This window comes from Wolffia australiana, chromosome 13 (genome assembly GCF_029677425.1).
Source record: "Wolffia australiana isolate 7733 chromosome 13, ASM2967742v1".
Lineage (NCBI taxonomy): Eukaryota > Viridiplantae > Streptophyta > Magnoliopsida > Alismatales > Araceae > Wolffia > Wolffia australiana.
Genome location: NC_135847.1, coordinates 3,074,807 through 3,146,310, shown reverse-complemented (window position 1 = coordinate 3,146,310; position 71,504 = coordinate 3,074,807). Strand labels below are relative to the sequence as shown.

The window sequence follows — 71,504 nt, the reverse complement described above, 5'->3', positions numbered from 1 at the left end:
TGGCACCCACATGTGTTGCCATTGCCGATCATTAGAGGTGTATGGTCCCCGCCATTGTTGCCCCCCTCCTACCTGCTATCGTGTGTGCCAACCTGCACATCCGCACGCCACCTACTTGTCATCCGCATGCCACCTGTGTGCTGCTCGTACACACATGTGCTGCTCCTCTATGTGCCATGCCGTGCCTCTGTTGTCATCATGCAGCCATTGCCGCTGTCATCATCGTCATTGCCATTGGCACTCGGCGTGTCCATTGCTCAATCTGTTGCCGCCATTGCAACCAAGGGTTGACCACGCTTCTATCAGTGCAGCGCGCCTACCCGTGCTGCATCCCTACTAGCATTGTGGTGTCCCATCTCCCAGTGTCGTGGCATTGTCGGATGGTCACCATCCACGCTACCATTGTTCTCAATCCCATTACGTCACAGACACCGACGGGTCTCACGCCGGACCCTCATCTCAACCGTCATGACAGACCAGGCGTCTGGCCCCCAAGTACACTCACAATTGTCCCTCTGATGTCCTATTATTTTTTGTGGTTCCTACGACGTGTCTCCATCTTTGAGGTTACATTAGCGATAGATATGATTAACACTCTGATTGATAGGATTTCTATTAGTCTGTCCTTGGTTGAAACACATCGAGGGTGCACAAGCTAGTAGCAGTCATCGTGCTTGCACTATCAGTTTTCAGCCCAACATCTGGGTCATTAATAGTCATCGGGGTCCATCGATGACAAGATTGTGCTTCTCATTGACTTTTCTCCTTGCATTCAACATCGTCATCCACTTACATTCCACTTGTCAATTGACGATGGAATTTTGGTATAAGATATAGTTGCACGCTTCCCATACCCTTATTATGTTACCAATTCTGGTATCATAGCTGAGTTTAACGCTCCTGCATTCCTTCATTTCACTAGCCTATTTTGAAATTCATTGCATCACATCGGCATACACATTTATTGTTTGTAGGAACCCCTATCCTTATACATAATCTCTAGATATAAAAATGGTTCGAACACGTAGTACCATCTAGTTGGATGACACTGTGGACCAGGGATGGGAAATTTGACCCCGGCCCACACAATCCTCCAATGGAAGAACAAACCTTTACTCATCGCTCGAACACCTCTCCTAATGATGTCAACGCGGATACTTATCTGAAGGTTAAGGAATCGCGCTCTTGTGATTCTACCCTGCCTCAAGGGCGGACACGACCTTGTCACTGTTCTGCCACTCCTATGCCAGTGCCTGTCCTTACCTAGGCATCAAATTCTCACGCAATGCTGGGCATGGAGGATGACTATCCCTGTCGACCTGGTAAGACTGCTGATGCAGGACTGCCACTCCGCCCAGGGAAGCCTCCCCACAGCCTTCCAAAACAACATTGACCGTCAGTGACTCGTCACCACCACCAGCCAACACAGCCACACCAGCAGTAGGGCGAGAGACGGAGGACCCCACCTCGACGACCAATGTGAGCCCCGCACAATTACCATGTGCCGGCTGCCACCAATGCCTATGGTGTGAACATGAATGGTGGATTAGTTGTTCCCCACTACTTCTACCACATTACCCCCCCTTCGCAAGCGTATATGTCGAGCTACCCCTAATTTTTCTGCATACCCATCATTAGCGCCTAATGTGCCCCCCTCACTTTGAATTGTTGGTCATCGGTATCTATCGACGTCGAGTCTATACTTCTCATTGTTCAAAAATATTACATTAGCATCTATCCCATTTTTCATTTCACTCACCCAATTGATGTTGAAATGGACGTCCGGTCACGTACTGTCGTTCTGCATCACTTCATCTGCATGAAACACCTGAATGACTTAGTGTATGGTTAATTGCCAACCCTTAATATTCATCATTTAGCTTGTCCTTGTGTATAATGGGGATCGTTGGATAACCTCTTCCCTAATATCCCCATAATATTGGCTATGGACTTAATGTATCATATTCCTTGATTTAATCTCTTATTATTTTGAGGGTAGACAATCCCATCTATGTCACTCAATCACCACTTATCTAAGACGTGTTCGATTTCTATGATTAGAGACTTGTGTGTCTTTGTCAAAATATAGCCATCCATGCAGAAGTTGTCTTTGGTATCTCAGGTCAATGACTCACTTATATGACCATGACATCAATCAACTTGAGTGAGGTGTGGGTAAAACACTATTCAGTTATTCATATTGATCAATTCAATTCTTTCTCTAAAGAGTACCCACTGTCTATCAGTGTCTCCAAATTAATGGGCAGAGATCAGACATAATTATTTTATAGGAAGGACAAGACAGTGTTATTCTATCAAGATAATTTGAAAATCGTCTTGAGTATCCATCAATTAAGAATATTTAGAATACATGTTTAAAGACAATTGATCATTTTATTATGATCTCATCATAATTCACTAAGTCATTGTGTGTTTTTAGGGACTTCATGATAAACATCACATGTGAATAATAATAAACTTATATGTAGTATATTGTTTTTGATAAACATAAATATAGCATGGAAGTATATTTTGCTTGAAGGCCACATAATATCCATCAGAATCGACCTCTTCCCACCAATTTAAAATGTCGTACTCGGTTCCTCAACCAATTTAAAATGTCTTAGTCACTTATCTATGAGATTCATTAAATTTTTATCCAAAATTTCCAAATCTCTTACTAATCTTATATTAAATGATGTTGAATTTATCATAAACGAGAATGCCAAGATTACTATTAAATTTATCAAAGATGCATATATTCAGGTACTTATTCTTTAGGGTCCAGATTTGAGTCTACCTTTTGAACTAATGTAACATGCATATGATTCTACTCAACTACAGAAAATGAGCTCGTAGATTTTTTTCCAAGATAAATTTAAGGCTTATTTTCTTGTTAGTAGTGTAATTTGTTATCATGTTGCTCTGTAGTTTTTTCTTGAGAAGAAAGGGGCTAAATCTAGATTAATAAGATGGATTCTACTGTTCTCGGAATTTCACATAGATATCAGAGATAAAATGATGTAATTTTTTTAATTGTAATCACTTATATATTTCTATCATAGAGTATTTTATGGATGAACATTTATTAACCATTCAAATTAAAAAAATTCCTTGGTATGATCATTGTGTCAACTTTCTTGAATGAAAAAATGCCTAAGGAATATACATCTAATAAGAAGAAAATTCCTCGTAGAAATTTGATTCTTCTTTTGGGAGGAACCAGAATTTTTTACTTAGGCATGGATTGGACCAAATTCTCAGGAGGGAAATCAAAAAAGAAAAAAAAATGACGGTCATCGAGTTTTCACTCACGTCTAGGAGGGGGTAACTTCTCATTCAAGGTCACAGCTCATAGGTACTTGAGGCCTATTTTATTGTCCTCTATTGTTGAAGGAATCTCACAAATTTTATGGACCTACCATGTCAACTATTAGTAAACATGGAAAAGAAAGATCATGGAAGTAGAAAAATTTGATGTCTTAGATTTCATGAAACATTTCCCTACTTCTCATGGATTTGAATAAATTCTAATGGATGTTGGATATGTTTCTAGATTGGTAGAATCCATAGCCACTAGAACCAATTATGGTAAAGTAGTTACTATTTTTATTGAAAGTATTTGTGTGTACCAGATTTGGTCGATCTAAGGATATATTATTAATGATGGTGACCCTCATTATACTAACCGTAAATACATATATTTTTCAAAAGATTAAATGTGCAGCATGCACAAGAACTAGGAGTATTGGAGAGCCTACACTTTATGGGTTAATAGCACGAAATATCCCAATTTTTTTCAAAAATCTGAGATATAACCTAAAATATTTTTTGGCACGGTATATCCCAAAGAGAAGTCGACGCCGACATATCCCGGGGATGACGTGGAATCCACCATGGATGCCAGGTGGATTTCCGGCCAGGTTTTGACCTGGCGGAATCCACCTAGCAGCCACGATGGATTCCACGTCATAACGGGGATTCCACCTGCCAGGTGTTTTCCGATAAGAGAGAGAGAGAGAGGCATTCTAGAGAGAGAGAAAAGTGGAGAGAGGAATTCTAGAGAGAGAAAGAGAGGCATTCTAGAGAAAGGCATTCTAGAGAGAGAGAGAAAGGGAGAGAGAGGCATTATAGAGAGAGAAAGAGAGGCGTTCTAGAGAGAGAGAGAAAGGGAGATAGTGGCCTTGTTCCTTGACTACGACGGCACGCTCTCGTCCATCCTCGATGACCCCAACCGCGCTTTCATGTCCGATTCTGTGAGTTTTCTCTCATTTCCCTACTCGTTCCCTTCTTCTCTTCTCTCTCTCTCTCTAGAATGTCTCTCTCTCCCTTTCCCTCTCTCTAGAATGTATCTTCTCTCTCTAGAATGCCTCTCTTTCTCTCTCTAGAATGCCTCTCTCTCCCTTTTTATCTCTCTAGAATGCCTCTCTCTCCCTTTCTCTCTCTCTAGAACGCCTCTCTCTCCCTTTCTCTCTCTCTTATCGGAAAACACCTAGCAGGTGGAATCCCCGTTATGCCGTGGAATCCATCGTGGCTGCCAGGTGGATTCCGCCAGGTCAAAATCTGGCCGGAAATCCACCTGGCAGCCACGATGGATTCCACGTCATCACCGGGATATGTCGGCGTCGACTTAGAGAGTTTGGGATATATCATGCCAAAAAAAAGTTTAGGTTATATCTCAGATTTTTGAAAAAATTTGGGATATTTCGTGCTATTAACCCTACTTTATCTCCTTTCTCACATGCCATTGTGATCTTTAAATTTTAGCAAAGTAGTGGCGAGCACAGTGCAACAACATATTCCCAATGTTTGTTCATGTCTATGACGAATGCAGAGTAGACACTTAGATATGCTGATCAAGGGTTCAAAGAAAGAACACCAGTTTGCCTAGTATTATCATTCAAAAAGAATTTGGGTGATCTCCCACTAGGGATCATGACTTTATTTCCCTTCCATAAGGTAGGGAACATGCATAGGAATCCAAAAACATATTCCCCATAAGTTTCATCTTCAACTCCCTCTACACCCTTTAAAAGTCAATTTATACCTGATGGGGGACCATCTAGCTTCAAAGACCCGGTCTTAACCACTTCATCGAGCGAGGGCTGACACGCGAGACCCAGCCTTCAAAGTACTTGACCTCCCCAACGGGTCCCCAAAGGTTTGACGTTATCTTTTGCTTATTTTTTCCTTGCTTAATAGGCCTTGTATGTTGGCCATGTATGTGTTTGTGTTTTTTTGTTCGCATGTGTTTGGGTCCATGTATGGACCTACACGTTTTTGTGTGTGTGAGCCCATGTGTGGGCGTGTTAGTGGGTCTCTCTCTCATTAGGGGGCCCTAAGACCCTTTAATTGGCCCTTCTCCCCTTTATTTCTAAGGGGGAAGGCCCATAGTTTCCCCTTTAAGGGGGGGGGGCACCATAGGAAGAGAGAAAGAGAAGATTTTTTTTAATAATTCTGACTTTTTGGTCTATTTCCTTTGATTTTTACATTATTTTTTAGTTTTTTTTAGGTGTTGCAAGAATTATGAAAATGCAACCAATGTTTTGAAAGAAATATGCAAATCCTAATCCGGGCGCAGCCGCCAGCCACGGTCCTAGCGGCGGCATCCGCAGCTGCAGCCACAACCACAGCCAGGGGCTACTCGCGGTCATGGCCACTAGTAGCGGCCGCAGACCGCCCGGCCGCCAACCGCATCCGACCTTGCCACTCACCGCACTACCATGTCATGCCGCCGCCACCACACTACTGCGCTGCTGTGCCTTGTCTCTGCCACGTCACTGCACCGTCAGAACCCTATCGTCGCCCCACTACTAGGCCATCGCCTCTTGCTGCCGCTACGCCGTCGAAACCCTATCATCGCAGCGCTACTAGCCCATCGTGACTTGCCCCTGCCGCACAGCCGGACCATCATGCCCTCGCGCCCTGCCGCTGCCTCATCCTATGACTACTGTTCCATCATGTTGCCACACCCTATCGGCACCACACCACCGTGCCCTGGCGTGCTAGCCAATGCGCTCATTGCCGCGGCCATCACTGCATCCACCGTCATGGCCGCAGCCGCGCCTAATTGCACTGACATACCTACCTACACCGTCATTGCGCCTACGTGTTGCTCGACTTCCACTGCTGCCGAATTAGACATTGTCCGTGCCTACCGCCACTGGTACGCTGAGAAACTCCCGGTCAAAGTTATATTATTTCTTTTAGTGCCTCCAAACATTTTCTCCACCTTTGGAGTTAGGTTACTGATAGATAGGAATACGTCAGTGGTAATAGGTTTCTATCAGTAGGACCTTAGTTGGAACGTCGAAAGATGCACACACAATCGGCAATAGTCGTACTCGCATTGTCGGCCCTCAACCCGCCATCCATGTCATCGGGAGCCTAGTGGCATTCCCAGGTCATGCTTACCATAGCCTAGTGATCATTGTTATCCATCGACGCCGTATTTATACTCCTTAATGATGTCATTGTAGCATTAAGACTAGCATTACGTCAACATTATTCATCTCTGCTGCATTACAGGACTGCCCCCATCCTCCTTGTGGTATAACACGAGCCATTTGATCCCGGCATTTGTCGTGTTACATCAATACTAGTACCATTTCCTCTACACAACAAATATGCTACCAACTTGATGTGAAACGACATGTCGGGATAGACAACCGTTCCAACGTCAAGTGGGCTGATGTAATGCAAGTGGATGATGATGCGCATGCACGTGCAAAAAGTCAACAAGAAGTATAAACCCAGTGTCGAAAGACACTTGCGTCCAATAAATCACTACAAGAGGGCCCTAGGTATGCCACGAGGCTCCCAATGACCCGGATGCCGGGATAAAGATCGATAGTGTGAGCACAACTATTGCCGCTAGTGCGCACAACCTCGATGGTCCAACCATGTGCGTCTTGTGAAGAGTCATACCCCTCAAGATGATAATCCTATCTATCACTACCCTAACCCTGCCAGTGGAGTCACATTTAGGAGGTACTTAAAGAAGTAAAGAACGTGCATGGGTAAGGCAGGTGTGGTTGCGGAGGCAGCACGCAGGCAGGGGCGTATGTGGCACAACGACGTGGATGTGGCACAATGATGAGAAGGCAGCACTATGGCATGCAGGTGGGGCGTGGTTGACACGGAAGTGTGGTGATGGCGCAGTGGTGAGGGGTAGTGTGGCAACTCATCAGTGTAGAGGCGGTACGATGAAGGGTGATGCAAGTGTGCACGGGGCTGTTGTGGCACGACGAGTGCAGAAATGTGTGGCGTAGGTGAGTGGCCGCTCGGGCGTCTGGTGGGTGATGGGGCCATGTAGGCAGTCGAGCGGTCCCGCAGGTGGCCGAGCGACCAAACGGCTGGCTCGGCGGCTGGGCAAGCGGTCGGGTCACATAGGCAGGCGCTCGTCAATGATCGGGCACTACACATGGTCGTTCTGTTCCTTTTGTGCAAATAAGAGCGAATGGTGCCTTCTGTTCAGATTTCCGAACAGAACAAAATCAAATTCGCACAGAACATAGCACAGACCCGTGTGCGGTTCGATTTGTGCAAATCGTGTGAATTTTTTGTATTTTTTAAAAATAATACATAAAAAAATACATCCCTCCGTCATTCCCTCCCTCGTCAGCTCGTTGCTTTCCTAGTCTCTCCCCCCCTGCCCCTACTCCCTCAGTCCCTCCGTCCCTCATTGATCTCCCGTTGTCTCTCGCGCCCCTTCTCAATTTTTAGGTATTTTTCAGCGTGCCACACCTCGCATGGGCGTCCCTCGTCGGCCGTCGCTCTCCCAGCCCCCCCTTCTCCATCCGTGCCTCGTCTGCCATCGCTCTCCCAGGCCCCCCTCCTCCCTCTGTCCCTCGTCGGCCATCGCTCTCTCAGGCCCCCCTGCTCCTTCCGTCCCTCGTTGGCCGTCGCTCTCCCAGTCCCCTTACTCCCTCCGTCCCTCATTGGCCATCGCTCTCTTAGCCCCCCTGCTCCCTCCGTCCCTTGTCGGCCATCGCTCTCCCAATCCCCGTGCTCCCTCCGTCCCTCGTCGGTCGTCGCTCTCTCGGTCCCCCCTCGCTCTTTGATTCGGCCGTCGAATGAGGAGCGCACCGGAGTTTTTTTTGGCACTGAACCTTGTCGGATCACTAGCTGCCTAATCTCTCGGCAAGGTACGAACTTGCCAACTCTCTCCCTCTCCCTCTCCCTCTCCCCCTTCTTATCTCTTCCACTCACTCTTCCTCTCGCTCTCCCTCTCCCTCTTCTTCTCCATTTCTCCATCTCTCACACTCACTATCACTCTGATTCTCTGTCTCCCCCTCTATCACTCTCTCTTCCTCTCGCTCTCGTCGCTCTCCCAGTCTCCATTTCTGTCTCTCACTCTCACTGTCACTCTCATTCTCTCCGTCTCCCTCTCTCTCACTCACTCTTCCTCTTCCTCTCCCTCTCCATTTCTGTCTCTCACTCTCACTGTCACTCCCATTCTCTCCCTCTCCCTCCCCCTCTCTGTATTCTTCTTTCTTTCACACTCTCTCCCTCTCCCTCTCCCTCTTCTTCTCCATTTCTGTCTCTCACTCTAACAGTCACTCTCATTCTCTCTGTCTTCCTCTCTCTCACTCACTCTGTCCCTCTAACTCTCTCTATTCTTCTCTCTTTCATTCACTCTCTCCCTCTCCCTCTCCCCCTTCTTCTTCTTCTCTCTTTCACTCACTCACTCTCTCCCTCTCCTTATCCCCCTTCTTCTTCTTCTCTCTTTCGCTCACTCTTCCTCTCGCTCTCCCTCTCCCTCTTCTTCTCTCTTTCACTCACCCTCTCCCTCTCTCTCTCCTTCTCTCTTACTCTCTGTCTCTCACTCTCACTGTCACTCTCATTCTCTCCCTCTCCCTATTTTTCTTTCCTTCACACACTTCCTCGCGCTCTCCCTCTCCCTCTTCTTCTTTCGTCCATTCACTCTCTCCCTTTCCCTCTCCCTCTCCCTCTCCTTCACTGGTGTATTGTACAATCAGTTTTTTTAAAATTAGAGAACTCTATTATTTCTATGACAGATTTGATGTTAAGCTGAACAAGGCAAACCTTGCGGAAAAAAAACACTTGCCAAAGTAAAAGTAAAATTATTATTTTGTTTCTCCATCAGTTTGATATGTGCATTATCTTTCGTCATGACTCGCCTTATTTCCTGCTAATTCTGTCTTCAGAGCTAGATTTTTCTTGATTAGGTCTATTTTATGACTGCCGAATCTAAATGACTTGATGAATTTGTTTTAATGGCATGTGTCATGGCATGTGCCTTGATGAATACAATGTGACTTGATAATTAGGTCTATTTGATGAATAAATTCCAATTCTATTTGAGAAACTGTTGATGCCTTTAATTGCTTTACTCTATTAAATTCCAATTCTAAGATCCCTTGTTGTGGGGCAGGCCACTATGTCCCTTGTTGTGGTTAGACATGGATAGAGGGAGGGGAAACAGAGACTGACAGCAATGTTATTTCTCTCTCTCTATCTCCGAATCTTCATACACTGTTCTATCTGATTGGGTTTTCCTTCCTCTCTGCTAGAACTGCTTTCGCCATGAACTCAGCTAAAGAAATTCCCTTTACTCTCTGAAAACCAGCCATGAACTCTGATTTATTTTTGAGATATTTCAGTTCCTCTTTTTTTTGTACACATCTACAATGCATCTTTCGACACAAACTAAGGTAAATACTGATTTGAACTCACAACGCTCTCCTGACAAAACTTGGAACCCTAACATTTGATTTCAAAAATGACATCTTGAATTCATTACGGTTTGGATACACCCATCATACCTTCTGTCTTAGGGTCTTTTATGTATGAGAACTAAAAAAAGTTATCTTCACGAAATGATAAATAATTGCAATCATTTATTAACATATTTGTTGTTTATTTTTTCCTTACTGTGCTACAAGTTTTTGTGCAAACATCGTGCACTTTCTATGGCTTGTTTTGGTTTCATTTTCCATGTTATTTGTGGAGATATTTCTTTCACGGTTCATTTCTGCGTTTATCAGGTTACCTTTTACCTTCGCATGAAACAACAAAGAAACAGAGCTTCCAAGGCATTCCATCCGGATACATGGAAGATAGATGGGTAGATACATTATTCAAAATCAGAGAAGATGATGATGATGTGTAGATCAAATTCATGAAGGGTATCTCTCTCGCTATGTAAGAACAAGCAAGAAAGAAGACTCTTAAGTGGTCTTAGATATTTATGGGATGCATTGACAAGATTATATTTGGTGATTTCAGATTAAGTGGTCTTAGATATTTGTTTTTGAACATATCTTTGATCGCAAAACTGTCAACGGCAAACTGTTACAAAGTGGAGCAATTGAAGAGATAGAGATTAAAAATTGCAAAAATTAAGAACAAATACCTAAATATATTATTATTGAAAACTAATCATTCCACCCTCTATCTAAATTCTAGAAAAATTTGGAAGTACACAAATTTTCATATAAGTCATTTTAAGGAAATTAATTCTCAAAAACCTATTAAATCCATTAATTCCTTTCTTTTAATACCGAATGAATTCAGTTAAGTCATCAAATGAATTAAAATGAATTACCATAATGAATGCAGTATAATCCCCTCTTCTGAATAAATTCATTTAAAAAATCCAAAATTTTTTCTTAAATCTAAGTTACAACAATGACATAAACCACTTATATATCAGGTACCATTAAACTATAAATGCCATTATCCCTAGATCCAATGACTGTTAGATTTGTACTGATAGAATTTCTACTAAAGATGGTGTGTTGTGAATCAGTATAATGTATAATAAATTATAATATTTTTAGTATAATATACTTTGGTAGATGCATCACATTTTTTTTGCAATTTTGTGCAATTTGGTGCAATTTACGAACAATTATATGCAATTTTTGACTCTGCGTGCGAATTATGTTATCTTCGTGCGAATTATGTTATCTTCGTGCGAATTTTGTTCATTTTGTGCAAATCTGTTTGTTTGTGCAAATTTGTTAGGTTGTGCGAAATTCTTCGGTTATGCGAATTTGATCCGTTTGTGCAAATTTGTTCGTTTGTGCAAATTTGTTCGGTTTGTGCGAATTGTTCTATTTATGCGAATTTGTGCAAATTGTGCAGATGGTGCGAATTTTTTGAACATCTGTTTTTACCTAATTTTTGCACGTAAAAAGAATAGCACAACGAACAGACCCCTGTGCGGTTCGTTTGTGCAAATTTTTTGTTAGTTTTAAATGAACAGAACATAACGACCATGTCTATCAGGGAGTGTAGGTGGGCGACCTAGCGAATGGTGGCAGCGGGTGCTGGTGAACGGATGTGGCTAGTGTTTTCCTCGGAACCCTCAAATTTGTAAGGCCATTTTCATAAATAATGCAAAAATGTTTAAAAATACTAAAAATAAAATAAAATGCTCTTTTTCTTTGCTTTTTTCCTCTATCCAAAGGAGGGATGCCTCCCCCTTACATAGAGGCGTCATATGTGCCTCCCCTTTAAAGGAAGGGGAGATAGGCCAAGTAAAGGAGTCTTAGGGGTCCTCGAGACAGAAATGAGTCCATACATTTAAAGATGCATGCCCACATACACAGCCTTCAAAATGAGAAGGAAGCACTAAAAATAATGTCAACTCCATGGGGCCCATTGACTAGGCCACACTCTACATGCTAGCTGAGACCGGTCTTCAGTGCTAGATGATCCCCATGACAACTGAAAATTCTTCCCTGGATAGTACAGTTGCTTGAAGATTACCTTGATGAACATGATGATTCCATGCAAGGGAAAATTTAAACGATATCATAACTACATGAAGAAAACATTAAACATATCACCGCTACATGGATCGCATCCGATATTCCTTCGATACTCGAAAGAGTCACATGGCGCTGTTCATGTGTGCAACCAATAGAAGTATCCACATGGTCCTTGGCACGTCAAATTTCTTCCTTCGAGTTGACGAGCTTTGTTCAACCTCTATAATCATTGTTACATCATCCTAATCTCATCAAGAATGGAGAGGAGCCATGGGAAAAATGGAAAAGAAGGGGAAGGCCTCTAAATAATTCTGGCTTGGGTGAATTTCATTCAAGGCCTTCCCCTCTTTATACTAAATGCGTATATTTCATAAAAATCCTCCAAACTTAAGTATATATTCCGACATCTAAAGAGAACTTATGTGTGAACCTTAGGCCCATGTATGGTCAAGTGTGACTCTAGTGGCCCAATAACCTTTATTGGCCTTCAAAATTATTTAACTATATTCAAAATTAATTAATATCGGATTGATTTAACCTAATCAATAGGTTGAGTTTCCAACACGTGGGTTGCCAAGCTACACCTACTTCTCTAGAAGATACAAAGGAGTGTCTATCAACACACTCAAATGACATGTTTGTCATCGGTTACCATGTACGTATAATCCCTCATCCACTCGACGCTCTGAGGAGGACTTAGGGTATGGTCAATTTTCAAACCGTAATTCATCATTCAAGTTATTACTAATGCATTCAGAAATCATTTAAGAACTCTTCTCCAATATTTCACTACCTTGGCCAAGGACTTTATCGCATCATCTTCCTAGAGCAATAATCTCTTATTGACCACTCAATTATTTTCTTAAACTTCTTGATGAACCTGAACTAAGACTATTTAGAATCCCATGATTAGATATTTGCAGGACATAGTCAAAGTATAAGTGTTTGTCCAAAAGACATCTTTGGCATCTTTAGTCTAAGGACCACTTACACAACTGTGACATGAATCAACCTAATTGAAATTTTGGTATAATACAATTTGATGGAGGACCATCCCAAGGAGCACACTCAGTCTCGTCATCAACCACGCTGTGTAGTGATAAACCAAATTATGGGTAATTAAGATGCCATAATTACTGTCATTGTACAATTCAGATTATGCAATTCAATTTATAAATTTACCCCAATACTTAGATGTATAGTGTGAATATCGGGAATCATCCAAGAGAGGCTTAGTAGGTAAATGAGATTTTCAATATGATTAGTGGATTTTTAGCTGAACTTGGGAGAGGAATATAGAGGAGATAATAGGATGAGTGATTCCTATCTGGATTTCTTGATCTTGACAATAAGATCAAGAAACTCAGGATAGGGGAAAAGAAATGAGGATTGTATTTGTGAGATATATATTTAGGTTTCTTGATCTTGAAATCAAGATCAAGAAATCAGAAATAGAGAAGGGATAAGATAATCTAAGTGGGAATGATAATCTATATAGGAACTGATTCAATTTTTCTCAAGAGTTTTTAGGAGCGATCTAATTTTTAACCTAAAAGGAAATGAAATCTATCTAATTTTTAGTTAATTTTTGTTTTTCAGGGCTCAACATTCATCTCAAGAAAAATCAGATTCAACTCCTAGAAAGGGCTAGAACATTTCGCCCAAGCCAAGGCGATTTAAAACAATGCAATCTAGAAATAAATACCAGAAAATGCAATGAAACAAATTCAGAACCTTGTTTGATCCAAGAACTTCCTTCTCTGTCTACTCAGCTGTGGATGGAAGACTCCGGAATGGTCAAAGAGAGAAAAAAAGGGTTCAAGTACCTTGGGTGAAAGGGTAAAGTCAATTTCCGTTTTGCCCTTGGCCGTCCCCTTCATTATAAGAGTTCTAGAAATTTGCTGGTAATTTCCACCGTTGGATTGAAAGTAGATGAAGTGAAAAAGCCACCACCAAAATTTGATCTTGATCCAACAGTGGACTTGGGAGACATGAGGTTTGAAGTGGGCTAAGTTTCCACATTTTATCATTTTCTCTCTCCTCCTCCTCATCGTGTTATGTGCTCATTTTGGCTCTCTTTTCTCCAAATTTTCCCTCCACAATTGTCCAATCTCCTGCTGAAACCTGTAATCTAATATATTTAAACCCAAATAAGCCTTTTGGTAAATACATATTTATATATATTCTGATAACAAAAAGTTCTGGAAGAATACCCAAAGAAAATCATAAAAATCATATACTCACCAAATTAACTTCATTTTGATTTAGTGCTCAATGAGTGGTTCTAATGCAGATAAATGATAATTCTATTTGAGAATATGCATTTATATCACTTTAACACCCCCAGATAACACACATTTATAGCATTTTACCACTGAATTTGTGTGTTATCATGCAACTTGCGCCGATGGAAGAATCTGCATTTCTACTATCAGATTTGAGAAGCATCGTCTTGGAGCATGATGTGTCCCTTTTTGCTCTTTTTTTTTCGTCATCTTTGAATTGTTTCCGTGTGTACTGGGGCCCCTCTTCTTTTTAGTATGTGTTGTTTGGCTATGCTTAGTTTGACTCTTTGGGGAGGGGGAAGTCCATGTTAGACTTTCCCCCCTAAGTAACCCTTTTAAAGGGGAGCCCAATAAGCTTCCCCCTTAAAAGGGGCCCATTTAGATCCATAACTGCCCCCTTCTTCCTATAAGAAGAATGGGGGGAGGATGGAAGGAGTCAGACATGTTGTTTGAACCAAAACCAGATCTGAATCTTAGAGTGGGCAGTTATTTTTTTTGAGAAGACAGGTCTCCTCTTCATGGTCGTTTAGTTTGATCGTCTTCCTTCCTTTGGAGGAGAATGTACAGCTTTCAATAGAAGATTCGTCTTGAAGAGGGCATCATCGGGTTCCGTTCTCCCAACGATCTTCAGTCTCGTTGGCCTTACCAAGACTCAGAGTTATCTTCATTCACTGGCACATCATCGATTCGTTTAGCAGATTCAAAGTAGTGTAACGAAATTTCAACGGCCTAATAGCATCTGAGCTACTGCTGCACCATAGGTGAACTATGTCTTTGGCCTCCTCCGACATAGTCCCATCCATGATGAACCATCACCAATTCACTCTTTGGCATCATTCCACGCGGAAGCTTATCCTTTAATCCCTCTCCCTCTCTACTTTTCCCTGTTGTTCATCACCCCTTTCAGCATCCGTGGACATCTTTCACCGGATGCCGCATTGCTATTCTTTGCACATTCGGGTCTTGAGATTCCTATCGAGGGCCTCGTCTACTGATTCACGACACTACAACATCCACGACAAATTCATATCGACGGTGTCTTTCTTCCACCACATGGTGCTTCCAATGAGAGGTTAAAGTGATATTTGAAGCATTTATTATCCTTCAGCGAACAGATCGTCCGAGCACTTTCATGTGTGATTTTTGTTGTCGTGGATTCACGCCGGGTTGACCGGTGATAGCGGTAAATGCTTTCGAAGCCTATCCTTCAACCTTGTTATCGATGCTTGAGCTAGCCTGGATATTCGTCAACACAACTCATAGTAATCCTTGTGCCCGATGCAAGGTCAATTACAAAACAACAAGCTGCTCTGTGGTGATGTTCGACATTTGTCAATAAGCCCTTTCACTCCACGGTGGAATTTCAACAGAGGGGTTGTTTATTTTTGGTGGATCCTCGATCATAATATTGCCCACTCAGGCTGCTCCAGATCATACAGTCCTTTACCGCCTCCACTGTTGATGGCGGTCGACGTGATTTGTTGTTCCTCGTGATACCAAACAATTCGTGGCTTACGATTGAGCCCGAGTCCCATGTTCTATCCTCTCCTCCCTCTATACAGTATCATTACATCATTTAGTGTCGGTCTTGTATTGCTTCATTGCCTCGAGTGAACTCTAATTGTACTTATGAATGATCACCAATTACTATAGTAAATATTTTCTTGACGGTACCTAATATGTTTGCTCACGGCACCGGTGTGGATGTCTTAGGGAAAAGATCGTCCCCCATCCCATCAGACTTCAAGATGAACATGCGGGTCATTGGGAGATTGATCATGTCTCGATCCTGCCGTGTTGTCAACTGGTTACACCTCAGGTCACCTGGCTTTCGATGTGCTTCTCGTTAATTCTCTAATGTACGCATCATTTCTTCTTGTCACATGGACTTTCACATTTGTTTCCCTTATGGCATAGCACAAGCCGCTTGATCCCAGCGTCCATCGTGTTACATAACCATTCAGGGATTTTGTGCGATTCAATTCAATGAAATCTTTCTACTAAAGGCACCCACTATGTATCCTTAATGTCTGCACACTAATGGCAATGGAACTGGTCATACTCATCATATGAGTGAGCCCAGATTGTACTATTATTTCCTGATATGTCAGTGTCCTTCTCCATTATCCTTCAATAAGGAATATTTTCAACACATGCTTAAAGACTAGTGAGCTCTGTATTACGATATCATCATGATTCAGTAGTCCAATCTTGTATTCATGGACTTCATTATAAGCATCACACGTTGACTATAATTAATATGTTCTATTAGTGAACATGGAATGAGATATAGAATTTGTTATTGGCTTGTCGGCCACATATATTTCCATCATAAACTAGTGATCAGTATTCAATCTAGATAAGAAATTAAAACTATCGAGATTACATCCCTTCACAATGTTGAAACAAGCCGATATATACTTAATATTTTATTATTTATTAATATGAATAAATCATTCCACAAAATTTATGATAATACAAAGATTCTATAACTACCTTGCGGTGTCTTCCTCTCTCCTCCTCCTCCTTGTTATTGTCTTCACGATTTTCTCAAATTCTACCACCAGCCATTGTGACTGCCAACAGATCCTATCAGTGAAAATTTTAACCAGGTCAACTCTTCCATATTTCTGTTAGTCACGATTGTCTAACGCTAATTTTTGACACACAGAAAAATCAGTAGAGTGGACCGCCCATATATTATAAACTCCACATCCATTAATACACGTAAACTAGTATATCTACACCCACATTTCTGGCGCTTCCTGCTGCTCAAACCACTACCCAAAACTATCAATGCTCTAGAAAATGTATATTTCACTCTACTCTTGCTCTAATAATTTTTAGAAATTTATGAAAAAATAACAAAAATAATTTATCAAATTTCTGTTTTCACTAATTCTCTTAGAATAAACAAAATAAAATCCTAAACATAGAAAAAACTTATTAAAATATTAAATATGTATATATTTACAACAATTTTTCTATCTAATTATGTGCCCATTGTGGAATCAGCCCTTGGCGACCATGTGCTGAGAAAATTTTATAAATAGAATTGCACAAATCAGAAGTCTTCAACAACATTTTAAACTACCTATTCTTCTTTGTCAACGGATCTCATGGTACTTGAAATTACTTACATAATTTCTAAATAACTAGAATATAACATATGCATAGTATAGTAAATATTCAGTAAAAGGGAATTGAAATAAAAGATAAAATGTAACAATATTAGTATTATGTTTAGATTAGACTTAAAGGTTAAGAATGATAAGAACTATGGTAAGATATAATTTATACAAAAGGATATGATGGACGCGGGGATCGAACGGCTTGTGTTACACACAAGGAGGGCGAGGGCAGTCATGTCATGTAGGGGAGACGACTAATGTGGACGTAAGGCAAGTGATGATGCAATGATGAAATCACTGAGAAGTATAAATCCGGCATCGACATACACCAACGACCATTCAGCTACGATAAGCGTGACCTAGGAATGAAATGAGGCTCATGATGACACAGATGTCAGGTTTAAGGCGGATGGTGCTAGCTCGGTTATTGCCGATTTTGTGCACGCCCTCGACAGTCTCAATCAAGGGTGTATCAACTGAAATCCTAATCATCAGAACGTGAATCCTATCTATCACTAATCTAACTCCGATGGTGAAGAAATGTTTGGAGGCACTGAAAGAAATAATATAACGCAAAGAGGGAGTTATGAGCGTACCAGTAGCAGCAGCAAGACAATGTCTATTTTAATAGCGATAGACGACAAACTGCAAATTGGTGCGATGACGGCACAGGTAGATGCAGCGGTGTGAGTAGGCGCACCGGCGCGAGTAGACGCACAGACGGGCGTAACACTGGACGCAGCAATGGGCGTAACACATTGGTAGCACGTTGCGGTGGCGCGATGGCGCAACAGTGACACGGTGTGGTAGCACAGTGCGGTGGCGAGGCACGATGGCAGCGAATGCGACGACCTGGGAAAACATGCACAACAACAGTAAGGGCAACGACGACGGGTGCGGAGGTGACAAGTTCGGCGGCAACGGGCGCGGCTAGAGTAGAGTTAGATGGCCGGGCAAGCTGTGGCCCAGTTAGCGGCCAATGGGTGCAGCCGCGGCTAATGGCTCTAGCAGTCGTGGCTGGCAGCTGCTGTGGTCGCTAGAGCTGCTGCGGCCATTAGGGTTGTTGCAGCCAAGGCAGAACATGGCGCCCGCTAGGCTGCAGTGGCCACTGGCTGCTGCAGCGGGTATGGGAGCCCACAGGCGGCTGTTGTAGTGCGGGCAGTTGCAGCGACCACGGTAGTGCGGGACGACTGAGCTCGGCGCGGGGCGTCGTGGCCGATGGCAGCGCCGGCAGTTTCTGATGGAACTAGGGTTCTTTCTCTCTCCTAACTTCACAGTGACATTTAGGTAAGTAATGCAAAAACCTCAAAGTAGCTAAAAACACCTAAATTAAGGGAAAAAACCAGCAAAAATCACATTTTCTCAATCTTTTCTTCTCTTCCTCTCTCCTATGGACGGCCCCACTTTTTATAGGGGCAAATATGGGCCTTACCCATTAGAAATAAAGGGGAGAAGGCCCAATTAAAAGTAATTAGGAACCTCTAATAGGAGAGAGAGACCCCTAACATGCTCACACATGGGCTCACACACACGCAAACGTGTAGGTCCATACAGCGGTCCAAACACGTGCAAACAAACAAAAACAAACACATACGCGGCCGACATACAAGGCATACTTAAAAAGGAAAATATAAGGAAAGATAAGGTCAAACCTTTGTGGCCCGTTGACTACGCCGGGTACTCTGAAGGTTGGGTTGCGCGCGGGAGCCCTCGCATGATGAACTGATGCGAGCGGGTCTTCGAAGCTGGATGGTCCCCCATCAGGGTATCTTAGTTACTAGGTAGATATGGTATGTATTATGTTAATGAAATAATTATAATACTCTAACATATGATTGATATGATAATTATAATAAATAATAATTGTGAATGGATAAATTGAATCATTGATACATTTATACTTGAAATTTTTCAATTTTCTGTTATTTATTTTTAATATAAATTAAATTATACAATATAAATTAAATTATAAAATTGTAGAACCAACAATTTTTAATGCTTTCTGGAATATATGATTAAACATTTAAATATATTTGGAATTAAATTAAATATTACACCTTTGAGAATATATATTATTCCTAAAATTCACATGGTAATTATAGAAAATTTGAATCATTAGTCTAAGTCGCCAAATACTAAAGAAAAATTAATATTTCCCTCAAATCTCAAAATTTCCCAAATTAGGTCATAAGATTATGCCCGAATTAGATCTTTGATTAACAAAGCAAAACCTGGTATGTTAATTTAATTTCCGTCATTAACTAAAAAACTAGCTCCACTTTTAAGAGCTCAAATCAGATAAACATGGACCTTGAATTTTTATGAACTATAAATATATATATATATATATGAACAGTTCAATTTATGAAATTTAGTCAAATGGTCAAAACTCAAATAATGGTCGGGTTTCATAATTTTTTTTATATTACTATGTTTATGAAAAAACAAGGAAAAAACTTATTTTTCATTAAGTAATGGAAATTCAAAGGCCAATCCATGTTTGAGTGGTGATAGCAAAGCACACAGTACTAATACTTTATTTTGATGATATTTACGTAATTATTAAAATTGATTGTATATCCATGTTTTATCTAGCCTAAAATGATTGAATACATTTTAGAATATTTTTTTATTTTTTTTAGTTTTTAAGGATTTTTCTAACGGTATATTCTGAAAGAAAATAATGTTTTCAGTCCAACTATGATTTTTATGAACTTTGTTTGACATTTCATACATAATGATGTGATTTTCAAAGTTGAAATATACTTTTCTGGGTTTATATTTAGTTATTTATGAATTATAAGATATTTTTTGAATTTTATTTCCGTTGTGACACATGTTTCCATGCAATTTGTCTAATGGTAACCAACCAATGATAATGATTAATGATTGAAGACAACCAGTCATTAAAAGCCAAAACTGTTATGGCATCGTGATTAACGATGCCATGATGACATTAAATGCTAACAAAATCTCTCTTATGTTTTCCAATTGCAGAATGACATCTCCCAATCAGAAAAGGATGCTATTTTTTGCAATAAATTCAATGTGGAGACTGAGGCATATCAAACTTAATAATCATTATTTTATAAGTCTTCTTTCTCTTCTGACTAGTCAAAAATGCCTGCTCCTGATGATGTGTCACAGAACACATAGCGCCTATGTGTCTATCATTAATTGGAGATGTCATGCGCTGACACGCCACCGCGACACACACCCTCTTTTTTAGCATTACTATATTAATATAATGTCATCCTTAGATTAACATTTTGTGCAACGGGAGTTGCTCATCCACTATCTAGTACATTTCCATGAGTATTTGTTTATAAATTTTGTTGATTAAATTCAAATGCAACAATGACGTAGTTTTACCCTCATTTTTATTTGCATATGAAGGCAGTCGTATTTTCTTAATTTGATTTGAGTTTCATAATGTCTTATGTCTCTTCCACTTCACTACAACAATTATAAATCAGGGACAAAATTTTCAGAGTGTAACAAATAAATCAAATCAGACCTTTGAAACTAAAATTTATACACATCCATGATTAGATTAACTCACGTAGAGTTCAATCCAATACTGTTTGGTTCCTTGAATGAATTTTTTTAGCCACATGTTTCCTTAGAATTTTGAATCTCCACGTGTCCTTCTTGATCACTGCTGCTGTAGAGCGAAGAAGACCTTCTCATCATTCTAGTCACATTGAGAATGGGAAGGCACTGGTAAACTCAGAGACGTGCGAGAAGGTAGATGGAGGAAGATAGTGGTTTAGGGTTTATGATATAAATGAAGGTGGGAACATGGGACGAGATCATCATGACGTAGATAATGGATGACCACACATAATGATGGATCGTGATGAGTGAGACAATATGGGCCGAACTAATGTATGTGATTGACTTACATCAATGTAAGGCAAGAGATTAATCTTTAATCACTATGGATCAGAACAGTTTTCTGATGCATATTAGCCTATTAGCTTCTGAATTGACCTTCTCCAAGCATACAAGAAACCAAGAAAACCCTTGACGGACCTTCAAAATTTTACTTTCTTTCAATATCCTCTCTAGGAGGAATTGAGTTCAAAGATGTCTTTTACAAATGTCTGGGTCTCAACTTTTATATCCGACCATATAGATGGATAAAGGATAGAAATATGAAGCTTCCCTCAAAATATGAGTTCAATTGGTCTCCAAAACGGTTAGATACAAACCCAAAAGTTGGATGATTCTTAGATATTGATTTAAACTAATTATTTCTCTCTCCTCATCCTCATCAGTGCTAACACCTCAATTTTGCAGTTTTCTCATTAGGTTTGTGTTAAATGCAATCATTGGCACAGATGCTCCTGTGTCATCCTCAATCAACGACTCAATTCCCATCATGTATTGCTACAAGTAAAAGATAAGAGTAACCAGACGATTTCCATTAATAAGGTCCTACTTGATCTATATTTAATTTTTCATTCTGATTTAGTGAGATGGCATTGTATCTTGTTCAAGAAATTATCTTTATGATCTTGAATGATATTTTGAGAAAAAATATCAAAATCTAGATGACAGTAGATTCTTTTGGTGGCCTGATTTATTTAGAGTCAATCGCAAAAAAACTAAAGACAGGTTAGAATATTTTTTCAACATTAAATGTGTCTTGCCATTTGATTAAGATACCATGACCTAGGTTGCTTGAGTTTTCTAGTAACCAGCATCGACATGGTCCACTTCTAGTACTCCACATCCTCTCATGTTGAACTGTCAGGTAGATCCACGTCTCATGCAGCACAATGCATGAACTGGTCCTCTTTTTCTTCTGTCCACTTTTCTCGATTTCATATTTCGATTTAACCTTCCGTAAATTTTAGATAAAATATATAAATAAAGAATCACATAGTGGATTCTATGCATATTCTTAATTTTTGTTCCACCATAATTATAATTAGTTGTCTAAATATCATTTCAGAAGAGTGGGAACGCATATCTATAGATGAATTATGCATATTTATCGAAATAAAATGATAAAATCCACTACTAATATAAATTCACCACGCCAAATGATGATAAAAGTTATATAAATTCATGTTACCAGTAATGATTAACAAATAGTCAGTTAGAAGTTTTAAAATAACACTAATATGAGGGAGGAACTTTTTCAGTAAAATATCCCAAGTATGTATCCTCTCTGAAATAAGTTACGCTTCAGAATCATGATATGCATTCAATAAGTTTTGTTAGAAAAATTTAAATACAATATTTGGTACTTAGATAGAAATAAATAAAGATTTAGAGTGGAATATTTATTAGGAGAAGCCAGAAAATAATTAAATAAAATATTTAGATAATTTAATTTAGAATTGCTTTTTTAAAGTTACTAACTGTCCATTCCTCCTTTGAGATTATTTCTCTACCCACATAAGTCAGAAATGTGTCAGTAAAAGACATAATTGTTGGAGGACCATATAAAATATAATGTCTAATGATTATTCGTAGATCATCTCACCTTTACAAACATAAAGAGTCAATATTATAGATGAATTAATATGTCAAGTCTAAAGTTTATATTCTTCAATTTTCTCTCAGAGTTCTGTATATATTTTATGATTTTTTTTTCTTTATGTTACACCATTCCTAATGTGAATTGGTTGCTATTGAAATTTTAAAATTGAAGGACACTTATTTTCAACGTACCCAACTTGATAGTATGCCATTTATTTATCTTGTAATAACAATTCAGACATATTTTGATACTTCAATCTGATGATTTCATGATTTGAAAAAAATTATAAGAAATTTAGTGTGTCAAATTATTAATGGAAATAAAACAATATGTATGTTTTAAGATGATAGGTATACCCAAACATGTCACACTACTTTAACCACTATGTGAAATCGTCTCGATGCATTTTATTGCTGAGACTCTGGAATTAAAAAATTAATCTTGACTATTTTACAAATTTGAAATCAAGTTCAATGAATATCATATTACTACTTAAATAAAAAGATTAATGGGATTCGCCCTTAAATATTTTTTTATAAGTAATGCATCTTACGCTCCGTAGTGCTTTCAAACTTATTCATTGCCTTTTAAATCTAAAAATTATAAAACTTAGAGAGAAATGTATTTTAAATAAATCAAATAGCTGTGGCACACGTCTTTTTCTCTGGAAAAAATTTTCTGATGAAATTTTGTATATTCATGAAATTTCAATGCCTCCTAATTTTTATGTTTTCTTATGACGATGAGGATTTTCTTTTGACATGGGATAGTATGGGTGATGATAGTAAGTAGATTTACACTGTTTGGAGATATTAAAACAAATCATGTGAACTTAGGAAAATTTTATTAGCTTTTACATTTTAATAATTACCCCATATTTTTTTATATACATACATGTATTCCTTCATGAAGACTTACATTGCTTTTTTGCATGATATGATGCATTACTATTTCAAATTAAAAGTTCAATTTAGCATTCATTTTGTAGTTTCTCAGGTCCATGTTTTAAGAGGTGTCTGATATTTTGTTACATTGATTTTCCGATTGGATTTATAAAACCAGAATATGATTCAAGTATAATGGACATCATTTTGAGCTTAAGTAGAATATTATTTTAGTTTTGAAAATATTTTTATTTAGTATAAGATTTCATTTTTCTCAATTATATAAACCATAATTTTAGTTCTTCTAGAATGCACCTGTCACAAAAACAAACATTTAATGGGACAGGTTCTTCTCATTTGATGAGTTGCTAGCATATGAGTTATTTAAATAGTATTTTATGGATTTGTGAAGTCCAAGGTCCATGAAGCATGTTTTTTTCTCTCCCAGTCTATCTTTCAGTTAATATGTGCCTACTTAGGATCAGTGCCGCCCTCCGATAAACACAACACCCATTACTTGTGATCGCATGATTCTTTTAGCTGCACTATTATTCATTAAAACATCCATAATTATTCATCTTTTATCTGAAATAATAGAGACTCATCAAAGCAGATTATCAATTTCTAAACCCCAACAGCTACTTATGGTTACGAACGGCTATGTTCAAAGATGCCATAATATATTGCATACTATAAATAAAAATATGAAATTAAAGCTTACGTATCACAAAGTCATTCCACAAGTAGTAAAATATACATAAACCCTGTAAATAAAATATTTTAGCATCATTAATACTGTTTACAATGCAAGATGTTACTTACAATCCCACCAATACAGGTTTAATTTTTTTGTATCGTCTACATAATAAGCCCAGTGACAGGATTAATATTCTATCAATCAATTATAATGATCATTGTATCCTTCCGCACAATGCTTTCACTAAAGATTCAATGGTATCACTAAGGAAGGGATTATTCCCATAAAGAAAATATAATGCACTATCACAAGCGTGTATAAAACAGTAGTTTCATCTCCTTACTGGCTACCCATTCTCTAGATAAGATCATTTACTCTGTAATTATAATTATTAACTACACAATTTCCATGAGCCTTAAATATACTTGGTTGGTATCTCTGAGTATGATTTTAATTGATTCTCATCATCTATTAAACTTACATATCTAGTCTTTTGGTAAACAAGTGATTCTCCTCATCTATCAAACATTAGTCATAAGCCATAAAATTTTCTCCTCCTAGGTATAATATGTGACCTTCAGAATACTCTAAAATTGTCAGATAAAATGCTTTTAGTGCAACCAATATATTTATGTACTCTCAATCAAAAATTCCTCAAATATCATTCAATTTCACAAGTTAAATTCAATATTGTTGTTGAATTCATTAAAACCATGAAATACTTGTACATTGGTCTAAATACTCATGAAGTGGCGTTTCTCATTTTAAAATGAGCGAAGTATAACTTGGCAATAGATTAGCTTTTATTATTTAGCTGCATTAGCATTCATTCATTTAAATTGTAGAAATATAAAGTGCTATCATTTAAAAACATTAGAAATAGAAATAAATAGGGCAAAGATATATAGAAAAATAAATATAGGAACTTGTGGGGAAGTAAGAGAAAATGGACCATCCCAAATATAAGCCAAACTGATTCATTTTTTATCAAATGAATTAATTCGAACGAACTATAGAAGGGATCTAGGGTTATCTACGGAGACAGATTTGTGATCAACTGAACTCTTGGTGCATGAAGAGCTCGCAAATTGTAAAATACATAATTATTTCTAAGATCAACGTCGATTTTAGAAGTTATTGCTGGAAAGGGTTCACTAGATTTCAGCATATGGGAGATGTCCCCTTTATATCTACTCCTCGAGCCTATAGTTCCGGGACGATGGACGGGATGGATCGGAAACAGTTCGGGACGAAATTCGTCCCGAACTTCATCCCGCGATACCTCCCGGATGATGGACGGGACGATTTTTTGTCCGGGAGGAAAAAAACCGTCCCGTCCCGAATGTCCAGGATGGTTTTTCGTCCCATCCGGACGAAAAATCGTCCGTCCCTTCGTCCGGGATAAAAATTCAGACCCGTTTTTTCCCCGCCCGCCCGCCATGGGTTTCCCGCTCATGGAGCCCTATAGGGCCCGTCTGTCCAGTGGCCACCTCCTCTGGTCCTCCCTGTCCCCTCTCCCCTCCTCCGGTCCTCCTTCTCCGCCTCCTCCGGTCCTCCCTCTCCCCTCTCCGCCTCCTCCGGTCCTCCCTGTCCCCTCTCCCCTCCTCCGGTCCTCCCTGTCCCCTCTCCCCTCCTCCGGTCCTCCCTGTCTCCTCTCCTCCTCCTCCGGTCCTCCCCCTCCCCCCCCTCCGCCCCCCCCGGCCCTCCCTGTCCCCTCTCCCCTTCTCCGGTCCTCCCCCTCCCCTCTCCGCCTCCTCCGGTCCTCCCTCCCCCCTCTCCCCTCCGGTCCTCCCTCTCCGTTCTCCTCCTCGGCAGCGGCGGCGGCGTTCTCCCCTCGCGGCGGTGTCGTCGCTCTCAACGCTCCCCGCTCCACCTTGACCTCGGCGGCGGCGGCGGCGTCCTGCGCTCTAGGCTCTCCCCGCTCCACCTCGACCTCACCGGCAGCGGCGGCGTCCTGCGCTCTCGGCTCTCCCCGCTCCACCTCGACCTCACCGGCAGCGGCGGCCTCCTGCGCTCTCGGCTCTCCCCGCTCCACCTCGACCTCACCGGCGGCGGCGGCGTCCTGCGCTCTCGGCTCTCCCCGCTCCACCTCGACCTCCGCGGCGCCGGCGGCGTCCTGCGCTCTCGGCTCTCCCCGCTCCACCTCGACCTCCACGGCGGCAGCGGCATTCTCCCCTCGCGGCGGCGTCGTGCGCTCTCGACTCTCCATGCTCCCCTCTCCACTGCGTCAAGCGGCATCGGCTCTCTCCACTGTCAACGTATGTGCCCATCTTTTTCTTCTTAACACAGTTACCGTAATGTGTTGCCATCTCTAAGACTTAACACAGTTACGTTCTGTATTATATTTCTTCTTCAGCAGCCGTGCGCACAGTTGGAAAATCAAGTTTGGTATTGCGGTGAAGAGTAAAATTTGGTCCGTGGAGCTAAAAACCGGTTGGTAACACCCTCAACCTGCTATTTCGTAGATTGTTTATTTCTATTACACGCCAATGGATAAAATTTTATATCCTCTGAGTCATGCTCTGCTAGACGTAGACGCTTGCGTTGTCCCCGAACTATACCCGTGGCTTACGCTTAGACATTTAGGTAGATGGCAATTTATATTCTTCCTAACATGTAGTAATTAGATTGGTCATTATATGCACTCCTACTTAGCTGTTCAAACAGGTTTTATTCTGCAAGGTCGCCATGCACAGTAGGCGTCCCGTTCCGCGCCGTAGTAACTGACTGCTCCTCCAGTGGCTTGCCTACCACCACCCCAATGACGACATCGTCGCCATTTCCTCAGATTCGGATTCCGATATTGACAACCCGAAGCCTTCCACAGAACCACTACCGGCTGGACTTTGTCTTCCGTCTCCAAGAACCCTACTTCCACATGGCACGGCCCGACAACACACCCTTATCATGGAAAGTTCACGCCGCCTTTTGTCCCGTCTGCGTTCCTTCCTTTTTGGGGTTCCAGATCCCCCCCAAAAGTTACCAAAAAATTGTTTCGCGGATACAGCCTTTTGGGAAGCCCATAACTTTTCGTCAGATATGATCGGCGTCGTACGAGCAATAGTAGCCCAACCATTTCGCGATGACAATGTCGGCACCGGTGCCCCAACATCTGAAGTCCCCTTGGCGGAAAGCGGCGAGAATGGGTGGCTAGTCGAGTGACATCTGCTGCATGCTTATAACCAAGCTTACTTATTTAAAAGTTGACGGCTAGTTGTTTTTTTTGTATTTCTCTTATAAGTTGGACAAACACAGTTTTCGATGAATTGAATGTTATGCTTTATGTTTATCGTTACTTCTGCTCTCGTTATGTGTTACGTCTCTATGTTCTTGTCCTTCTCCAGTACTGATTGCGTTGTACTACTGAATTTACTTCATAATGTAATTCAAACTTCCTTTTTTATAAGTGATATTGTCTCATTAACTGCTCAGGTAGAGCAATGGAATCGAACTCTGCCAGCACCCCAAAATCGACGGATAAAGCAACATCGTCGATGTCCACAAATTGCAACGTAGTCGAGGTTGATGATAACCTATCGACTCGTAGCAACAGACGAAATCGATCAAGAGTTTTAGATTATTTTGTTGAATCTAGTCCGGATGAGTATCAGTGCACGCTCTGTCAAGCTGAGAACCCCCTTCGCAAGCTCGTCCTCCGGAGGAACAAAGACAAGAGCACGAATGTTTTTTGGCGGCATCTCGAGAAGACGCACCGCAGAGTTCATGACGAAATATGTGGGCGCAAACTGAAACAGAGAACCATTCTGCATTACGAACTACTCGCACGTAAGTGTTACTTACGCGGCATCACTATGGAGCAGACGAAAGAAGAGTTCGTTAGGTTCATCTGCGACAATGATCTTCCTTGGCGGCTTGTAAAGAAGAAGTCTTTCCGAAGGCTGTGGTTCTACGAGACATAGGCGTTGGGCGACCTTCCGGGTCCCGATGCGGTCAAGGCGACAGCCGAACGAATGTACGTTAATGTCCAAGGGAAGCTGGTGGAGATGTTTGCGGAGGTCTCTAGCGTATCACTTACCGTGGACGCTTGGACATCCCAAAACAACATCTCCCTTTTAGGGATCACTGCTCACTAGGTCGACAACAACTGGAAGATACGTGAGCTTCTTCTAGGGCTGCGTCAGATAAAGGGATCACATAGCGGCTCGAACTTAGCGACGCTCGTCGTGGAAGTGGCATATCATTACGGCATTGAGTCGAAGATATGTGCCATCACCACGGACAATGCGTCGAACAACAAAACAATGATTGCTTCTATAGTGCAGCAGTTGAAGCAAGTGAACCCCTAGTTCACGATAGACCGACATGTACCGTGCTTTGCCCATATCCTGAACCTCGTCGTCCAGGCCGGCCTCAAGGTAATTCGCAATTCGGAGCCCCCTACAGCAAATTTACTACGTGTCCAAGATAGTCGCCCAGTGACACCATTGGACACGGAAGACCCGATAGACTCAAATGTTGAAGAAGAGATGGCGGCGGTAGTTGCACCTTTGGGGGAAGCCGTTTCACGCGTGAGAGCCATTGTGAACGCCATTCAGGGATCGACGCAGCGTATGGAAAAATATGTTGACATGTGCAGGATGTTTGACTTGCCCGATTCCAACAAGATAAAGGTCGACTGCCCCACGCGTTTGAACTCAACCTTCAAGATGTTAGAGCGTGCGCTTGGGAAGAGAGAAGTGCTGGACCACTTGGCTATGCGGTTCCTCTCGATGCCGAACAGAGATTACGGGCTGTGTCAGGAGGATTGGGAGATGGCAGACGAATACCTATGCGTCCTTGGGCCACTATGCCAGGGGACTGACTTTGTGTGCTCGACGAAGAAATTGCCGATAATTGAAGTGACATCATTAGTGGCAGAGCTCTCAACGCACCTTGAGCATGCCACGGAAAACGCGGGGGCAACTTTGGATGTTGATCGCCGGAATGCCCTACGATCAGCGTGTGGTGCTATGCGGAACAAATTGATGCAGTATGCCACGGTGCTTTGGACCAACACAACCGTCGCAACAGCCGCAACATTAGATCCTTTCTCCAAATTAGATGTGGTGCATCCTTCGTGCAGACAGAATGTGATTTCCTACCTAGGCACTCTATCGGAGTCTACGGCTTCTGCGAAAGGAGATGGAAGTGACACGGAGCGGGTCACGGTGTCCCTAAATCGACGGCCGAAGCAATATTCAGCCAAGCGCCAGTATACACGTCCGTGTAGCCGTCAACGCCCGAGGTCAGCGCCACGACAAGAGCTGGATACGTATATTAACATCCCATGCAGCGAGGAGGAAGATAACCCACTCAGTTGGTGGAAGGATGTTCGTATGCGGTACATGCCAAATCTGACGGTAATTGCTCGTCAATTTCTTGCCGTCAGTCCAACCAGCGCACCGGTGGAGCGACTTTTTTTGGTTGGTTGAGGCATCACAACGTACCGAAGATCAAGGCTTGATGCAGAGAGCATTGAAATGTTGATGATGCTTCGCGCCTGGTTCCGTCGGGAGGAGCAGGACTCCGACGACTCCGACGACTCCGATGACGACTCCGACGATGACGATGAGAACTCCAGCGATGGTAGGTTATGCTACAACTATTGCATTCTTTTCCTAATCATTTTTCTCTTTTATTAAGCCCCCATGTTTCATGTTGCAGAGTAACGGGAGACACGATAGGATCGCGTTGTCGAATGCAAGCAGGGCAGACATCGTCATTGTAAGTACAGTCTTCATCTTAACATTGTCAATACTTCCTTGTACATCACTTGCATCCTTCTCGACTCTACGGTGTTCACCATCAGAGATGTGCGTCGCTCCCATGAACAATATATTGCTCTTCGCAGACTGTGCGTGTCAAAATTATTGTGTCAAATACTTGAATTCCCACTGAACATTAATTTATATCTCACAATTACATGCCCATTTACTTTCAGGAAGAGGGTGGACGGTTCATCTCGAGCAGCGGATACAGTGTGGGCATGGTGCGTCCTCTGCGCAGAGACAAAGCGGCTCCCAGACCGACCCCCGGACGTCGTATTACTTATCTGTTTTCTTCGCACAGTACAACTAGCTTCTAAACAATTCAGTTACTGGCTACCAATTTTCTGTTTTGGATAAAGTAAATGTGTGAGTTTTTCATATTCATTTACGTACTCCACCCGAGGCATAAAAAAGTAGGGGACATGAAGGTTGTGGAAGTGTCCCTTGCAGAATCATAAACAGAGGTGATTTTATTCTTAGTTCTCATTTAACTCAGGTGATTTTATTTTTTTAATTTCATTAGTATCATAAAATTCCACCCTAAAAGGTTGCTACTGAAGGTATACAAATGGGCATAAATGTAATATCATCTTCAGGGAAAAGGGTAGCGGACATGAAGTTGGTTGAAGTGTCCCTTGCAGGAGAATAATCTCCACTTGAAACGTTTTGGATACATGTTGTTTTGGTGGTGGAAACATCGCTAAGGAATGAAATGATAGACTAAAGCATATAAATTTATGCCGACCTCTAATTATTTTTAGTATACTACATTTCACATATTTATTTTATGTACTACGTAATGCAATTAAATTAACCAAAAAAAGGGTGAAATATTCCAACAAATATAGCAAAATTTCCAAAAAAAAATGTGCAATCGCAACGTAGTGTAATTTTTTCGTCCGAAATCGTCCGTCCGGCGTCCCCAGTACTCGGACGGACGAATTTTTCGTCCGGGGGGACGAATTGCGTCCTGTCCTAAGAACCTCCGGACGAATTTTCGTCCGGAAATTCGTCCGGAGGTCTCGGACGGGACGAACTTCGTCCCGCGGGACGAACAATTCGTTCGTCCCGCGTCCCTGAACTATACTCGAGCCTCACCCAATATTATTCCAAGGGTTTGTGAGGCATTCAAAAATATAAAGCATTTGAACATTTGACAGTCATTCATTCCTCAAGAATTCCGTTGATAACTAATATACCCATGTTTTCCTTGGCATTAGTTCCAAGTTCCATATTTCATAAAAGTCCTTTTGATGAGCAAGTCACGTCTTGTCAAGCATGATCATCATTATGAAAGTTCTCTACCGATTTAAGACATTAGATAAACAAAACCTGGGTTCCAGCATGAATCTAAATTTGCACATAAAAACGTCAAAAGGTTTGACAAAAAAACAAGTAGACTGATTCATCTGCATTCTACCTCTCCAGCATGTCCATCATACTCAACCATCATGCGTAAATCTTTGGACCTCAGATGTTCCAAGTGACTTTTCTAAGCGAAGAATTCTTAGGAATCGATGGATTACCGCTCCTTGTGACGCTTCTCTACTTCCTCCATTTCCTGAATCTCCTTATGATACTTGCAGACCCGATATATTGACCTGGAGAGCGAGTGTGAGTATGAGTATGAAACAGTACAAGAAAGAAAGAAAGAGAGAGAGAGAAGGCCACAGAGAAAGAGAGATTGAGAGAGACAGAGTCTGTGTGTGAGAGTGAGGGACAGAGAGAAAGATAAATTGAGAGAGTGCATGCGTGTATCTGTGTGAGAGGGGGAGAGAGAGAGTGACAGAGGGTGCATGTCAACACAAGGGAGAGGGAGAGAGAGGGATTATGTGTGTGTCTGTGAATGTGTGTGTGTGAGGGAGATTGTGAGAGAGAGAGAGAGAGAGAAAGAGGGAGTGTGTGTATGTGTGTCTGTGTGAGAGGGGGAGAGAGATTGAGAGAGAGAGAGTGTGTGTGCGTGTCTGTGAGAGACCGAGAGAGATAAAGAGAGAGATTGATAGATATTGAAAGAGAGAGAGTGTGTTTGTGAGAGTTTTTAGAGAGATGGATTGTGTGTGTGTGTGTGTCTGTGTATGTGCAAGAGGGAGAAAGATAAAGAGAGATCGAGAGACAGAGTGTGTCTTACAAGAGTGATAGAAAGATAGCATGTGTGTGTGTCTGTTCGAGAGGGATAGAGATAAAGAGAGGTTGAGAGACAGTGTGTATCTTACAAGAGGGAGAGAAAGATAGCATGTATGTGTGTGTGTCTGTGCGAGAGGGAGAGAGATAAAGAGAGATAGAGAGACAGTGTGTGCCTGTACGAGAGGGAGTGAAAGATAGTGAGTGTGTGTGTGTGTCTGTGCGAGAGGGAGAGAATTAAAAAGAGATTGAGAGACAGTGTGTGTTTGTAAGAGAAGAGAGAAAAATAGAGAGAGAGTGTGTGTCTCTGTGAGAGAGAGAGAGAGAGATTGAGAGACAGTGTGTGTCTGTGCGAGAGGGAGAGAGAAAGTGTGTGTGCCTGTGTGTTTGTGTGATAAGAAGAGAGAGAGAGATAGAGAGAGACAATGTGTGTCTGTTAGAGAGAGAGATACAGAGACAATGTGTCTGTGAGAGAGAGACAATGTGTGTCTGTGCGAGATAGAGACAATGTGTCTGTGAGAGAGAGAGACAATGTGTGTCTGTGCGAGAGAGAGACAATGTGTGTCTGTGAGAGAGAGATAGAGAGAGAGGGAGAAAGAGAGAGACAATGTATGTCTGTGAGAGAGAGAGAGATAAGAGAGAGAGAGAGACAATGTGTGTCTGTGAGAGAGAGAGATAGAGAGAGATAATGTGTGCCAGTGAGAGAGAGATATTGAGAGAGACAATGTGTCTGCCAGAGAGAGAGGTTGAGAGTGTGTATCTGTGCAAGAGTGTGTGTGTGTGTTTGTGTGTGATTGGGAGGGAGGGGAGAGAGAGAGAGAGGTTGAGAGTGTGTATCTGTGCAACAAAGAGAGAGTGTGTGTGTTTGTGATTGGGAGGGGGAGAGAGAGAGAGAGAGAGAGAGAGAGAGAGACAGGGGGGGGGGGATAGGGTATGTGTGGGAGAGAGAGAGAGGGAGACGGAGAGATAGAGATTGTGTGAGGGAGGGAGAGAGACTGGGAGTATGTGTGAGAGAGAGGGTACCAGTATAGTATGCATGCAGAAGCGCAGAGAATAACATTCCTCTGGGCCTTGAAGATCTGCACGTGATACATTGAAAGAAACTTAGATGAAAACACAGTTCTTCAATTCTGTTAATAACATCTTTCAAAATATATATATTGTTAATAACTCTAAAGAGTGACGGACTTTTAATAGAAGAAATCTTTAATTTGAAGAAGCCAAATGCAGAGCTGTAGATTTTTTTTATCCAGAATATAAATGAACAAACGACGGAAGTTTGGAGCATATACGTATATTTTTAAGAGCCTATATGAATCAATGTATTTAAGTAATAAATATTACTGGAAGAAAAGGTGAACAAGGAACTAATTCAATATATTTAAACCACATGACTTCAAAAATACAACGGATATTCATCAAACACGTACCCCAACCCAATTAGATTTCTCTGCCGCATTAAAAATTAAATATGAAGTGTGCTTTAAAATTTTAAACTACTAATTCAATTGTAAATCTATGTAGTCATCAATCCCCACTAACACTATCTGATTATTCGACTAATTCCTGGAAAAGATGACGGGATGAACTTCATTAAACACGTGATGAACAACGCGGCACACATATAACCTTCACGATATGTCTAGAATGAAATACGACACAACAATTATAACGCTAATAATGAGGTTCAATTCTTCAGTGCTAATGACGATTCTACGTTGTCCTGAAAGGAAACTGAAAGAGTAGAAACTGAAAAAAAAATGGTTATTGCAGAGGTCAAGAAAGAACTAGAGAGGCAGGAATTGGAATCAGAACTTATAATCCAGGCGAAAAAGCCCTAAAAATCTCAGATCTGTCGACAAAACATTGAAGGAAGAGAGATTTACAGCTTTCTCGTATCGGTCCCTCTCAGCAGCCGTACAGACATCCGACGTGCACATCAGGCGATGCTCATTTTTCCAGTAAATATCTCCAGGAAAAAAACAATAATTTAGACCCAAAAAATACTTCAAAACGCAAATTACACAAAGTTTTGCTACGAATCGGACCAATCTCGAACTAGAATCTGTATTTTTAAATCTCAAAAGAGAGGAGACAACGTACCCACGATTATTTTTTTCTTGAAAAACATCGTTCCCAAGAATTTAAACAAACAAAAACTTGAAAATCCAAATTACACAACTTTTCCCAACGAATCAGACCAATCTCGACCCGGAATCTATATTTCTGCGTCTGAAAAGAGAGGAGACGACATGCCCGCGATTTCTTTTTGGAAGAACATACCCAAGAATTTAAACAAAAAAGGACTTCGAAACGCACACAATTTTTTCCGCAGAATTGAACCAATCTCGACCAAGAATCCGTATTCCTTAATCTGAAAAGAGAGGAGACGACATACCCACGATTTTTTTTCTTGAAAGAACATACCCAAGAATCTAAACAAAAAAGACTCCAAAATGCAAACTACGCAACATTTTCCGACGAATCGGACCACTCTCGAACTAGAATCTGTATGTCTGTGGCTGAAAAGAGAGCAAACGACATACCCACGATTTTTTTTTCTTGAAAGAACATACCCAAGAATTAAAACAAAAAAAAGTCGAGTTCACAATGCAAATCACACAACTTTTTCTGACGAATCGGACCCATCTCGGCCAAGAATCCGTAATTCTGAATCTGAAAGGAGAGGAGACGACATACCCAAGATCTGAAATCCTGCGAAGGGCACGATACCGGTCGCTGGCTGCAGCAACAAGGATACCATGTCAACGATCCGCTTCTTCAGAATCTTCGGCGCCGGAAGAGTTAGTAGAAGCGCCACCGCAGCCTCCGCCGCCACGACGTACGCCAGGATCACCCACTGCAACGCCATCTCTCTCTCTCTCTCTCTCTCTCTCTCTCTCTCTCTCTCTCTCTCTCTCTCTCTCTCTCTCTCTCTCTCTCTCTCTCTCGGCTAAATGTCGAAAGCAAAGGGCTGAAGTTGTAGTTTTTATGATACGTGGCTCTACTATCTAGCTTCGCAAGGAAGGAAGTGCTCTAATATAAAGAGATTTTATTAAAATAAATCATATATTGTCTCACTTGTTCATCTTAAAATAAGTAAATACACAGAGAATTAAATACACTTTTTTGAAACTGGATGATATTGCCAACCGTAGAACATTAAAAACTGTGAAGTCAGGCTCATGTTTATTTACTATCTACTTAAAACTTTTGGAATGAATCCGAGAAACAAACTGACTTTGTCTGCCTTAATTGTTGTTCTTGATGCTTCGCCGATTTTAGTTTTATGCTCTATGTGCTTCATGAATTTCACTCGGATATAGCAGCTTATAAGCTTTAAAAAATTAGAAAAGAATAATTTATTGTCTTAGTCTTTGCAGCAAAAAAACTAAACTATCTCACAACAGTGATATGACAGATCTAGACAGATATGTAACCACAGATAGAGAGACAGAGAAATCATGAAGAATTATGACAAGGTTGATTTATTATCCATGCAATCTTTGTACTGTAGTTACCGTTTCCTTATTTAAAAAGCTATACATTTCATATAGCACCAAAATATAAAATGTTAAGAAATTGTTCAGCATTTAAGTCTTTATCAATTCATCTCTCTCTTTCTCTCGATCTCTATCTTGTTATGCATCTATCCAGACTAGTGGTATCACTGTTGGGACATCTCTTTTGTATTTAGTATAAAAGAGAAACAAAGAATAGGAAAGAAGTCATAAAGAGTAAATAGTAGAGACTTAGATGATGACCCATGATTGCACGCTTGTATTTTATTTCATATTACATAAGTTTCACAGCATTGTGTACTTCACGAATGACATCTCACCTTTGCAGCTTGCAAAAGGATCCAGCTTGACAATGGGCCTTCATAGTTCGTTTATTTTCTGCACGTTTCTTTTCGTTATGGATTTTATCGAGGGCCTTCGTATTTTGGCCTCTCGACGTCTCTTTTCCGTGTCTTTTTTGGTTTTGTTCGGCCCATTAGGCCACGTTGGATGATCCCCTAATTGTGCCCATTAGGGCAAACCCCCCCCCCCCCCACCTATATAAGGGAAGGTACGCCCAAGAAGTGGTTGGACTTTGTTGAATGAAATTTGAAGTTTTTTAACGTGAAGTTCCACCCTCTCGCTGAGGTAATTATCTCATAGTTGCAAGAGGAAACCAGAGGATGTTGATCATTGATCAACCATCGCCGCCGCCAGTTCACCTTCACGAAGACGTTACCGCCACCCCAAGAATAGCCTCCGCCACCACCATCGACAACCTATACATCCATTTCAAGTAGCAGAACCCCTGGGGTCGAGCACCCTGCCACCATGTGGCCGCCTGATAAGCCAAAATAGGGGTAAATTTTATGCAATTTTTAACCCTTGTCGTTGTCAATTTTGGCTTATACAATAAAACTTATAAAACCTCACTTAAGATGTACAATGATGAGTAGAGGTATCGCCCAAGGGAGGCTAGTAAGGAGTTCAATTCGATGATTTTTTTGATAACTCAACCCTAATTAGGATTAATTTGATCTTCAATGAAGATCAAATCAACCTAATTAGACAAGGAATTTAGAGAGGGAGGTAGAAGAGATGGGAAGAGTAGAAGAAGTAAGGGAGCTCTAAGTTGAATTAATTGATCCAAATGAAAGGATCAAAGAATTCAATTAGAGGGGTTAAGAAGAATATTTTGATTTGGTTGGTTGGTTTTGTAGGTTTGATAATTCAGAACTAGCTACTCTATTAGATAATAATGAAAAAGAAATTTTAATACCCTAGAATTAAAAGTTTTTTATAGTTTTCTTTTTGAATGCACTTGAATACTCAGTTAAATCTCTCAATTACTCTCAATCCTAATCAGGGCTTGTACATGCCGCTCAAGCCAAGCGATTTAGAGGTTCAGACCAGAATCAGGAAGAACAATCAAGAAATTAAATTAACTTCATCCAAAATGCACCAAAAATTCAAATACTATGAAGGGAAAGGTACCAAACATGTTGATCCAGGCTGGGGCTCCTCTCTGTCTTGCAGTTGTGATGGAGAACCATCAAGAATGACCCCCTCTCTCAAAATTCGGCTTTTATACCTGGGTAAAATGGTAAAAATTACCGTTTTACCCCTAATTAGTAATTAATTTTTATCTGTCAATGTAGGCCTAATCTCAATGATCCAACCTAACAGATAGAAAGAGGGGATCAATTCGAGCAAATCCATAAAAAAATCATCTCAATCGGACTTTTGGATCAAAAGTTATGAATAAATGAATTTAAACCAATATCAGCCATTGGATTTAAATCTATTTATTTTATTTTTTTTTAACCCGCACGCTGAGGTGTCGCCCTCTGATTGGCCGGCGACTTTTCAACTTCTCCAGGTGGGTGCCTTCTTATTGCGCCACGTACCCCCTAGCAAAAATAAAAACAAATAAAATTTTCAAACGTCGCGATTTGATTTTTTTTTGATACGCACGTACGCTTGCGTTTCTTCTTCACTATCTCCATTCTTAATTCGCCATGTCACCGCCTGTACACGCGCATTGTACGCGCTGTGCGGGTGGTGAACTTACCTCCCAGCGCTGGTCCTCATCAAGCGTCGTCGGATTCTAATCCAACGGCCACGATGAGGCCACGTCGGTCGGTCGAAAACTTCCCTGCACTTTTGTAAAAAGATCCTTCCTGAAAACTTGAATTGCCGCATGACACCGCCCACAGGTAATTGAGTATATGCCCTTTGCGCACTCTCTCTCCTCTGGTTTTTTCCTAAAACATTAAAACAAATATTAAATCATTTGCAATAAAACCCTAGAAAATTTTAAATGACATCTTTACGCCTGCAACCACGACCGAGAGCTATTTTGAGGGTATCATTGCAACAAAAATTTACGAAAAGCCCTTCAAAGTTTGAAATATATCTTAATACTCATTTTTTTCCTTAAAAATATATTTTTTTTCTTAATAAAAATGTATTTCTTCCTCAAATAAATCTCATAACAATCCAATAATATCCTAAAAATTCTAGAAAATTCACTGATTCATTCCCGTACTAATAAATCTCGAAATTAAATATTAAACTTGCCATCTTCATTAAAAAATAATTATTTCAAGCTCAAATAAATCCCTTAAAATTCATAGAAATCACAGAAAATTAGGGAAAAATCAGAAATCATTTGAAAACAGTATTTTTATGTAAATGCATGATAACAACCCCATTTTAAGCTCTTTAAATGCATAAAATTGTGCTAATAGCATGAAATAAAGACCAATTTTAGGGTGGTATCATCGCCGCTAACGCCTTTGGCTGCTGCCGCCATCCTTCCAGCCTGTCGCAGCCACCCACCACGTCTTGCCTCTTTGTTCAAGAACCCAACGCCCAGCGTTATCGCGTTACGCCTTGCCGCCCGCAACACTTTCATCCGTTGTTATCGGACCAGCCAGATACTGCTGGTTTCCTGCAGCGCCCAACCGCTGCCTAACCGGCCCCCCCTTGGTTTTGCCCACTATGATCGGCCCCTGCTAATGCCGGACGATGTCAAATGACGTCGTCCAATGGGTAAATCCCTAAGGGGAAATGTAACTACGTGAGTGCAATGACCTAGGTAGAGTATACGTGTAGGTTCGACTCGTAGGAATTTGCCAAGCTCCAAGCTCCAAGGTGGATGCCGGTGACAGTGACGGTTACCTTCTAACCCTCGCCGGAATGACGACGGCGACTACGGCGTCGAACGGAATAATTCCGTTGATGCTCGCACGTAACGGACGGGCTCGATCAGTACCTAAGAAGTCTCTCGACTAGTTTTTTGGGTAAATTCTCTCACCCGAGCACGATAGAGTGCAGACAAACATATACTGAAAGACGTAATATAACTGACGAGCAAGGGGAACTACGTACCTCGTCGGTGATGTCATCTTCGTTGGAGTCTTTGTTGGTGCGCTTCTGGTGCGGGCAATTGGTGGAGGCGTGCCGTTGACAGGCACGGCTTGGCTCGACCAGCAGCAGTGTTGCGGCGCGGGAACTTGATATCGGAAGTTGGAGGCAGGGACGAGGAGGCGTGCGGAGCGGGGTGACTTGGACGACCGATCGAGCCTAGCAGTGCAACCTGAACAACAGCAAATAGTGAAGATCGCGCACATCAATGGCTTGAGTGCGGGTGGCACATTGTGGCCAGACACGATCACAAGCGATGATTTCAAGGGCTGGAGCGAGAGCAAGGGCAGCGGCGGTTAGCGTTGATCACGGTGCAGGCGTGATCACCAGAGGTAACAACAAATGCGATGTTGTCGATCCGGAGATGGGACGATCAGTGGTGATCTCGGCAGATGAAAGGTGCAAGGCAACGTAAGGTGGTGTTCTTGAGGCAACCATGGCACTTGCTGGTGCAACGATTGGCGCGACGAAGTATACAACGCTCGATGTGGGCAGTGTAGCAGGGTTCAGGTCTAGATCAACCCGGGGGTACTGGTATGCTGCCGAGCAATGGAAGAGATCCTGCGCTGCAGCTGCACATGCAGAAACACGTTCAGCACAACGTCGAGAGTGAACATGCACTATTATGCATGCATAGTGACCGACGTTTATGATAGGTCGCGGGCCATGTAGACGGGGCCAGGTGCCAAGCCTCTATTGTTGCAAGTCGTCGACGAAGCCTCAGCGTGCACGTGACCTTCTCACTGATCCGAATGACTGCACGCGGGTACGATGGGCAAATCCCGTGGACTAGACGCGGCGACGACACAGGGTCCCACTGCGCTTTGCACCAGGGCCGCACCGAGTGGCACCCCGACAGGTTTTGGCGATGCAAAAGCACAACATAGATTGTCTTGATTCATCCTTTGACGCTGGAGGCGCAAGGTGGCCGGGCGATATGACTCTAGGTTGTCCGTAGACAGCACAATGACAGGTTGGCGATGCATGACAGCTTTGAAGACCCGAGTTTGTCTCTTCCCCTCCTCAGCCTTCCTCTTCCTTCTCTTCTTTCTTCTCCTCTCGTGAGATCTGAACACAGAAGAAATAACTTCCACAAACTTCACCAGATCTGAATTTGGTGATGCCCATCATGGCCTTATCTAGGGCCATGATGGGCCCCTTTACACATGGTTCAACAAGGGGCCCAACAAGGGGACCCCTTTTACAACAAAACAACAAAAAAATAAAATAATGGAAATTAACGACACGAAGATAAACAACGGAGCAAAATATGATGATACGGACGTAACATGATGAGAACAAACATGGTAAAATGAGGAATCAAACGAGCACTAACAGATGAATATCAAAACGCAACAATTACGGACGTGCTTTACCTAGGGTACTTAAACCCGAGCGTCTTCACTGACGCTTTGGTGTGCCGGTCGGGCTATACACAGATCGGCGGGGATGCTGATGACGCCGAGGGTAGCTCTGAAGACGTCTCCTGAGTGTAGGGTTGGCGCGCTCCATCACCTGCCCTTGTCGTTGTCTCGGAGATGATCCACACTGCCACTGTGGTGCCCGCGAGTGTGGATGATATGGTCGTTGACCTCCGAAGGTCATCACACATCCCTGGTAGAGAAGGGAGTGCAGTGCGATGCAAAAATTCGCACCAACTATGCAAATTTTTGCACGCACTAGAGGGGCTGTGCGATGTGCAATGTGGTTTACTGCTGAAATACGCACCGCACATCACACAAATTGGCACAGCTCACTATCGCCAGTCCAGGGCAGCGCCGGCGAAGGAGATTGTTTGAGTAATCAAGATAGTTGAGAACGGGGAGGAAGCCTAGCTCCGCTGGGATCGTCCTGTAAGGAGATTGCTCCCCAGGTTGAGCTCCGTCAGGCGTCGCCATGAGAGCACGTCTCTGGGGAGCTCGCCGGAGATAATGTTGCCATGGAGGTTCAGCACTTGGAACCCGACCAGCCTCCCGTTTGCCGGCGACAACAGCCCGGCGAGGTGGTTCCCGGCGGCGGAGATCTCGAAGAGGTTCTTCAGCGCGGCGATCTCGTCGGGGACGACACTAGAGACGACGCCAGAGAACTGGTTGCGGGATATGGCAGGGATGGAGAGGTTTTGAGCTCTGGCTATGGGGGGGGAGATCTCGCCGAAGAGAAGGTTCCCTTCAAGGTACAGCAGGCTGGCCCTCGCCAATGCCCACATCGCCGGCGAGACCTCATCGGAGAGCGAATTTCCACTAAGCCGGACCCACTGGAGCATTCTGCAGCTTGCCAGCCCCTCCGGCAGAGTCCCCGAGAGAGAATTGCCGATGAGCATGAGCTCCTCCAAGGAGCTCCCATGGCAGATTCCCCTCCGAATCTCCCCGGAGAACCGGTTCGGCGAGAGATCCACCACGACGAGGGCGGAGGTCTCGCCCAAGTCTGCAGGAAGCCGCCTTCTCAAGCCGTTCCCGTGGAGGCGGAGGTCGGCAAGCCGGCAAGCCCCGTCAAGGCTCGCCAGCAGCCCGCCGGCGAGCTTGTTCTGTTAATGGTGGAAGCTTTTAAGCAGCGGGAGGTGGAAGAAGCGGGGGGGATCTCTCCTTGGAGGAGATTACCGGAGGCGTCGAAGAATCAATGAGAGGAGAGGTTGCTGGCCAGTTGGTCCGAGATGGCCCCAAAGACGCGGTTCCTATAGAGCTCGACCACGGCAACGGAGGAGAGCCCGACGAGGGCGGCGGGGACCGGCCTGCGGAGGTCGTTCCGGGCAAGGTCGAGCTGCTCGAGCTGGCGGAGTGGCCCCAGGGAAGTGGGGAGGGGGGCGGGACGGTGGACGGCAGGTGGCCGAGGAGGGGGAGGAACCTTCAAAAATTCGCAGAGTCGCACATAACCACACCGCAGAGACCCGTGTGCAGTGTGTCATGCGGTGTGCAAATATTGTGTGCAGTGCAATGTGCAAAATTCGCGCCGTAGTGCACAAACGCACCAAAATATTTTGCTTACACATTTGGACCTTCCCTGCTTAACGCCGATCTCCAGCGACGTCGTCGTGACCGCCTGCCGCGGCCGCGATTCGGTGACTGTTCGCCTCCTACGGATCTGACAGGGTGGTCGTTTGTCTTTTGTGACCTCCTGAATTTGACCCAGTTCACGTGGACCATTTCGGTGGCCCGAGTATCTGCAGTGGCCGAGACCCCCACAATCATCAACTGACCGCCCATCTAGCTTCTTCCACTCGACCAGTTCTGTTGACTGCTGATTACAATGTGGCGCGTGACCAGCGGACTTCCAAGACGTCCCCACCTCCTCCTCTCTTGATCGTCGCCCTCGTCAATCGTGACTGGACCACCACCTGTGGTTTTAGCAGTGTGCCAGCCTAAGTTCTCACCACCGCGAACACCTGCCCACCAGTAGACGCTTGTGTGATGTGCTACCCAGAGACTTCCACCCTGCTGGCCGATTGGGTCCAGCGTCGATGATTCTACACCTGCCTCGCTTTGAGATCTCTGTGTGCCCCATCCTACGTCCAGGCCTGTTGCCTACAAGTCACACCAACTCTCTTCCCGTTTTACTTTCTGTGTAATTACATGTTTCAGACGTCCTCATCGCCCCTCTGCCAGAAAGTTATATCTCAGGTCTAGCCACTTTCTCGTTGAGAGTAGGAATCTTCATTCTTGGGTGCCGGAGTAGGCTCCTTACCGACGACGGTTGTGGACATAAACCGGCAGTGATTGCCCCTCAACTACATTGGTCTACGAGCAGATCCGTTGAGTCATTGGGAGCATCCCCAGCCCTAGACTCCTCGTGTCCATCTATTAGTCCTATTGACCTAGTCTGCGACCTCCAAGTGCTCTCTCACTAATTTTCTAAATGACTGCATCATACTATCATCACATATCATAACGCCCGTCCCCCTGTGGTGTAACACAAACCGATGATCCCGTCACATCATGTTACATCACACACCAAGACCAAGAGTACATTCAACATCAAGACATAATAAATGTACAGCAGACCATCAACCCTTAAGAGGTACATGCTCTCTCACTTGATCATTGCCTTCATTAGATAAAGAGAAATTACCCTCCAACCAATACAATGCGTCCCACCAGAGATTGTGATCACCAAATACATTTGTTCCCCATGTCAAAACCCATCAACAAGAGACCTTATAGGTATTACATACACAAAAACATCCTTGAAGAACTAATTCAGGAGTCATTGGAGTTAAATGTTATTCAGGGCTCCAATAATTTTTTTTCAAGTCCAGCCCTATTAGCCAAAAAGAAGGCTGGTGGATTTCGACTTTTCATTGATTATAGTGTGTTGATAAAGTTATGGGTATATAGCAGAAATCTTCAACAGCATGAACAACACCTTGTTGCCCTATTTGAACTACTCTCAACCCAAAGAAGTGCAAATTTGGGTGCAACTATATTGATTTCCTAGGACATGTTATCTTTGCTGAAGGGGTTCAACTAATCCATCAAAAATTGAGGGGTGATCAAATAGTGAAAAATTTCCTATAAGATAAAAGAATTGAGGGGATTCGTTGGGTTTACGGGTTATTATAGAGGTTTTGTTTCGAAATATGCAGCCATAGCGCAACCACTTACTGCTCTTTTGAAAATAACTGTTTTCTCTAGACTAATGAAGCTGAGGAATCGTTTAACAAGTTAAAGCAAGCCCTATCTGAAACTCCATTCCTTAGGTTACCAATTTTTTCCTTACCTTTTCGAATTGAAACAAATGCATCCAAACTGGCAGTGGGGGCAGTATTGTTACAAGAAAGGCATTCCATAGTTTAGTTCAGTGACGCATTCCATTGTCATGCCAGATTCAAATCGGCATATGAAAGGGAGCTTATGGCGATAGTATGGGCTGTCCAGAAATGGAAGCACTACTTAATGTTCAACAAATTTAGAATCTACACTAACCAAATTAGGATGCGCTTCCTCTCAGATCAAAAAGAAGTACCACTTCAATATCATCGATGGGTGTCAAAACTCCTAGGCTATGATTTTATCATACAATATAACGCTGGAAACAAGAATATTGTTTTTAATGAATTATCCAGATCCCAATCAGATCTCCAAAGGGAATGAAATTCTATTTTAGTGGTACATTTGTTGGAAAAAATAAAGCTTATACAAGAAGTCAGAAATGACCCAAAACTCCGAGAGATATTCAAAGGAATGGAATAAAAAAGTGGGCCATTCCCTAATTACACCCTCTATCAAGGTATTTTACTCTACAAAGGGCGCATCATTTTACCACCAGGTTCATCCTTAATTCCTAAAATCTGATATGATCCTACTCCGAAACGTATTGTGGAACACTTGTAACTCAACAATCGATAGAAAATTTTCAAGATCCAAATGTCGATAACAGATAGAAGAGGAAGAGAGGAGAAGGTCCCGGGGTAGAAAGAGAAGAAACACGAATGGTTGGGGTAGGGCAGCTGTCGGCACTGCGGCAAAGATGGCACGTCGACCTAGGAACCACAAGAGAGAGTGAGGGAAAACCCAGAGAGGGAGATAGGGAAGGAGAATGGAAGCCTTACTACCTGAATGCATGCCTACCCCTGTCACGTGAGAGGTCCCTAAGTAGGCTTAGATGCGGGCTTGGCCGGTGCGTGCGTGATGGGCCCAGCCCGTGGCTTCCTTCAAGCATAGACCCGCTATCGGAGCATATCAATACTCCCCCCTATCTCAAGCAGCTTGTCCTCAAGCTGGAAGGAGGGAAAATGATCTCGGACGACGGACGCAAGGTCCCATGTAGCTTCGGATGATGGAAGGCCCACCCAATGAGTGAGGACTTGGCACCCCATCACGAAAGAGTGGAAGGCAGTGATCTTGGAGGGAACCACGTGCCAAGTACGGTCTTCGGTGAGGAGTGGGGGAAGTGGCTGAGGAGGCACGTTGCTAGGCACGACGCACCTGAGCTGGGACACATGGAAGACAGGGTGAATGTGTGCGTCTTCCAGAAGGGCGAAGTGATAAGTAACTGGACCGATGCGCTTGAGGATGGGGTGTGGCCCAAAGTAGCGTGGCGAGAGCTTCTCGAAGGGTTGTTTGGCCAAGGACTGCAGGCGATAGGGGTGAAGCTTCAGGTAGACCATCTTGCCGACCTGATATTTCACGGGGCGGCGGTGTTGGTCAGCTTGGGCCTTCATGGTGGCCTTGGCACGGTCCAAATGTTTTCGTAGGAGATCCAAGTGGGCATCGCGTTCACGAAGGAGATGGTCTACTTTATCGAGCGAAGAGGGCGACAACCCATAGCAGAGGAGGGTGGGTGGTGGCCGGCCATAAACTGCTTCGAATGGGAACATTTTGATGGTCGAGTTATGCGAGGTGTTGTAACTGAACTTGGCCCAATGTAACCAAGTACTCCATCGATGAGGTTGGTCACCTGCAAAACAGCGAAGGTAAGTTTCAAGGCTCCTATTGACTACTTCAGTCAGCCTATCCGTTTTCGCATTGTAAGCAGAGCTGTGGCGAAGTTGAGTGCCTTGGAGGGTATGTAACTCCCGCCAAAACCCGCTTATGAAGATGCTACCCCAATCAGAGACGATGGATGTCGAAGTCCCGTGCAGTTTAATGACCTCCTTGGTGAACTTGTCTGCCACCTCCTTGGCCGAGAATGGATGACGAAGACCAAGGAAGTGGGCGTATTTGCTGAGGCGGTCCACCACTACTAAGATCGTGTCGAGGCCATTGGATTTGGGCAGGCCTTCCCCGAAGTCTATAGAGATGTCTTCCTAAATACGCAGGGGGTGGGTAGAGGTTGGAGGAGCCCCGTCGGAGTGAGATGGGACACCTTGTTTTGCTGGCAGGCATGGCAGCCGTTGGTGATTTGTTTGATGTCGCGCTTCATACCCAGCCAAAAGAACTATTGAATGATGTGTTTGTACGTCTTGAGGAATCTGCCGTGGCCCCCGTGCCCGTGGAGTGGAATTCCCATAGGATGGCCAAAATAAAGGTCGAGGACTTGGGAAGTATCACCCTGCCACCATAAAGCAAAGTCTCATTGGAGCTCGTAAAGTACGGTGGAGAAGCTTGACTTGCTTTGATGGTGTTGATGATGACCGCTTGCTTGGGGTCTTCCAAAACCTCTTGACAGATCGCCGGTAAGTCACCCCAATGTGACCACGATATGGCCTCGAGAGCAAGGTGGTCGTGGGTGGGGATGCGGGACAAGGCATCCGCGGCTACGTTGGAGCGACTGGCTTTGTACTGGATTGAGAAACTGTACCCCAATAGCTTGGAGAGCCATTTGTTGCAGTCACCTTGGGCTTCGTGTTGCTCTAACAAATGCTTGATGCCTTGTTGATCCGTGTGTATGACGAATGGTTGGAAGAGAAAATAGTGGCACCATTTGCAAACGGCTAGGACAATAGCCATAAGCTCCCGTTCATATGCCGAGCAATTACGGGCGGTGGCAAAAATATCTTGACTAAAATAGGTGACAGGCCGGTTGTGCTGCATTAACACAGTGCCCACTCCGGTACTCGACGCATCTGTTTCCAGCACAAATTCAGATGCAAAGTCAGGTAAAATAAGGACCGGGGCAGTGTAGAGAGCGTGCTTGAGTTGGTCAAAGGCAGCTTGAGCGTGAGCCGACCTTTCGAACATTCCTTTCTTGAGAAGGTGTGCCAAGGGCTATGCAATAGTGGCGAAACCTGCGACCTAGCCTGTCAAGCCCAGGAACCCACGGAGATCCCTTAAGGTGAGGGGGGTTGGCCAATCCTGGACTGCTCGTACCTAGCCTGCATACGTAGCCACGCCCTCCGAAGAGACCCAATGACCCATTTACTCGAGCCGGATTTGGAGGAAGAAGCACTTTGTGGCGTTGACGTAGAGGGCATGGTCGTCATAAAGTTGTGTGACTTGTGCGAGGTGTTCCATGTGTTTGTCTCGGCTGCAGCTGTAGATTAAAATATCATCAAAGAAAACCAGCATGAACCTTCGTATCAGTGGTGAGAAGACGAGGTTCATCAAAGTTTGAAACGTTGCCAGTGCGTTAGAGAGCCCAAATGGCATCACCATGTACTCGTGGTGCCCCAAATGAGTCTTGAACGTCGTCTTGTCGATGTCGTGATCATGCATTCGGATCTAATGATAACCAGATTTTTGGTCCAGCTTAGAGAAGTATGACATGCCATGTAGTTCCTCGAGCAATTTATCGACCACCGGAATTGGGAACCGGTTGGGGACGGTGATTTGTTCAAAGCCCGATAGTCGATGCAAAAATGCCATTGGTTTTCCTTCTTGCGGATCAAAAGTGCCGGACTTGAGTATGGAGTGCATGAGGTTTGGATAACGCCCACATCGAGTTGCTCCCAAACCAACCGCTCCAGCTCATTTTTTCTGACAATGAGAGTAATAGTAAGTGCAAGAATTGACTGGTCCCGTACCTGGCAGCAAGGTGATTAAGTGGTCCAACGCGCGCCCCCTGGGTGGTAGAACACCCGAGGGAAATGTTGCTCCCAGAAGGCGTGGACGTCCGTCGAGGCGAATGATGGCAGCAAGGAGCTAGAGGAGAGATGTACATGGCGTTCAACGTGCCGGGCGCTCGGGTGGGCTGATGGCGAGCCTCAAGAGAACTGCACTTGGTGGGGTCCCCTTCCATGGTGTGACATACACCGTCGACCTAAAATTTCAAAAGGAACAAGTTGTGCACGCTTGGGTCCACCCAAGCGTGCACAACCATGGATATCCCAGGATGACGTCGGTGCTGAGGTCGAAGACTGGTAGAAGAGTAACGACGGTGGTGTAGCCTTAGAGGTCAACGGGAACCGCTGCTGCTTAGACTTTCACTTGTGTGACAGTGTTATTGCCATACTGAATCTCATAGGGCGGCACACTACTGAACGGGAGCCCTAGTTGGCCGTCGCCCCGATGTCGATGAGGACTAGCACGACATGTCCCCTTATTGCCCCTTGGATCTAAAGAGCGTGGGGGGACATGATGCCAAGGGCCGCCAAGAATTCCACGCGCAGCACATTGAGTTGGGCATCTTCGATGGGGACTTCCTCCTCTACGGGGGAGCGTTAGCGGCCTCCTGGTGGTAGGTGACGATGTGGATGCAGAGGTTCCGGTGGCAACGATGACACGGGGTGAAATGCTCATTACACTGGAAGCACAGGCCCTGAGCGCGACGACGAAGGAACTCCTCCGTAAGGTTCAGGCAGAGAGCCGGAGGAGGTCTTTCTCACCCTCCATTTGGCCCTTGGGAGCAGCAGCTGGTGGACAGGGCGGCGCAGGCTCGTGATCCCTATAGGGTAGCGCCACTTGGTGAACCTCAGAATCTTGCAGCTCGGCGAGTGTAGATTCTGCTTCGAAGACACAAACAATCAATTCTTCCGTGGTGCCTGGCCAGAGCCGCTTCACTTCAGCACGGAGGGCGGGATGGAGGGCAGCATGGAGAGCAAGCATGGCGGTGTCATCCGCGAAGGCCGGTATGTAACCCACCAGCTCCATGAAAGACGCCACCAGCTCATCCACAATGCCAGTCTGCTGGAGGCAGACGAGACATCGATGCGCCACATGGGGGTGGAGCCCAAAATGACAGTTGAGCTGTCGTTTGAAGTCCCCCCAATCTTGGAAGCTGGTGTAGTCGTCAATTTAGCAAAACCAAGATGTCGCCTTGCCGTCCAAGTACGTCAATGCGCTATGCAAGTGTTTGACGTCGTCTGCGGGCATGGAGTGGAAGTACTGCTCGAGACAACGTAGTCAATGATCAGGGTCTCCCGCGGAGAACACGAGGGGTTCCGCCACGCGGGGCTGAGGCCGACCCCTGTTGCGGTGGCCCTCGAAGAATCCCAGACGATCTCGCTAAAACCAGCGGGGCAGGAGGTGCCAATATGCGTCCGAGGGTGCCTCAAATTTGCCCTTTGCGCTGCCCCACCCAGGGTACACTAGCTCATCATGTCGAGGAAGCACAGGCACTAAGCACTAAGGTACGTCCGCAGCGTGACGTCCCCCTTCTCGTGGGTGCTGAAGCCCTAGAGGGCGTGGCTGTTGGGCCGTAGGTCTCCATACCGGCACAGGTGTGTCCCATCTTGGCAGGGCCCCATTGAACCCACTTGGGCTTGGTGTTGACCCTCCCTGACCCATGTAGAAAGGTCTCGTTCAGACCTGGGCTGGGTCGGGTTGGGTTAGCTCGGCCCGCCCCAAGGGTAAATCCCCCCCCCTGAAACGGGGAAAGGGCCCAGTTCTCTGGCCCGAGATGTTTGGCCAGGGTCACAGGGCCCTTTCCCCTTTGCCGGCAGCATGTTAGGGTTTTCTGACCGGGGGAAGGCGGATCGGCCCCCCGGGCCGACGGCGGAGGAGATGGGGGCCGAGCCCTGTTTCGGCGGGGCGTCGGCCCCCCCCTAGCCCCCGAAGCTGGTGGCTGCGTGACTGTAGGTTGCCTTCCCACTTCCCAACGCCATCGACGAATCCACTACAATGAAGGGGAAGCAGCGACGACAGGGCGGCGGTGGAGGCAGCGGTAGCAGGCCGTCATCCTCGTCAGAGAAGAAGTCTGACACAACAAAGTTCAACGTGCCCGGGAGCAGCTGTCCCACGCCCCCGTTTGTCGCGGCTGTATAGGCGCTCCTCGTCTCCCCCGCAGGGCCTACGGTGACTGGGGCTGCCAAAGGCTGTGCGGCTTGTTGCTGGTGCGCCGCCATGAGCAGCTGCAACTGAGCGGTGATGGGCACAAGGTCGTCGGCAAGGGTCTTCGCCCATGGTTCGTTGCTTCAGGATGGGGATCCCTCCTTCGGCGTGGGCTCCATGATGAGGGCGGCAAGGCGCGATGGACGATGGCTCTGATACCAGTTGATACGATCATACTCCGGAACGTATCATGGAACACTTGTAAGTCAACGATCAACAGAAATTGTTCAAGATCCAAATGTCGATAACAGATGGGAGAGGAAGAGAGGAGAAGGTTCTCGGGGTAGAAAGAGAAGAAACTGGAATGGTTGGGGTAGGGCGACTGTCAGCTACTCGGCGAAGATGGCGTGTCGACCTACAAACCACGAGAGAGAGAGAGAGAGGGAAACCCCAGAGAGGGAGGTAGGGAAGGAGAATGGAAGCCTTATTGTCTGAATGTTTGCCGTCCCCTATCATGGGAGAGGTCCCTAAGTAGGCTTAGATGCAGGCTGGGCCGGTGCGTGCGTGGCTTCCTCCAAGCATAGACCCGCTGCCGGAGCATATCAAAATCCTGCAAGAATTTCATGATTCAATTATTGGGGGACATGAAGGATTTCATATGACATTCAAAAGGATATCTCAACAAGTCACCTGGCCAGGTATGAGAAAATCTTTAAAAATATATGTGAATCAGTGTCTAGTATGCAAGCAACAAAACTCATCGACTCTATCTCCAGCAGGATTACTTCAACCTTTACCTATCCCCAACCAAATTTGGGAATATATGACCATGGATTTTATTTAAGGATTACCCAAATCAGAAGGATTTGATTCCATCATGGCAATTGTTGACCGTTTAAGTAAATATAGTCATTACATTACAGTGAAACATCCCATCTCAACTGGCATCATTTATGATATATTTTCAAAATAAATCATCAAACTTTGTGGCATTCCTAACTCAACCATTTCAAAAAAAGGTATATTATTTACAAGTCATTTTTGGAAATAGTTTCATCAACTTCAAGGATCTTGTCTAAAATTCAGCTAAACATATCATCCTGAAACCAATGGACAATCAGAAGTCACAGACAGAGGTTTGGAGTGTTACTTAAGATGCTTTGCTTCTAAAAATCCTAAAAGATGGAAAAATTGGCTACATTGGGCCAAATATAATTACAACACTTCCTATCATACTTCAATCAAGACTACACCTTTCAAGGCGATGTATGGTCGGGATCCCCCCTCACTAATTCGTTATGGACGAACACCATGCCCTTTTGATTCCATCGATCAAATCTTAATGGAGAGGGATGAGATTTTATCACTCTAAAACAGCACTTAGCAAAGGCTCAATCGAGAATGAAAATCCAAGCAGATAAGCAGAAGAGATGAAGAATATTTGGAAGGTGACATGGTCTACTTGAAGTTGAGACCATACAGGAGAAGTCATTGGATAAAAAGACATGAAAAACTCAGTCCAAATGTTTTGGCCCTTACATAAATCTCCAAAAAAGGACCAGTGGCATACCGCTTGGATCTACCTCCTCAATCTACCCCCCATCCAGTCTTTCATGTCTCTCTACTTAAGAAAGCAGTTGGTCCTCACCATCAAAATATTCACCCTCTTCCCTCTTGTCTAACTAACGAATATGAATGGCAAGTGTACCCTGAACACATCCTTGAATTTCGCCGCACACTCTATGGAGCAGAAGTACTTGTCAAATGGACTAACCTCCCAGCCAATGAAGCCTCATGGGAACAAGTCCAGCATTTTTGCAAAACATTTCCAGATTTCCAGCTTGAGGACAAGCTGAACCTTCAAGGAGAAGGTATTGATAGATTCTATTCAAGGAAATACAGAAGAAAGAATAAGCAGAGGGTGGGTCAACAGCCCGCTGACCGTATGTGTTGACCAAACAAGATGGGGAAAGCCAGAACCCTATAAATAAGTGAAGTGGAGATCGGGTAAGCCAGTCTTTTCTTTTTCTTGACCTCAAGGTTGACGGTTACACCCCCAAAGAGGCCAGAGCAGCAGGAACCAGCCTCCTGATCTGGAAGGAGGAGTTTCTTAGGGCAGAGGAGACATTCAAGATCGAAGGAAGGAGCTTTGCCAAGAGGAGTGGCGTCCAGATCTTCTATCTCCAAATCTTCTCACCTCAATCATTCTTGTTTTAATTCGGACCTGCATTGGGCGGTTGTATGGAATTTCTTAAAATTCTGTTAAAGTTATTTCATTGATACTACATTGGTGTATCAATTTGTCTCCCATAATTTGTGTCTTGATGCTTCACTGATTTTAGTTTTATGTTTTATGTGCTTCATGAATTTCACTCGGATGTAGCAGCTTATAAACTTTAAAAAATTTGAAAATAATAATTTCTTGTCATAGTCTTTGCAGTAAAAAACTAAACTTATCTCCCAACAGTGATATAACAGATCTGGATAGATATGTAACCGCAGATAGAGAGACAGAGAAATCATGAAGAATTATGACAAGGTTGATGAATTATCCATGCAAGTTTTGTACTTTAGTTACCGTTTCCTTATTTACAAAACTATACATTTCATATAGCACCAAAATAGAAAATGTTAAGAAATTGTTCAGAGAACAAAACTAATTATCAAATTTTTATTCCAAATACAAAGAGATGTCCCAACAGTGATACCACCGGTCTGGATAGATACATAACAAGATAGAGATCGAGAGAAACAGATAGATATGACTTGATAAAGGGACAAAGTTAGAGAGAAATGAAGAATAGGAAAGAAGTCATAAAGAATAAATTGTAGAGAGTTAAATGCTGAACCATGATTGCACGCTTGTATTTATTTCATATTACATAAGTTTCGCAGCATTGAGTACTTCATGAATGACATCTCACCTTTGCAGCTTGCAAAAGGAAAATAATTATTCAAGAAAAAACAATATTATTATCATAATATTCCCAGAGAAGACCTAACAGATAGTCCAAAAGCGACACAATAGATCTGGATAGATAGAAACAAGGATGAAGTGGTCATGATGAATATCTATTAGGACGGTAAACCAGGATCACACTTCTGCATTTAAATTATGCTTCATTTCATGAGTAAATATTTTTTTTCAGAATTACCAGTATTATTAACCTAATCTCCGTAGCAAAAATCAAATAGGTGTCCCAAAAGCTTTATCACCAATCTGGAGAAATATGTAATCAGATAAAGAGAGAAATTGAGAGATAGTGAGAAAAAGAGATAGAGATAGAGATAGAGATGAAGAACTCTTGCTACTTAAGAGGTGAACCTGGTCTGTGCCGGGAAACCATGGGACCAGCCATGAGAGCAATCCTGAGGGACTCAGAAGCAGAAAAACCCTGACTTTGCATAAACCCATGAACCCTCTTGGCATCTTCATGAAACCCACCTGCCACAAGCCCATCAATAACCCTCTCAAACTGTTCGCCCGTCAATTGCTCCCTCTTCTCCTCCACCACCTTCAACAACTCCAAAGCCTTCTCCTTCGTCCCCGCCCTTGCATACATACTGCACAAGCTCACGCTAACCTTAAACGGAACGTCTCCAAGCTCTGTGATCTTTTCCAAAATCTGCTCCACCTCTTCCACCAACAGCAGCCTCCCAAGCCAATCGACAAGTACGGCGTACGTTGCCATCCCAGGCTTAAACCCGTCCTTCTCCAAGCTCAGAATCAGGTCCAGGGCCTTGTCCAGAAGGTTCTTCTTCTGATATGCCGACATCATGCTACCCACGCACCGGTCGTCGGGCTTGTGGCCGGATTTCCGAAGGAAGTCGAAGCTGTGGCGAGCCTGGTCGGCGTCCCCGGCTTGTCCGTAGGCTTCTAGAAGCAGTGTACATGCTTCTAGATCAGGCTGGATGCCACTGAACTGCATGTTGTTGAACATTCTTTGTGCAGAGTCAACATGTCCTTTCTGGGCAAAGGCCTGGAGGAGGGTCCTGTACAATTCTAATGTGGGTTTTATGTCCCTGGCCTCCATTTCCCTGATTAGGCTTTCGGCCGCCTTCGGAAGGCCCGAGTTGACGTAGGCCATGATCATGGATCTGTACGTGTTGAGGTCTGGCTGGAAGCCCTGGTTCCTTAGCTTCTCGAATGCTTCTTTGGCACGGTCGAGGTTTACGGAATCGCAGTACATCTGGAGAAGAATGACCCAGACGCGGATGTCGGTTTCAACGCCTCTGTCAGTCATCCTCTCAAGAACCTGCTCTGCCTTTTTGACATTGTTGGCCTTTGCGTAGGCATCCATGAGCTTTGCATAGTCCCCAATTGATGCTTCAAATGACTTTTCATTCAATGCTAGTTCAGCCACCTGTAAAAAATAAACCAATTCATCTTAGAAGCAAAACTAGCTGGTAGAAAATAGAGAAGGAAAATAAGAAACCCATCAATAGCCCAAAAGCTCAAAAACACACAAAGAGGAACGAGCAGCGTTGTCGCACTGCTCTGCCAGAGAATTGGCGCCGCGTCGTTGGCCAGATCGACCCATTCCACTAAATGAACCGATCTGAAAATCAAACATCAACCTTGATTGGATCCAATCAATAGGCCAAATGTATTGCCACCCATCCTGGTCTATCGGATTGGATTGATCAGATCGATCAAAATTCTGGATCTGGAGGAATCCGATGTGATCTCATCCGATGACAGATCTGAGAATCACAGAACAAAATGTCCCTACATAGCTTCCAAGACCACCTGCGAGGGTTTATCAAGGGAAAGGAACAAATGTTAGTGAGACATGTCCTCTATGGGCTAATGGGCCCTGTTCTATAAGCCCATTAGCCCTATTCCCTATTCTCTATTCTATCTCTTAAGGGTATATATACCCCTCTTGTAACTCTCATTCATTATGTCATTACATTCTATTCTCCTTCAACCTCTCTTCTCCCCCAGACCCTCTAGGGTTTACATGGTATCAGAGCTCAAGCTCTTGATCCTAGTGGAGGACTTGACATCATCCTCCGGGTACACGACTCTAGTCGTGTTCGCCATCCAGCCTGTGTGCAGCCCTAGCCGCACGCAGACCGCCGCCCGCAGACAGCAGTCCGTGCGCCGCAGCTTCCGCGCGGCCGTCCGCCCGCAGACAGCAGTCCGCGCGCCGCAACTTCCGCGCAGCCGTCCGCCCGCAGGCAACAGTCCGCGCGGACGTCCGCCCACAGGCAGCCGTCCGCCCAGCCGTCCGCCCGCAGACAGCAGTTCGCGCGGCCAGCCATTCGCGACGCCGTCCGCCCGCAGGCAGCCGTCCGCGCAACCGTCCGCCCGCAGCCAGCAGTCCGCGCGGCCAGCCGTCCGACCTCTGCTGTGCACCCATCTGCTGTGCATTACGCCCGCAGGCCGCCGTTTGCCCAGCTAGCAGCCCGCCAGCCGCCGTCCGCGCCGCCCGCAGCGCACAGACTAACACTCTGCTTCTGCGATTTCGTCTAGATTTCGTGGCGCGGCTTCTCCGATTTCGTCTAGGTTTCGGGGCTCCGCGACATCCCGAGCATTGCACGGCTCTGCTGAAGATCTGGTGTCGTCGACTGCCCAGTGAGCCGTCTGCTGTGTGTCGAAGCCGTCTGTCCAAGCCATGGCTGATGACAAGTCTGCTGCCACCGTCACGGCCGACGAATTCTCTGACGCCGACTTCCTCGAAAAACCGCTTTCCCATAAAGTGGTTAATCCTCATCGCATCCACCCGACGGGGCGTCTTTCCGGGCCCAATGTTCTGAAATGGAGCCGCTTCGTCGAGTCTACGCTGAGAGCTCGACAACTCTTCAAGCATTGCACGGCTCCAGCTCTTTCGACCTCCCACCCTCACTATGCTGCCTGGGATGCGGAGGAGCACTTTATCTTAAATTGGCTTCGCCTTCACACCCTTACTCCGGAGTTTGCGGACACATTTCCTCACCAGGCCACGGTCAAGGGTTTTTGGGATCAAGCAAACCTCTTTTGCGGCAAAGATGGGGACAATTGGCGTCTCCTTGACTTAGTGGACCAGGCATATTCCCTCCGCCAGGGATCCATGTCCATTATGGAGTATGCCCTGGCCCACAAACGCATCTGGGATGAGGTTGATCACTACCTCCCTCCGGACACCTCCAGCCTAATGTATCAACATACGCTACGTCTTCGCTTGCTGGGCTTCATCAGGGGGCTGAATCGAGAATATGAGCACATCCGACGCGCTGCCATGTACCGCACGGAGGGTCTGCCCACCATTTCCGAGCTGGTGAAAGAGCTTCAAGAAGAGGAGAGTCATATCCTGAAGTTTGGCCGTCAAGCTTCCGAGGATCCACGGGACTCGACGGCCCTCCTCTCTCGGCCCTCCTCCATCCCTGCATCGACCCAGGAAGGCGCTGCCCCGGTCTGTTCCTACTGCAGCAAGATTGGTCATGTGGAATCCCGCTGTCGGAAGAAGTACTTCGCTGAACAGAAGAAGAAGAAGAAGAAAGAGTCGGCTTTGCTTGCTCAGTCTACTTCCGGCGCTTCTCAGCATGTTACGGCAGAACAGTTTGACCGTGTGCAGGCCGAGCTTGCTTGGCTCACGTCCCAGCTCTCTGCTCTTCAGACATCCACCTCGGTGCCCTCCTCGTCTTTCTTTGGTGCGTGCTCTACCCTACCCACTACGGAGTGGTACTGTGGTCATACCGCCTTTACGGCTCCCCTGGTTGCGGAGACGACTTGGGTAATTGACTCGGGGGCAACGGAACATATGACCCCCTTCAACCACCGGTTTGTCTCGTACGAGCGACATGGTGGGGGCCGCACTGTTCTTACTGCGGGTGGTGGACATCTTCCCGTGGCGGGTATTGGGGCAGTCTACATCGATGGTCTGGGAGTGGTTCAAAGGGTTCTGCATGTTCCGTTGCTGCGAGCCATTTTGATGTCCCCTCAGCGTCTTGTTGATTCTGTGTCTTGTTCTTTTCACCTGACACCTGACGGAATGTCTCTGTCTAACAAGGTGGGGAGAACTACACCGATTAGACGCGAGCACGGGTTGCTGCTGCTGGACGATGGGGACCTCGCAGTGCTTCCGGTGCAGCCCAGTCTTGCCGGCCGATGAGCAGCGGCGGGGTCGACTACATCTGACGCATCAGCGCCTCGGGCATCCGTCATTTGCTATTTTAAAGCGTTTGTTTCCGACTTTGTTTGTGGGTTTGGACCCGAAGACTATTGTGTGTGAGGCTTGTCAGTTGGCTAAACACCGCCGGCCATCTTTTCCCTCATCTCAGTCTCATACCTCGATGCCACTCCTCCGCATTCACAGCGATGTCTGGGGACCGGCCCCCAAACCGAGCCTGTAGGGTCTTCGGTACTTTCTGATTTTTGAAGACGAAGGTCCCTACGAAGGTCAAAATTCTGGATCTGGAGGAATCCGATGTGATCTCATCCGATGACAGATCTGAGAATCACAGAACAAAATGTCCCTACATAGCTTCCAAGACCACCTGCGAGGGTTTATCAAGGGAAAGGAACAAAGAACATTGACAATGCCAGATTTCCATCAAAATACTATCTATGATCTTATACCTTATCAATTAACCATACCATAATATTAAGATAGAACAAGAAAACAAACCTTGAAGTATACAGAGAGATTCTGCTGATGAAGCCGGGCAAGAAGAGCAAGCCAATCAGCTCTATTGGGGCGCAACAGCTCAACCCACTCTGATAAAATCATAAACGGGTCATCATCTTCCTTCAACCCAACAATTTCCTCAGTAATCAACCTGCATTTCCCCATAATTGGCTGAGCTTCCTCCGCCCCATTTCTCTTCTCAGCATCGTTGATCTTATCCGCCACCGCCGCCCAGCCCGGCGCCGACAGGTTAAGCCCACGAACGGCGTACTTCATCGCCCCTCGTCGCCGCAGAAGCGCCGCCAACGACGGCACCGCCGCCTCCGAATCGACCTCTCCAGACCGTTTATGGTGTTCTACCATGCGCTCCAAGTTCCTGTAGAAATCAAATTCCTCCAATTTCTCGTTTGCCCACTTGAAACGCAGCTCTCTGAGCATATCCCCTCGAATACCGACCTCTGAAGCGAAGCGGCACATCGTCTTGACGTCCTCGCAGTGCAGGAATCGCTTCATTTCTTCTCTCCGCCGAGTTCTTCTCGTCTCTTCAAAGGATTTCTTGCTGACTTCCCACACTTCGCTCCATAGATCTGGGCTGAGATTGAGAGAAGGGTCAGAAGAATCAGAAGAAACAGCAGAGGAGAGAACGCCCCCTCCTTTCTCCATCTCGGAGACGACTTTCTGGGCAATCAGAAGAAGCATTCCGTCGATGGTTTCCTTGCTGCTATCCGGAAACGCGTCGCAGAGCTTGTTCTTCATCCTTGCTGTGAAGCGAGATAAGAACTCGTTCATGGGTTCGTCTTCTTCTTCCGGGATCTCTTCGTTTCCTTGATGAACTGCTTCTTCCTCGACATTGACGGCAATGGCGAGGTCTTTGGGGAGATGGGTCTGGATTTCTTGCGAGGTATTGTAGGATCTTCGAAGGGTTTGAAGGAGAGAGGAAAGGGAGAAGAGGGTTTGATCGTGGGTGTGGGGAGCTGCCGAGGAGACGATGGTTGAGCTGTTCTTGGCGAAGTGGTACGAAGCTTGGAGAGTTCGCCTTGCGAAGACGTTTCTCATGGCTGATGGCTTGTGGGTTTCTCCTGGATCATCGACCAAGGAAACCCTAGAAGATTGGTTGTAGCTTGTGATCGAGTCAGTAGTCTGGGTTGGGTTTTCTGGGGGGTGTTTGGATGAAATTGAACCAATTGATCAAGCAAATGTGCACGGCTACTTAGATGGGTCACAGCTTACAAGACGACTTCAAACTATGGACGTGGATGGGATGATTTTTTCGGACCAGGATGAAACATTCCCGTATGTGAGATTGGACGAAAACCCGGACGGAAATTTATCCCGGGACTAACGGACTGGATGGTTTTTTTGTCTGAATTTTATATATGTCCCTCTGCTTTCTCTATCCCTCATATTTCCCTAAAACACTTAGAAAAGTATCTTAAAAATTTTAAACGTGATTTTTTTTCGTCCAGGACGAGGGACAGGACGGTTTTTCTCTGGACGGGACAAAACTGGCAAAGTCGGGATGCGGACTATTTTTTTCTTCAATGGACGATTCCCTAGACGGGACGGTTTGGACGAAGGTGAAATATCCGAACGTCAAACGGGACGATCTTCATCCCATCCCGTCCATCGTCCACATCCTGTCCATCATCCACGTCCCGGACAATCCGGAACTATATGGAAGGGCATGGTCCAGTCTTGGCCCGGTTTTAGCAAAAACTTAAACCTAGACGTTCTGTCCGCATCTGGGGGAGACCTCGGTCAGGTTCCTCAACGCGTCAAAATGACTATTCAATGTGAAAGTCAATGTCGATTTTAAAATATATATTATAGTGAACTTTTAAAGTGATTTAAGTCAAAATTGGAAAAATATGATGTTCTCATTTATAAGTATTCCACTCAAAGTGGTCTCCCTTTCTCCTACTTAGCTCGCCCTTGCTCCACGTGATCGTCTAACCATATCTGACTAGACTCCATCTGAATGTCAACTTGGGTGTCGAGTAGTGTTCGACAATGAGAGAGAGAAAGAGTGAGAGAGAGATAATGAGAGACTTAAAGATTAAGAGAATGAGAGAGGGAGAGAGAGTGAAAGAGTGGAATGTGAGAGTGAGAAAGTTAGAGGGGAAGACAATGAGAGTGAGAGAGGGAGATGGGGACAACTGGACAACAAGAGAGAGTGAGAGAGGTAGAGAATAAGATGGGAAGAGCGTGAAAATGAGAAAGGAGATAGTTAGAGAATGAAAAGGGGAGAGAGTGATAGAGTGAGAGAGAGTGCAAGAATGAAGAGAGGGAGAGATGAGAGGGTGAAAGTATGAGAATGAGAGAGAGAAAATGAGAGAGTGAAAGTGTGAGAATGAGAGAGGGAGAGAGTGAGACTAAGAGACTGAAATACGGAGAGAGGGAGAGAGGGAGAGAGAGATGGAGGGAGTGAGAGCAGGAGAGAGGGCAAGAAAGAGCGAGAGGGAGAGGCGAAGAATGTGAAAGGCAGGGACTGTGAGAAGAGAGGGAGAGTGTGAGAGATAGAGAGGAAGAGTGAGAGGATGAGGCAGAGAGTGCAAGATGGAGAGAGTACGAGAGTGAGAGAAAGAAAGAGTGAGAGGGGAAGAGAGGGAGAGTGAGAGGGTGAGGCATATATTGCAAGAGGGAGAGACAGAGAGAGTGAGAAGAGGAGAGAGGGTGAGTGAGATGTTGGGTTCTAGAGGCCTTGACATGGATGAACAAAACAAAACGAGACGCAATGGAAGACTTTTGTGAATCGAACGGCATCAACAAAAACCATTGAAACGAGTACCTTTCCACGGATCACATCTGTGATTCCTTGGATCCCGAAGTGAGACGAGTCGAGCTGCTCATGTGTGCAGCCTCTAGACGTATCCACGCAATCCTCGGCATGCCGGATCTCCTCCTTCTCGTTGACGAGCCCCGTTCTTTCTTCGTTGGCGTCATTACGTCATTTCGATCACATGGAGCATGGAGAGGGGTGTGGGGAGACTCGAGAATAAGGGGAAAGGCCCCTGAACAATTCTGGCCTGGGTGAATTTCGTTCAGGGCCTTCCCCTATTTATACTAAATGGGTATTTTTCATAAAAACCCCCAAAACTTAAGTATATCTTCCGACGTCCAAAAGACCATTTGCGTGTTACCCTCTAGGCCCATGTATCAGTCTAGTTAACGACTCCAGTGGCCCAATAACCTTTATTAGCCTTCCAAATTAATTAACTATATCATCATATGGATTAATTAATGTCGGATCGATTTAACCCAATCGATAGGTCGAGACTCCGACACGTGGGGTGCCAAGCTACACATCGTGTCCTAGAAGATACAAAGGAGTGTGTATCGACTCACTCATAGAACCTGTTCATCATTGGTTACCGTGTATGTATAATCCCTCATCCACTTGACGCTCCTTGGACGACTTAGGGTATGGTCAATTGTCAAACCCTAATCGGTCATCCGAGTTAGTACTAATGGATTTAGAAATCATCGGAGAACTCTTCACCGATATTTCATTGCCTTGGCCAAGGACTTCATCGCATCATCTTCCTTGAGTTGTCACCTCTTATACCAAGGGTGGAAGATCCCATCTTGGCCACTCAATCGTCTTCGTGAAGTTCTTGATGCACTCGAACTAAGATCGTTTAGAATCCCATGATTAGAGACTCGTTGACCATAGCCAAAGTGCAACCGTCCGTCCACAAAACGTCTTTGGTGTCTCAAGTCTAAGGACCACTTACACAACCGTGACATGAATCAACCTGATTGACAGTTCGGTATAATACCATTCAAGGATTTTTACGGATCAATTCAATGAACTCTTTCCACTAAAGAGCACCCACTATCTATCCTTAGTGTCTCCAGACGAATGGCTACGAGACCAACCATACTCATTATATGAGTGAGGCTAGATAATGCTATTCTATCTGGATGCTTCAATGTCCTTCTCGTGTATCCTTTGAATAGGAATGTTTAGAACATATGCTTAAAGACTAATGATCTCCATATTACGATCTCATCATAATTCACCAAGTCCAATCATGTATTCATGGACTTCATTATACGCATCACACGTGCACTATAATGAATATGTTCTATTAATGAATATGAAACGAGATGTGGAATGTGTGATTGGTTTGCCGGCCACATATATTTCCATCATGAGGGAGTGAGGCAAAGCGTACAAGAGGGTGAGTGAAAGGGTGAGAGACTAAAATGGAGGGAATGCAAGATGGAGAGAGGAACAAAGGGTGTAAGTGTGGTGTTTACTGAAGGTTGTTTGATACAGAGGTATAATAATTTATCTACCAAATATTTGGCACTCAAATTTTAAGCACTATAGTAATACAATGGTATTACTATAGTGCTTAAAATTGCCTAATGCGAGAATGGAATTAAGATAGAAAATTGGCACAATAATTTTTATTCTGGTTAAGGGCATTCCAAATTCAATCATAGGGAGAAGTCTCCCTTCTAGTAATTCTCATACGACTCATTCGAATAGTTTAAGTGATGGCAATTTCAAATCATAATACACTCTCACTCAATTGAGCAAGACAATGCCCTTGGTTAAACTCTCATCCCTCAGGAGAAGAGTGACCTCACCTACTGCAGAAAGAACACAATCAAGTTATAGGGCATAGGATAGATGATACTGTAATTAAAAGGTTTGCATAGCCCTTAAGATGAAATTAATTAAGGTCCTGATAGAAGCAGAGACCTCCAAATGAAAAGAGTGGTCTACACTATATGGCAAGATAAAGACAACAACTAAAGAGAAGATTTTGTCTCCAAACCTCCTTTTGCCACAAGTCGTTATGCCACACCAACACACTTTCTTTAGTAAATTTATCTAGTCCAAAACTTCAATAATATCTGGTGGGATCATCTTTGCACTGATTTGGCTGCCAATCAGCCTAAATAATCCAGCATAGTGCTGATGCCTGATATTTATGTAAGATAGTGGGGACATGCCTTATTTCAGAAAATATTTTAATATACTATAATAAATATCAGATATGGATGTTGAAAACGCATACTGTTTGTTTCTTACAAAATAGGTCCATATTAAACAAATATTTTGAAATGATAAATAATGGTGCCCTTTTTATAAAGACAATAAAATGGCCATCGATTCCCTTTCATAGTGCCTAATTCCCTTATATTTTCCTGGTAAAATACAAAGTATTTAACCGGCAACCTTATAATCAAAGGAGAATTTCCATCATGAACACGAATATAGTTTGTAATTGTTCTAGTTCATTTCATATTACATTTCATTTTCATCATGCAATGTCAACAAATTTCCAGGTCATGATCCTTTGTTTGGTTTTGAATTAATCATATTTATATGATGTTGAATTTGGGCTTATAAAATCATTTTAAGATGTTTAAATTTTGAAGACCGATCAAAAAAAATATATAGGAATTTGAAAGAAATTCATTGACATTCAATTTTCATAATTGTGATCATCTTAAATTATTTTTTACAAAAGTTTTCATCTAGATTTATAAATTGATGTCTATCATTTTATTTATTTATTTTTTATCAGTTTGATCTACAGGAGAATGGAGAGCATGATATTTATGTTGGGCTATCAAGCGGCTCATTACAATCATATCAAAAATAAAATTACTAATGAAAAATATGCAAAATCACTATAGTGCCCGCCATTTTTCTGATTTATCGTTTTCCAAGGTCCAAAAAACCATGATAAAATCTAAGGAGAAAATTGAATTAGTACTGTTGATAGTCCTCACGTAATGGCTTGATTGAACTGATTTATTATGGAAAATTGTATTCATCATGATTGATAACGTCAAATTAGATCAGTAAAATTATGCTTTTATACTTAATTTTTACCAAATATTTTTAGATTTTCCCTAGCATTCTTCATCATTTAAGGGTAAAATGATAGATTTATGATTTATTTTCCTAAGTTTTATTTTCATATATTTTATTGACTTTTTAGACTAACCCCACTTAACTCTTTAGAGTCAGGTGGATTTGTCACATATTCTTGGAGTTTTATTTGATAAACAGGGCTTAGGTAAATATAATGGTGAATTTGAGATACAAATGGGAGGAAATTAGAAATCAAATGGATAATGAGAGGAGGCTCAATACACAAGAAACCCATTCTAGAAGTCCATTCAAACCTCCTTAAAGATTGGGTCAACTAAAGGCAAGAATTGTGGAACTAACCCACAATTTGAATTTGAATGATCTGTTTTGAAATCTTAGAAGGAGGGCACGGGGGTCCAGGCTGGAAATCAAGATATCCTAGCCCTCCATTCCCATGGAATTATATCCAATGGTTGGAAGAGTTAGGCCACTTCTATTTATTTTCTTCTCCTCTCTTTGTATCTTATCTTGGATTTCTGCTCCTAACTTGTTGTTGGAGGCCTAGTGCATCAGATTTGTTTGATCCGTCTTGTTCTAGAAGAGTGTGGGAGAGATAGTTCAAGGGAGATCAAGATTCTTGGAGAAAGAACACCACTTGTCCCTTGGGGAACGTGACAACAAGGTTAGTTTGATATCCTGAAGGTTTGATTTGAATTTTCTCAACATTTTTTCTAGATATTCCAAAGGATAGCCTAGACTTCATTCCAATGCATCAAACGACACTCAAAAATTCCTCCTCCACCAAACGTTACAGCAATTTTCATCAACTACTCATTTATGCTGCAATTTCTGAAATGCGGCATAAGGTTCTATTTATCTTTAATGTTTTTCTTGCCCTACAAAAAATCGTAAAAATTATAATAAATTATTGGAAGTTATAATAAATAACATAAATATTTATTTTATTTATTTAAAATATTTTTTACTAGTTTTCTATCATTTAGTTGATTTCCTCTTTACAAAATAGTTAAAAATCCAAAAACATATAAAATCACCAAAGAAAATTATTTCAAAATATATTTGAATTACACTTTACTCTCTCATTACCCGCTCCTTGAGGATTTGACCCTTACTTAACCTATTATAAGGAACATTTTATAAATATTGTTGCATAAATCAGAGCCTTAAAAAACGTATTTAACCAAATTCTTGTGTATCAATGATATCTCAAAATTTCTCTCTCTTTATAGGATTATGCACATATTACTATGTCTTTTATTTTAAAAAAACAACTATTTTGGGGTTTTTTATGGATAAAGTGGAGTGTATTTTCCAAAAAAATTTCCATTGGATATTATGCACGGATTTGGAAAAATCCAAAATTATCTCAAGGACACTACCATTTTATCCTTGGGTCTAAATAATGCAATGAATTTATTTTGATCTTATATACTTATGGCTATGGAATAGTACAGTTAATATCACATCATTAGGGATTTCATTTCTATTGATATGTTAAATAAATGCTAATATTCCCAAAGTGATCATGCATAAAATCCACTCTAGTTCCTTTGATCTTAGCTATATTATTGGGTTTACCAATACATCAAGGACGTAAGACAATCAAGCACCACAACTTTAGGAGTAAATGACTCGAGGTATAAATTTCATAGAATTAATGACATGCACATTTAAAATCATATTATTACATTCTATTAAGAACTTGTCTTGAATTGAATGCACTTTGATACCAAATGGCATAAAAAGGAAAATAATACATAAACTATTTGATAATGCACCCTAACATGACAGATGATGACACCATCTCAATGACATGATAATGATTGGGCATGTGACGTGAGGCGATGCATGACAAGATGTAATTAAATTTTCTCGAAGTAACGGGACATGTGACAGGATAGGAGATGTGATGAGCTACCCATCAAAACTAATCCCCTTGCCAATCATCATATGACCCATCACATCCCGTTTGTCTAGTTTGAGATGCTTTCTAACCTTAATTTTGGGATGATAAGCAGCGGCCCGACTTGGACAACAAATAAAAATTGTAGCTCACAAATTAGATCAAGTTTCTTGTGGTTACTGATGATCAAGAGATTAAGGATTAGAAATATCTTCTAAGGCTTCTGGTCAATGTTACAATATCATCGCTTTTGTTATGAGTAGGGCAAGGGCCGAATCCTATGGGAGTAAGTACTCGATAAGTAAAATTTAGCTTAACTTATTATGATTCGTTCATTTTGGGAATAAAATCTAATTTATTAAAGTTAATATTGTGAAAAATAATTCAAAATAATAATAGGTCAAAAGTAGTAATCTTATTCAATTTTTATAATCTAACTCTGGGATTCTATTGGAATTTCATAATTATAAATAATAATTAATTATAATTTAAATACCTTATCCGAAACTGGCAAAGTCAGGTGGCCTGTAATAGTGGCCACGTTAGTGGACGGGACTAGATGAATGAAATCTCGATGTTGATTACAACAAAGATGGTCATGCATACCCGCTGATGAGCAATGGAGCAGGGACAAGTGATGCGGATATGATGTCAGTGGTAGTGAGGGAGATTGTGCAAATGCATCGACAAGCGGTACAGTTATATAAACCTGTACGGGATGAAGGCCGAGGGAAAATGAGAAATGTGGGAGTTAGAAAAGATGAGTACCACTTGATAATCTAAAATGGTTTTGGAATGAGTGAATCACTAAACTAATCGCAATTAGAAACAAAATCCACGTGGGCCTTTCTGTAAGGATGGGCCTCTATTTATACATCCAGAAGGTAGATGGACAAAGTAGGTAAATACGAAACTATGATCCAAATTTCAGCTTAAATATCCCCAATCTTTGGCTGTCATCTTTGGATTTGGAGCAATCAGCCATCTGTTTTTCTCTTTACTCTAGTTTTCTCTCTTTCCTCCTATTTGTGTGGTAGATTGACTGCTTGGCTGACAACTCTAGGAGTAGAAAAGAAGAAAAAGTCATTAAACTACTTTAAAATTTCATAATTATTTTATTGACTTATAAAATTAGTTTCTGTATGAATTTAATATCATAAAATCCCAAAAATTTTGAAAAAACCCAGAGTATCCTTTCAAAATACAATATACACATACTGTCTGTTTAAATAAATCTAATTATACATTTTTTGAATTTTATAATAATTTTATTCATGATTTTGATGTTATAAAATATGTTAAAGTGGTCACATCTAAAGATTTCATTTTAAGAGTGCAATAAACCATTTTAAGATTTAGTAACGTGCATTTATGATCAGTTCAATGAAACTCAACATCTAAAGTGCATGGAATAATTACTAAAAATAGCATTTTATTTATGATTACACAAAATAACTCAGTTTGATAGGCTTCAATGATAAGTGAAAACCCCAAACTATATTATTGCACTGTTTTTAATGATGCAAAAATAGTCAACAAAAATTTAATCTATTTAACAATTAATAAATGTGACTATATGTGAAAGATTTTTGGATTATAAAATATTGATATTTGCAATATTTTGGGATTAGAAACATTCCAACCATTTTATAAGTTTTGGGAGTCATGATTAACAATGTAGTTATGCCCTTAAGCAATAAATATTACACCAGTATATTTAAGTGATAATTTTTCTGAGTGTCCAAAATGTGGAAGCATCCAATTAAAACACACAACTAGACGGCGCTGAAAATTGCATTTTGCCTGACATCCCCTCCCTACGACACGAATCGAATGGTCTGATAAGGGACAACATTTTTTATCACCAGCTTTCTGAGCACTCAACGTGTTAGCATCTTATTGGCCCAGCTTTTTATAATCCATGAACTACCTTATCATAATAAATCATTGCTTGATATTACCTTATCAGACCATTCATGAATTGGCCACTCATGAATTGCCACAGGCCAACCATGCTCATGGAGCATGATGACATCATTTGATGGGTTCCACCTTCAATATATAATTTCTAACAATAAATGAATAGAATTTAAATATATTCCTAAATTTCAATTTTTTACTGACAGAATTTTTGATAAAATAGTATTTTTTATCACAAAACATTATGCTTAAATCAAAATTTGCAATGTCATAGAGTTTATCTGACCTTAATGGCATCAAATTTTTTGATGCTTGCTTGGGTAGTTATGAAAAGGAAGATTTGATGGAATTATATGTAATTAGAAAACCAATTACACATTCCATATGTCGTAAAGCATTTTCACAATAATATAATTCATTATAACACACATATGACATTACGATGATATCCACATATGCAAAATCCGAGTCAGGGAATTATCACTAAATCACAATACAGAAGTCGCTGGTCTATATGTATATGTTCTAAATGTTCATTTCAAAAATTAAGATGTGATAAAATTATACAGTCCCACTAGTATAATGAATGTGGCGGATCCTATGATCATTAGTGCCAAGACGGCGAAGACAAATTGAGGGTCTGTGGCAAAAAATAGTTCACCAAGATTCCAGCAATATTCATTCAAACCTTCAGCTCGATGTGGCCATCGGTGCCTTCTAATCATGCCATCTGAATCTTTCGCTTTCCCTCTCCCAACTGCGAAAGTTGTATAATGGCCTTTCACATTCTAGAACAAAGAGTGTGTGAACTGGGTTGTAATTGTATAACTATTACTTTCATCAATTTCAAATAGTTCCAGATACCACAGTAGTCCATCTAATCATTAGCACATTTGTGAGGGGGTAAGTGATGTGTTGCCTAGGGTACTGTTCCGGATCAGCCGGTATGTGGACGATTGACAGGACAGGATGAAGATCGTCCTGTCCGACATCTGGAATGTGAAAGGCCACATCCCGACTTGGCCAGTTTCGTCCCCTTCAGAGAAAAACCGTTCGTCCCTCATCCTGGATGAAATATCCAATAAAAAATATTCCAAGGTTTGATTGAGTTAATATGGATTTTTCTAAGTTTTCTCAGGGAAATATGTAGGAGAGAGAAAGAGGAGGGACATATGTACAATTAGGCTTTGACATATTGGACCGAGGACCGGTCGGACTGGACCGAACCGGGATCGCCGGCCCACCATTTTAGGGTGGACAGGCTGGTCTGGCATCCAGTCCGATGGTCAAACCGGACCGGGACCGGATTATAAAAAAAAAGAAAAAAAATATCGTGTTCCCCTCTCCCCCACCCCTGCCTGGTCTCGTTCCCCTACCCCCTCTCCCTCTGGCTCGCTCACTTTCTCTCTCCTTGCATCTCTTGCTTTCTCTCTCGTGCTCTTTCTCGTACGCTCTCTCTCCTGTTCTCTCTCTCTCTTTTGCAAGCTCTCTCTCCCGTTCTCTCTCACTCACTCTCTCCCATTCTCTCTGTCTTTCGCACGCTCTCTCTCTCTCTCTCTCTCTCTCTCTCTCTCTCTCTCTCTTGTGCACGCTCTCTCTCTCTCTCCCATTCTCTGTCTTTCACATGCTCTCTCTCTCGCGCCCATTCTCTCTCTCTCTCTCTCTCTCACTCTCTCTCTCCTGTTCTCTCTCGCTCTCCCTCTCCCATTCTCTCCCGTTCTCTCTCGCTCTCCCTCTCCCATTCTCTCTCTCTCACACGCTCTCTCTCTCCTGTTCTCTCTCCCATTCTCTCTCCTGCGCACGCCCGCTCGCTCTCCCTCTCACATTCTCTTTCTCTCCCACTATCTGAGTCCCTCTTTCTTGCTCTCATTTTTGAGAATGTTTAGTTTATCCTTGTTTCTTTCTCTCATCAAACCATGTTAAGTTTGTTTCATTGTATTTCAAGATATATTAGGTTTCTCCACTCTACACTCTACTCTGTCAAGTTTCTCCATTCCTTTTAGTCTTCGTCTCTTTTTGTTTTATTATTCTTTTCATCGTCCATTCATCTTTTTTCGCCCTTTTTCTACTCTTTTTTATTATTCTTTTCTTCTCATTTTATTCTTGTTTCTTCTTCTTTCCATCCCATTTTCTTCATATTTCATTCTTCTTCTTCTCCTTTTCTAGTATTCTTTTACTTTTTCTTCTTCATTACCATTTTCCAACTATTATCTTTGTTCCTCTTTCTCCTGATTTTCTTATTTCTCATTATGTTACTTTACCTTTTTCCTTTTCATCTTCCTTTCTTCTTCTTTAATTCTTCTTTAATTCTTCTTTTATTGTTCAATTAGTCTTCTTTCAATCTTCTTTTCTTTTTCTCTTTTTATTTTATTATTCTTTTGATTTTTCAGGATGGGCTTTATATGTGACTTTGCAATAAATTATCCCTTTAATGAGAAGTCTAGACCGTTTTTTTATCTTGATTTGTTGTTCTTCAACTATGACAAGTCAACATGAGTGGGCCAGGACTGAACCGTTTCCGGTTTTGACCGGACCGGAACCGGACCGATCCTTAGGTAAGGTTTAGGTCCTTGCTAACAGTACGGGCCGGACCAGGACTGCCACACCCTGTGTACAATTACTTGTGGGCGGAAAAAAAGCAGGGACTTTGATGAGAATGTCAAGGAATTGATATAGCGATGCCATGTGGCAAGATCTCAGCTGTCGGAAGCAAATACAACGGATTTTTGTCCATCTCTTACCGTCCATAATCTGAGATCTCCGAATGGGACGGTTTTTTCGTTTTACTGGATGAAAACCGTCCTGTCCCGGTTTGACTGGATTAATCCTGGAACAAATTTCCATCCCGGTTTTCGGACAACCTTGCGGATGAGACAATTTTTTTGTCCTGGACGAAAAAAAAGTCCTGTCCGGAGGTCTCAAATGATGGACGATTATTAGTTGCATCAATATCTTTCACTTCTCAAGCCCTGCCCCTGTAACAAAATATATTAGATACATATACACGGCCTATAACTCATTTGCCTAAAACATAATTTCCAGGGGGCAAAACACCAAACCTCTTACTCTCTTCTACCAAGAATCTTCAGATGGAGATTCTTGGAGTACAGGTATTAGATATACAGATCTATGTATATGTATCTCACTACTCAAAATAAGGCCAAGAACTCACTTCTAAAGCCTAGAAGTCACTTATTTTTTAAATAATTTCCATAGGGCAAAAAACAATACCTCTTATTCTCTTCCTCCAAATAGGAGGAGGCCGGGGGGGTTCCCCACTCGGGGGAACCCCATTGAATGCGTAAAGACAACCTCGATTGCCTTTTCTTCAAGGCTAAAAAAAAACAGAAAAAATACTGCAGAAAAGAAAAAAAAAAAAAACGAAAACCGGACCCAACAACTTACAGCGCGTTCGTCATCGCCACCGTCCGTTGACGCAGAACCGTCGTCCCGCAGGCCCAGCAGAGGAACAGCGAGGGAACCTCGGCGCCGTCGGCTATGCCGGCGCACCTCGTGTGCTGCCACACCTCGCAGATATCGCAAGCCACCATCCTCTCCCCGTCGTCGTCCCTCGCCCCGCACGCGCACCGCACCTTCCAAATCTCCTCCCCTCCTTCACAGACCACCCCTTCTCCCAAGCAAACCCCCTCGCCCCGCACCCACACCGACCCCCCCGACTCCGCCCCGCACCCGAACAGCGGGTCTCCGTCCTCCCCCGCGACCCCCTCCATCGCCATAGCTCGGAAGCTCCTCATCGCGCAGTACGTGTCCCGCATCGCCCTCTCCGCCTCCTTCCTCAGATCCCCCACCGTGGCGTGCGGCGGCATCACCAGCACCTCCGCGGGCGGCAGCGGCCTCCTCAGCAGCCCCCTCTCCTCCGCCTCCGGCTTCCACCCGCAGAGAAACCTCAGCCGGTCATCCTCCTCGTCCCGCAGCCCCCAGACCTTCCCCCAGCGCTTACAGTTCAGCGCCGCCTCCGCCGCCTCCTTCTCCAGCGCCACAAGGATATGGCGGTACACCCAGGCGATGTCCCTCTCCACCACCTGCCTCGACAGCGAGTTCTCCCCCCGATCGTCGCCTTCCTCGCCGAGATTGCTCTCCAGAGAAAACTCAAGGACTCTGGTCACCGGATTGTGGCTCCGGCGCACGATTCTCGCGCCGACGGCGCAATCGCCGATGGATTTGAGGACGAAATCGAGGAGTCCGGTGTCGCCGATGGTGATTCTAGCGGCGTCGCGCACCTCCTGGCGAGTCATCCCCGTCGGCCGCTGCGCCAGAGCTTCGACGATAACCTGCGCGGCGACCTTCAATCGCCTGGCCGGCCATCTGCTGTCGAGCTCTTCTGCGACCGCGTCGAAGTCGCGGCTCCGCCTCCGCTTCTTCGGCGAGCTCGAAACCGGTTTGGCAATGACGGGGAAGGGGGTTTTATAGGGGGCGGTCCGGCGGGCGCGGAAGTCGAGGAGGAAGCGGAGCAGGTCGCTGAGGGAGGTGAGCAGGACCGGCCCGAACGGGCTGGCCCGGGCAAGCCGCCGGTACCCCGCGATGATCCGCTGGAGCCGCTCTCCCTCCCGTCCGATC

General features: G+C 43.5%; 3 protein-coding genes across 3 annotated transcripts in view; all 3 read right to left on the bottom strand.

Moving 5' to 3' along the window:
- Nucleotides 1–31,322: 31,322 nt before the first annotated feature.
- Nucleotides 31,323–35,078, bottom strand: LOC144711074 (uncharacterized). The gene is made up of 4 exons (XM_078584997.1): nt 34,822–35,078; nt 34,008–34,090; nt 33,145–33,200; nt 31,323–31,601 (listed from the first exon to the last, which is right to left on the bottom strand). Exons 1-4 carry the CDS (start codon nt 34,991–34,993, stop codon nt 31,523–31,525), a joined length of 390 nt encoding a protein of 129 aa, XP_078441123.1. The 5' UTR covers nt 34,994–35,078; the 3' UTR covers nt 31,323–31,522.
- A 17,746-nt stretch (nt 35,079–52,824) lies between these two features.
- Nucleotides 52,825–58,449, bottom strand: NFD5 (pentatricopeptide (PPR) repeat-containing protein). Its single transcript, XM_078584928.1, has 2 exons — nt 57,244–58,449; nt 52,825–53,994 (listed from the first exon to the last, which is right to left on the bottom strand). Exons 1-2 carry the CDS (start codon nt 58,297–58,299, stop codon nt 52,939–52,941), a joined length of 2,112 nt encoding a protein of 703 aa, XP_078441054.1. The 5' UTR covers nt 58,300–58,449; the 3' UTR covers nt 52,825–52,938.
- Nucleotides 58,450–68,482: 10,033 nt separating this feature from the next.
- Nucleotides 68,483–71,504, bottom strand: part of LOC144711344 (PHD finger protein MALE MEIOCYTE DEATH 1-like) — a 3,480-nt gene continuing 458 nt past the window's right edge. The window contains exons 2-4 of the mRNA XM_078585319.1: nt 70,332–71,504; nt 70,158–70,260; nt 68,483–69,901 (exon numbers count right to left, since the gene is read on the bottom strand). The exon at nt 70,332–71,504 is cut by the window's right edge and continues 204 nt beyond it. Of these exons, the coding sequence (XP_078441445.1) occupies nt 70,161–70,260; nt 70,332–71,504 (1,273 nt within the window). The 3' untranslated portion in view covers nt 68,483–69,901; nt 70,158–70,160. The remainder of the gene's footprint in view (nt 69,902–70,157; nt 70,261–70,331) is intronic.

Coding starts and splice junctions, on each gene's coding strand:
- LOC144711074 (XM_078584997.1), bottom strand. CDS start 34,993: ATGGCGTTGCAGTGGGTGATCCTGGCGTACGTCGTGGCGGCGGAGGCT. Junction 33,201..34,007: donor GGGACCGATACGAGAAAGCT/GTAAATCTCTCT, acceptor TATCACGTGCAG/ATCTTCAAGGCCCAGAGGAA. Junction 31,602..33,144: donor TCTGCATGCATACTATACTG/GTACCCTCTCTC, acceptor CTCGCTCTCCAG/GTCAATATATCGGGTCTGCA.
- NFD5 (XM_078584928.1), bottom strand. CDS start 58,299: ATGAGAAACGTCTTCGCAAGGCGAACTCTCCAAGCTTCGTACCACTTC. Junction 53,995..57,243: donor ATCTCTCTGTATACTTCAAG/GTTTGTTTTCTT, acceptor TATTTTTTACAG/GTGGCTGAACTAGCATTGAA.